Here is a 72,089-nt window from a genome sequence, read left to right as displayed (position 1 = left end):
TTACCCAGCTCCGAGGGTTGTTCATGGAAAATCCGTTCAAAGGATTCGTGCAGAGGAAGTCCTCCTTCTCCCCCTTGTACAAGCCGGACAGGATCTTCACCAGATCGTCGGCCGAGCCAGGTCCCTTGCGGCCGTGACGGGTGACGTCGTCGTCTCCGTTGAAGTCCCACATGGGTTGGCCCCTATATTGGAGCAGCTGCACCCCACGCATAATGCATGTGGCCATGACTCCGACCATGGTTAATCCGGAATGGGCTAGCAGCCGTATCCGGCCCATCAAGTAATGGACGCTACTATCATCTTCTCGTCGAGGGCTCCGTGGGTGCCAATTAGGCATTTCTTCAAGGGAGCGTTGCTGAACTCCGGAAGGCCGATCCGGACTGGATCCGGCAGCGGAGCGTCCTCCATATAAAACCACTCCGAAGGCCAATCTTCGGACGTCTTCTTCGGGGTCCCGGACAGGTATCCGGTCCCGGCGATGTGCCATATTTCGGCTCCGCCCACTTGATATATCGACCCCTCGTGAGAGCGGGGTATGAGGCAAAACAGCCTCTTCCACAGCGCAAAATGGGGCTCAATGCCCAAGAACAGCTCACACAGAGCTACGAAGCCCGCGATGTGCAAAATGGAGGCAGGTGTAAGGTGATGGAGCTGGAGTCCGTAGAACTCCAGGAGCCCCCGGAGAAACGGATGTATAGGAAATCCAGTTCCCTTATTAAGTAGGAGACGAAGCACACCCGCTCTCCTTTGGAGGGATTGGGGGCGCTCTCCACCTGCTTCCCACCTTTGTAGGTGGCCAGTCCGGCTCGAACTGGAACCATGAAGGCCCGGGGGAGATATCCCTCTGCTTGGAGCGTCACTAACTCGCTGTGCGGGACTGAGCATCTCCTCCAATCTCCTATCTTAGGGCTGGGAGCGCGAGAAGAGGAGCCACATCGACTGTCCATGTTGGAATGGGTTTGGTGTCAGATGCGCCTCGATGAGTGCTTGCGAAAGGAGGATGATGTGATTTGGATCTGGATCCTCACCTCTCTTATAGGCAGCTTATTTGCGCAGCTAGGGGGTAAAACATAAAAATACCCTGGCTTTTCGCATTCGTGCGACGCGTGGAAGAAGACCATTATTGGACGCGGAAGCCAAGGAGCGCAGCATTTATGAAGCAACCGGACACTATCCGGCAAACACATGGAGCATGAAGAAGAACCCGCCTTGCAAACGCCGAAGACAACATATGCGCCGGATTCGTCGTTATTGAAGCCTGGTTCGGGGGCTACTGAGGGAGTCCCGGACTAGGGGGTGTCCGGATAGCCGAACTATCATCATCGGCCGGACTCCAAGACTATGAAGATACAAGATTGAAGACTTCGTCCCGTGTCCAGATGGGACTTTCCTTGGCGTGGAAGGCAAGCTTGGCGATACGGATATGTAGATCTCCTACCTTTGAAACTGAATCTGTGTAACCCTAGCCCTCTCTGGTGTCTATATAAACCGGATGGCCTTAGTCCATAGGACGAACAACAATCATACCATAGGCTAGCTTCTAGGGTTTAGCCTCCTTGATCTCGTGGTAGATTTACTCTTGTAACCCACATCATCAATATTAATCAAGCAGGACGTAGGGTTTTACCTCCATCAAGAGGGCCCGAACCTGGGTAAAAACATCGTGTCCCTCGTCTCCTGTTACCATCCGCCTAGACGCACAGTTCGGGACCCCCTACCCGAGATCCGCCGGTTTTGACACCGACAATTGCATATTCCAGATTCTACAATGGAATGCACATGTATTAGGTTATGCCATGTATGATGATGCCTAAATGTACAGATAGCAGGCATGAGTGATTCATCATTGCACGCACAATTGAATTGCAGGTTAAGGGCCAGTTTGATTCCGCCTTTTCAGGGCATATTGTGAAAATAAGCCATAAAAGATGTAAAGAAGTCATTTTTGAGTTATGGGCTTGGGCTTAACTAATTTCGCTTTGGAGGGGGGTGTTTTGGGTAGAACCTCACTAAAAATTGAAGGGAAGGGGAATAGTGAAATGACTCTGTTGTCTGCCTATATTACACTCAAAATGCAACTGCTGACGCCCGTGTCACACCTAACCTCAAGTAAAAACAAACACGCAAGCATTCATTGCCCTGCTCGCTTGCATCTCCTCTCCCCTTTCCCTCTACCTCGATCCCCTGCCTGCAGCACTAGGGTTCCTCCAGTGAGCCGTCGCCACTGGTCCCATCTGGCCTGGTCCTCGACGATGCTATGTCTAGCTAGGCTACATGGCCGGCGGATAGGGGCAAATCTCCTTGGCTTCTCCTCCCTCTGGCGCTGCCCCTCATTCTCATGGTCTCCAGCAGCTGCTCCACTGTGGTTTGTCCAACGCACTACTCCGGCGGGCGTTGCACAACTACGGCTGATGCCACACTGCGGCAGAAGGCACCTTGTTCCCCCTGCCCTCCTCCCAGGCCATGATCTTGAGGTGCTGTTGAAGGATGAGCTCATCCAACAAGGTGAGGATCTCCTCAGATTTTTTGCCAAATTTTCATTCTGATCCACTATACGATGAATTGCTATGAGCTGCTTCTGCTGCTGCTATATGATGCATTGCTATGAGCTGCTCCTGCTGCTGCTATATGATGAATTGCTATGAGCTGCTGCTGCTGTATGATGAGTTGCTATGAGCTGCTATGAGCTGCTGCTGCTATATGATGAATTGCTATGAGCTGCTGCTGCTATATGATGAGTTGCTACAAGCTGCTCCTGCTGCTGCTATATGATGAATTGCTATGAGCTGCTCCTGCTGCTATATGATGAATTGCTATGAGCTGCTCCTGCTGCTGCTATATGATGAATTTCTATGAGCTGCTGCTGGTATATGATGAATTGCAGACTGCTGCTGGTATATGATGAATTGCAGACTGCTGCTACTGTATGATGAGTTGCTATGAGCTACTGCTGCTGCTATATGATGCTTTTAGGTGGTGCTGCTATATGATAATAACCAACCACTTGGACCATCGAGTTTCAATAAATAATTGTTCTTCATTTAAATGTGGGTCATGCGTTCTTCGTTTAAATTAGGCAATGGGATCTCTATGGAAAACATTGACCAAAGTAGATTGTGCCAAGTAGATGGTATCTTTGTATTTGCATTTTGAGCAAATAGTGATGGTCTGTTTTCCTATCATATTAATTACTGCACTGGGTTCAATTTGTGATGTTTGCAAGTCAAATTAATTTCCATATGGGCAGCAAAATGAAAAATATATAATGCAATCTAGACTTTCCACTGATCATACCAAAGATAAGCTGAAAATGCAATGAAAAGAACTGGTTGGCGTATTACATGGAGCTTATATTCACAGGTGCTTATTTTCTTAGGATAACTCGTAATAATTGTCCCTAAGAAACTTGGCTAATAGAATTGGCATACAAATAACATGTCACGATGATTGCAATGGAGGAGTGACATACCATAGCACACTGTATAGGCTCACTGCTGCCTCTCCTTTTTTTATGATGTTCCATGAAATTGCCACATACATCTTGTACTTTTTCATTGTGTAACCCTATCTGCAAGTTGACACGGCTAATTTCAGACATCTCTACATGATACTACATTGCATATCCCTTGCGCATATTTAAACCACCAATTAATGATTGTGTGCGTACCATAAACTAGCCATGACTCTGTATGCTGGACTAGCAGGCACTCTAAGGGAGCCTAATGTAGTGCACTGGAATTCCTACATGCCACCTACGATTTTGTGTAATGTACTTCCCCTGTTCCTAAATATATGTCTTTGTAGATATTCCAGTATGGACCACATACAGATGTATATAGATGCATTTTCGAGTGTAGATTCACTCATTTTGCTCCGTATGTAGCCTATAGTGGAATCTCTAAAAGACTTGTATTTAGGAACGGAGGTACAAGGTAGTATCATGTATGACATCTACATATCTAATTTAGCAGCCAGTAGTAGAATTCATTGTCTGCACAAAGGGATTACTGGTCAAAAATCCTAGCAAAGCACGCTGGTAGGCACAGAACAATACAAGAGAGAGACACGCGCTTACAAGATCATAGCAATGCACCAGTCCAGGATCTTGGTTGGCCAAGCTGTTAGATCCAGAAGAAACATCGTCCTTGTAGTTTTTGCCAGCTGCATAATAGGTAACAGCGACCGGTTAGTATATTTGAAGTGCATCGGGCAGGTGATGCTGGACGGGTTTAAAGGTGACAAGTACCTAGGCCGTGGCGGGTGCTTGGCATATCTCCAGACGGTGGGAATCAGGTTAGAAACGTCGAGGGTGATGACGCTGTGCTGGCTGTCGGGGTCCGGTAAGGAGATCTAGAACCGTCGAGTAGGGTGTTTGTGGAGCGGCTCCGGTAGGGTGGACTACGGTGTGGGCGAAGCGGATCTGTGGCCGTGGATGAGGGCGTAGGTGAAGCTGCTCCGGTGGTTGGGTTAAGGATGGCGTCGACGACGCGGATCTGCGCCCGTGGACGGGGCGTCAGAAGCTGCTCCGGTGGTTGGGTTAAGGATGGTGTCGACGATACGGATTTGCGGCCATGGACGGGGCGTCAGAAGCTGCTCCGGTGGTTGGGTTAAGGGTGGTGTCGACGATGCGGATCTACGGCCGTGGACGGGGCGTCAGAAGCTGCTCTGGTAGGTTGGATGAGGGTGCGAGGAAGCGGATCTAAGGACGTGGACTTGTGAGTTGGCAAAGCGGCCCCGGTAGGGTTGAGAATGGTATAGGCGAAGCAACTCCGGTAGGGTTGACGATGGTGTCGGTGAAGCGGCTCCGGTAGGGTTGAGGAAGGTGTCGGCGAAGAGGATCAGAGGTCGTCGACGGGGGCGTCGGTGGGGCGGATCTAGGGGGTGTGGACGAAGCGTCTCCGGTGGGGAGTACGAATGAGCCGCTGCAGATGCGCGGCTGTTGATGAGAGTACAGGCGAAGCAGATCTGGCGCTGTGGACAAGGCTGGCACTGAATGGGCTGTGGTACAGTGGTGGATGAGCAGTCTACTTGTTTCTAGGGGAGGTGGGAGGGGTAGATGCGGCCGCAGAAGCAGATCCGGTGAGGTGGACGCCGCTGGCAGTGAATGTGCTATGGTACGCCGGTGGATGAGCAGTCTAAGGTTTCGAGAGGGGAGGGGAGAAAGGGCGATGAAGTACGGACAGCGTGATGTAAGATGCTCTGGTGCTGGGAGTTAGTCGTTTTTGCGGGAGGGGGAGAGGAAATGGGGGTGCCGTGTAGTCGGGGGAACCGGAAGTTACCAAAGCAGCCCCGACCTATCATGTAGACGAGGGCGGTATTATAACTGTTGGTCTTTGTGCACCAAGGACAAAAGGGGGATTTCGCATGCTAAAGAGTAAGGTGGTGGAAATTTTAGAAGGAGGCGGGAGATTTTGCCGCCCGCGGGATCGTTCGTATCCAGTTTCAACTAATTTTGGACCGTGCTAGCGGGAAGGTTATGCTAGACTGTGTACATGGGGCACGTGTCAGCAGTTAATAACTGGTGTTAAGTCCACCCCAGAAAAAGACAATAACTAGGGATGATGCGCCGATAACTTGGACGTTCACACGGGCGCGGCCAATCGTACGGGTGTAGTGGCGCGTTCTCAAAAAAGGGATCAAACGCCCAGCCTATGTATTTCTCGCGTAAATAGATAATTTGGTGCCATTGGTTATTTACTTTAAACATAATGCATTGACGTGTTAGTGTAGAGGCGCACAAAAAGAAATGGATATTGTAGTTAGCTACTTAAAAGTGTTACCTCATATGATTACATAGCCTCCATTTCATAAATTGCGTACCCGTTGAATTCATATATGAATATTACATATATTACTTCAAAATAGAAACTTAAATCATCCAAGACTAATGAATTTGAATGCAAGAGTAACAATGGTGCATGTGCATGATAGCTACATTGGTTGTTTGAAGAAACATCACTGTAACTTTGGCATGCACAACTGAAAAGGTTTATTTAAATAGAAAAAATGTGATATGTGAGTGTCCAATCTTTACAGCGTTGAATCAATATTGTACCTTTGGCCACGATACGAAGTAGATATTGACTTATGTTCAAGCGATGCACGTCCACGATCGCTAGATAGTGATACATGAATGAATTGTGCAATCTCTGTCACACGCATACATATCTCATTTCCCTGTGGGCATCGGAATCACACACGCGCACTTCATGTATTTCTCTCCCTCCGCCAGGGTTAAATTCATCTTTCTACCCCGCCCTACAAGTCTCTCACACAGAAACACACACGCTCTCTATGTCTAACACGCCCACCCCTTTAGTTCCGCCCACCCGCAGCCACTAATGTCTCAAAGTATAATAATGTCTCTCGCACATATGCTATCTACCTATCCCTTAATATAGCTAGATATGTGTCACACAAACTCCTTCTCCCTACTTGCAAGATGCCCATGCGTTGCACGGAACATCAAGATGCATTTGTATGATAAGTTTATCTTGTGGGAGAAAAGGATGAACGAGGGAATGCCTTATTTGCAAATGCGGAGAGGGGTGTGGGTATCTTTTTGCAAAATTGCCATATTTTCCTTCCTGTCCGTCGGATATAAATTGGATGGCCTATATTGCAGGATGGCAGGAACACCAACATCACCAACTCTGTTTTTTATAAGAGTAGAGATATGTGAGTGTCACTGCCCCCCCACCCACACACCCACACTTCCCAACACCAAAGGAGTAGGGTGACACCTCGATCTTGATACTAATCTATCGAATGGCTTCTCTCTCAAACATACACACACACTAACCGACACCGAAGGAGTAGGGTGACACCTTGATCTTGATACTAATCTATCGACTGGATTCTCTCTCAAACACACACACACACACTACCCGACACCGAAGGAGTAGGGTGGCACATCGATCTTGATAATAATATATATACTCCTCTTTCAAACACACACACACACACACACACACTCGCTAGTTGTTCCTCTGTGCCTACCGCGCACACTCTCGATACGTCTTTCTCCCCCCCCCAACAATGACAGTAGAAGGGTGACAACTCGATCTGATCATAATCTGTCAATTGGTTTCTCTCTCAAACATTGTGTCTCGGTGCCTCGCTCGGTGGCCCCCTCGATATGTAGACTTCTCGCGCGCGCACAGCTGTAGTGACGATGACGCTGAACCCAGTGTGCCTTGTTTTTACCGGCCTCATGTGATAGTTTTCACCCTGTTTTCTGTTAATTAACAAGGCAACCTTTTCTTTGTTACTACTAGTGAATCTGAAATCATTCTGGGTAGACATAAAATATATCACTTCAACCCAATTATCGCAGCAACTATTTAAAAAGAAATTAGCTAGCTGCCCGTGCGTTGCACGGAACATCAAGATGCATTTGTATGAGTAGTTTATCTTGTGAGAGAAAAGGCTGAATGAGGGAAGGCCTTATTTGCGAACATGGAGAGACGTGTGGGTATATTTTTTCAAAATTGCCATAGTTTCTTTCCTATCCGTTAGATATAAATCCGACGGCCTATATTGCAGGATGGCACGCACACCATCATCACCAACTCTGTTTTCTACTCCCTATGTCCGAAAATACTTGTCAAAAAAATGGATAAAAATAGATGTACCTAAAACTAAAATATGTCTAGATACATTTCCTTTTATCCATTTTGATGAAAAGTATTTCCGGACGGAGGGAGTATTTGTCTTTTTAGAGATTTCAACAAGTGGCTATGACCGGACCTTACCAACATACTCAAAAAAGTAGTCCATAATTTTGATGTTACCCTCTTTTCTTGGCGTGCAGGGCCATCTGGATACCTCATAAATAAATCAAGGGCAAATCTGACCCCTTCCTGAAAAGACATACGTAGCAAAATGAGTGAATCTGCACTCTAAAATATGTCTACATACACATTCGTATGTGGTAGTCCATTTGAAATCTAAAAAAGAAAAAATATTTAGGAACGAATGGAGTATATATAAGAGTAGACATGGAGATATATCTCCAGCATGGTCTAGAACAAAAATGTGCTGGGCTGGTTAACGCCGGATGCTCGCAACGCGATGACATGAGTTCGAATTCTATCTTTTAACTTTAGATTTTTATATTATATATTACTCTACTTATTTAATATATACTTCTTTCGCTACTGTACTGACAGTGGAACCCACAGAGTACTTAGAATATTAAGGATGGACTTGTTTCTTTTTAACTTTCTGTACGAAGCTGTAGCCACACTGCAAGTCACGTGTACACTGTACATGCAATTAACTTTTTATAGAGGGACAATCATACAGGCAATTAACTCAAATGGATTGGATGTCACTCTATTATTTCTAGCATAAAGAGCATCTCCAACGGCAGCCGGCAAATTTCCTCCCGCTTCCTTCTGCGGAGGACGACATCAAACGCCAGCGGCATACATTTTTAGAACTCTAACCAAACAGATGAAATTCGTGCAAACACGGACTGATTTCATATAAGCATAAAGGATTTCGTATAAAAAAGCCGGATCTTCATATAAACATGATGGATTTCATTACATTTACATGAACTAAGAGGTGCCAATCCGGCTCTCTTGTATAATTAATACTCCCTCCGTCCGGAAATACTTGTCCTAGAAATGGATATATCTAGACTTATTTTAGTTCTAAATGGCCGCCCGCGGATCCCTTTGTCTTCCTCATGTCCGTCAGACACTTGCGGGGTCGACGAAGGTCCTCGAAAGAGACGAAGCAGCAAAGAAACCACCTGAATCCGCGGTCGTCGCCTCGGCGGTGGCCTTCATGGGTCCCAAGTGGCGGCGGCCTCCCGTGTTCTACTTCTCCTCGATGATGGCGGTGGACACGGAGAAGCTGGCCACCGACTTGTCGCTCTCCATGCCCCCGGCGTCTGTCTCTGCCTGCATGGCGCTGCCGCAGGCACGGGAGGCGCGCCCACAGACACGGGAGGCATGGCCACCGCAGACACTGGTGGCGCGGTACGACACGGCAGCGATGGCGCCCGTACTGGCGTGCTCGCCGCCGTGCCGGCATGGAGCAACTCGCCACTCCTCATCGAGTTGAACTAGAGCAGCGAGTTGCTGAACCACGCGCCTGCTTGGTGAAGCACCGAGCGGCCTCGCCCGTATCCGGAGGGCTCGGCGGGCCACCCAGTCGGGTAATATGCCGGAGAACGGCTCATCGGAAGCCATCGGAAGGGTGGAGAAAATGGTGAAGGAGGAGATGGGGGAGCGGCGGAGGGGTGCGATTCTTGCCCGATGTCTGCCTGGCCTCATGTAAATAGAGGGCGAACGGTAGGAGCTTGGCCGACATCTGGCCGCGTTTAAACTGAGGGCGGACGGGAGGAGCTCAGCCGGTGTTGCGTTTAATTCCGGCCCGCTCATGAACGGACGTGTGGACGGAGTAGGATTCTTGGTTTGCATGCGGGTTTAACGGAGGGATTTAATGGAGGCGTCAGGCGTGCAGCGGGCGGTGCAGTACTATTCGATTTGACAACATTAATGAGCCGTCAAATCACAAAGGCCCTCGCCTCTCGTGAAACCGACCGAGCTAGACTGCCCCGCCCTCTAGCCTTTTTAAAAATGTATATACTCCACTTTTGTACAGTAGTAGTATCGATGGATTGCGCCATGGAGCAAAAATTGAAATTAAAAAAAGGTGGTACATATAGAGAGCGCTCGTGAACTATGTGTCATGTACATGGCAATAAATAAAGTACTACATGATACTAAGGCTGGTCGTAATGGGAGTATCATAGGTAGTATCATGCATGCCAACTAAGCAATTTTGATGAGGTGTCATTGAATTAAACGAGGAAAGAGGAGCTTGAGTATCATATACTACTTTGTGTCATGCATGGCAATAAATGTAGTCCTATATGATACCAACATATGATACCATGCATTATGGATGTAGTATCATAGACTAGTATCATATGCATACAAGCCCCACATCTCTTCTTGGTTGATTCTCTATTTATGTCAAAAAATAAGAAACAACGTGAGAGTTAATGCACCACGCCTATGTGTTTACTAGTGGAGTATTTGGTTTTCGTAAGATGACTTAATACTCACATACAACCTCTGTCCTGGTTTATTGGTCCTCATTGTAATCTGTGCCAAATTTTGACCATAAATTTAACTAACAAAATGCTCATGCATGTCACAAAAAATTATATATTTGAAAACTATGTTCGAAAATGAACCCAGCGTTATAATTTTTGTTAACATGCACTAACATTTTTTCAGTTAAATCTTTGGTCAAAATTTAGCACAAACTACATAGGGGACTAATAAACCAGGACGGAGGTAGTAGACGGAGGGAGTATTCGATTTGACAGCGGGCGGCGCAGTTCCCGATACGGCTTCAATGCAGACGAGGGAGGGAGTAGCGGTTCCCGATATGTTGAACGGCCAATGCATCCTCCTTCAATTAATGCATGAGGTAAGTAATGGGAGGAGGTCCGGGAAAAGAGGCTGCACGATGTGAATGCAACACAGTTTGCCCTCATTGCCCTCATATAAAGGCGCCCCTCCATTCCAATGCATCTACCACATCGTACGCACCTAAGCATTTGCCTAAGCACCTACACTAAGCGCAAAAGAGCTCGGTCCAGATCCATGGCGGTGATGCGTGTGAGCGGCCAGCGGCTGCGCCAGATGGTCCACGATGCCGGCCTGCGGTATGGCACTGAGGATCGTCTCCAGACGGTGTTGGAGACCGGCTGGTGGATGGCCGTTATCGACGCCAACTACGACTCTCAGTTGGATCAGATGATCGTTGCCACCAGCAACAAGTTCACCGTCCTCAAGAAGCTCGCGGACGACATCAACGTACTCCTCCAGCCCGCGCGCCCAGGCTCCTCATTGCCTGCCACCCTAATCGGCCTCCATGGCCGGAACCTCTTTCAGGCACTGGTGGCCCTGCGACTGCCCGCCGACGCCACGAAGAATGTCCACCCGGAGGTCACGCTCGCCGCGAGGCTCCTCGCCCTGCAAGAATTCGTTGACCTACACATCCACCCATACGAGCAAATCGTGTACATATGTATCTAGAAGGCCAGTGAGGACACTACGACGTTGGCCTTCCTCAACCGGCTGGAAGCCTTGGATGCCTTTGTTGAGAAGCACCTCGACCTCGCCACAAAAGCCGCCGCTCCTTAGCCGCCAGTCGGTTGCCCGGCGCACTAAGTTGAGGAGGAGGAGGTCATACGTTCGTGGATCCATCTTTCTTCTTGCCTTCTGTAACCACCACTGCGATCGCATAATCATGGCCTTAATTCTTATTGTGCTGTTGCATTCTCGTTCCAGTCAATACCGACATGTACGATCCCTTTGCTTAATTATATGCATCACTGTAACTAGTACCCCATCCGTCAATTTATAAGTTGTGCTTACCTTTTCCATCAACTTCGTGCAACGCGCGGGCATCTTGCTAGAAACACTAGAATACGTCTATATCATCCGTATGTGATAGTCCATCTGAAATCTCAAAAAAGACAAATATTTAGGTATGGAGGGAGTAATATATTAGGAGTATATCAAAACAATTGTGATTTCTTCCAAGTTTGTGAACAAATACTACTATTCTACTACTTTGGATCCGTCGCAACGCACGGGCACATTGCTAGTAAAAGGAAAAGGCCTGCCGCGTTCGCGTCACACCCCCACACGCCCGGGAATCGGGAGTACAACACGGCCCGTCCGACACGACACATAGCTTAGGGAAGGCGTGTTGCCTTCCTAGCATTTTCACTTTCATGTGGGACCGCCGTTGAGCAAACCGACACCCCGCCCGCCGCCGGGTTGGAAAATAGAAACAAGGGGAAGATCTAGCTATAGCACGGAAGCCAAGAAATTTTGTGTCAGACGGGGCTCGTTGATAGAGCAGGAGCATTCCGTACTAGTACTACTCCTACTAGTACTACCAAGTTTGTACTCCTAATACTATATTACTAGTACTACCATTATACAACTACTAGTAGATACGCGCACGGCACAACATCGTAGGAACAAAAAACGGGAAGATCTTGTTTTGGGTGATTTATCTTTTTTTCAATCAACGTAGTATGAATAATATGATGTGGGGGCACCCATGAAGCTTATGTGGCTTGGTTGCATGGCTACGGAAGGTTAGAGAAAAATAAATAGATAATGTGTTTAGAGTGCACTCCACTAAATAGATATACTTTGGATCCATTGCAACGGACCGACACATCTATATCTATACCCCCTATATAGTGTGTGAAAAACTTTGAAAGTTGGTCGTTGGATGAAGCCAATCCGACGGTACAAAGATGGCAAATCCGAGCACTACTGGCCGTTGGATATCATCCACCAGATTCTGCCACATGTATAATCTAGAAGACTCCATGGTTGAACTTAATTCATGACTAACTTTGCCACAACTAAGCTTAGGAAAAGTTATTAGTTCTTCAAAATGAGAGCCACAAGTTGGCAAGCCTAAGGGAATCTTGCCACATTTTGTGTGTGTATGTCATGTGGGGCCTTAGTGTGGCTTGCCTAAGGTGTGGCTTGAACCAAACACTCACCTAAGTTAATCAAACTTGCCTAGCCTTACATTCCACCAGATTTTGCCACATCTTAGAATCCAGAAAACTCCACATGTAGAAGCATAATGCACAAACCACCAGAATCTCATGCGTGCAATGCACATGTACCTTACTAGTACTAATTGGTAGTAGTAAGAAACAAATTCCAGTTTTGGCACGAGCTCGTACTGTGGGAGCACCACAAGGCCAGCCGCAGGAGTTACATTTCCCTCTCGGGGCCCACAGGACCAAACTTCAGTGGCTTAGTGCCCGGCCTATGAGTCAATGACATGCGGACCTTAAATGCGGCTGGCCCACATGTCATTCTCATGGTGGTGGCGTGGTTCGCGACTCACTCGTTCGAGATGAACCGACCGGAGTATGGATGAAAATGTGTCACAACCGCTGGATGAAAATTCGATGGTGCGGGAGTACGGATCGGAGCACAGCAGCGGAGCAAGCAAATCGCTCCAATCGGGTGTGTCTGTGGTAGAAAGTTGATGGTCGCCGCAGTTCAGCTGGCCCGCATGTCATACACACAAAGGCAGAGGAGCGGTGGGGCCGAGAGGGATGAGGGGCACGAACAATCCTACCATTCTGTCACTGACATGTGGGACCCATAAGCACGGGTCCCACCTATCAGCAAAGGAAATGCAGGGCAAGGCAGTGCTAGCCACGTCAGAGGATCCATGTCCACGTCGGGGGACGTCGTGCCGTGGGTTGGAGCGGCATCGTGGGAATCGCGTGTGGGTGTGGCAATGGTAGAAACAAGAAACGTGATGGTCGCCGTGGTTCAACTTCCATGGACAAGCTGTCGTGTCTGCTGACACATGTATATCAAAACTAGAGTGTTTATATTTCAAGCACGTGAACAAGTATTATTCTACTAGTTTGGATCCATTGCAACGCACGGGCCAACACATTGGTAGTAGTAGTGTCAATCTCTATCTCTAGAGGCCTTCCCTCGTTCATCCTTTTCTCTCACAAGATAAACTACTCATACAAATGCATCTTGATGTTCCGTAAAACGCACGAGGATGTTTCCTTGGGGGTCTCTCTAGCACGGCATGAGCGTAGTTGCAAGTTGACGCCCCTTGAGATGCCGATGTTGAGGGGCACTCGGATTTCCTCCGATGAGCAGGTAAGATGAGTTTGATCACGTAGTAAATGCATTCTAAAGACTACTTCCATGTCCATTTCCTAATTCTCCCCCTGCCCACTGTTTCACAGGCTAGGCTCGGTACAAGTGGAGATTGGCTTGCATATGTACGGTAGGGTACCAACATCAATTTGCACAACATTTACAACGGTGACACCATTCCCGTAGAACCTTTATCCAACATTGGGATCAACCATGCAACGGGCCACCGCATGAATTGGTACGATGGAACCACGGTGAGATTGAATAAAAGATAGCATGAACCTTGCACATGGCGGTCAAAGGCGGACCATGCTGTCTGCGGCTGATTTGTTGCCGTACGAGTAGGAAGACGCTGTGCTCCTTTCTAACCGCATCTTCGCGATGACAAACCAGGGGACTTATTTTGTATGGGACACATCCTAAGATATAATCCCTCTCTCCCAGTTTATTTGTTTTGAATCTTTTCATTTTATAAGTTTCAAATTCAAATTTAGAGCTCCCCATCACATGTTGAGATTACAATGTCCATTAAATCATTGCGTGCATGTATAGTAAAGAAACAAATCTCGAGTTTGGCACGAGTTTGTGCTGCGGGAGCACCACAAGCCCTGGCGCAGGAGTTACATTTCCCTCTCAGGGCCGTCGGGACTGAGCTTTAGTGTCTTACTACACCTACCTTTGAGTCAATAACATGTGGACCCTATAGGTGACTGGTCCACATGTAATGCTCCCAAAGGTAGAGGGGTAGTGGGGCCAAGAGGGGTGAGCCACAGTTCGGGGGACGTGTGGTTTAATGGGTTCGAGCGGTGTCGTGGGAATCGCGGGTGGCTGTGGTAGAAACTTGATGCACGCCGCATTTTAGGTGGCCCACATGGCATGCACACAAAGGCAGAGGGGCGGTGTGGCCGAGAGGGGTGAGGCGCACGTCAGGGGGCATGGTGCCGTGGGTTGGAGAGGCGTTGTGGGAATCGCGTGATGAAATGTGATGGTCGCCGTAGTTGAACTTCCATGGACAAGCTGTCATGTCTACGGACACATGCACTGCATACCGATCACTGGAAGGAGTAGCAGAGAAATCTATATATGTGGATAAATAGTTCCTTATAGTCAAGCGGACCCACACTACTAATCTGTTCCAAAGACATGCACACCATCGAAATAGTCCATCTATATCAATATACACCGAGAGGGAATAATTTTTTTTACAAGAGAGGAAATAGTTCATCCATCCATAATGCCCTACATCATTTTCTTCTTCTTCTTCTTCTTCTTCTTCTTCTTCTTCTTCTTCTTCTTCTTCTTCTTCTTGTTCTCATTCTCTGTGGGAGATGGCTTCGCAACAAGCTCTTTGGACCTTGCAGCTATCTCGAAACTCACACGGGCACCGAGGGCAGCATATTTTATCCGCTCGTACATCAAGGGATAATTCTCCCATCCAGACGACCTTAATGCCACCATCTCGTCACCCTTTTGAAGATTTGTACCGAGCACAAAATTTGCTACGTCGAATAGGGATGGTGTCTGTTTAGCACAATCTTCTACAGGAATTTTGATTCTGGTTTGTAGGTCAGTGATGCTTTTCAAATCAAGGTTGGACGGCTCCAGCTTCTGTTTGTCCCCTTCGATGGCTACCCCATAGAAGTATACGTCCTCCCGAGACAAGAAATCGTGAATCTCACCTAGTATGGAGGGCGAGTGTATGATGTGGTACACCAAAACATCATCTTCGAGGCACAGCTGAAGGATGGCGGCGCGCTGGATCTTCCCAGGGGCACGCTCCATGTACTCTGCATCGAGACCGATGACACTCGTCTCTACCTTTTCGAGGGAGTTGGATACATTGTTGATCCACTGCCGAACAACCCTTGGGTTTACGGTGACGGTGGCAACTATGCGCATCGAGCCTTCGACGAGGACATGTTGGACGCTAAAAACCTGCATCTCGATCTCTTTTGCCATTTGAAACCGCTGGAACGGAGGGCTATGGTTTGGAGAATTAGGATTAGATGGCTAGTCTGACAGAAGTAGTAGATGATTATTTAAAGAGGTTAAAACAATGTGAACGCAGTGGGGTTTGGATGCAAATGAAGATGAAGGGGAGGTGAAGAAGCCAAGGCGAATCGGTTCCCGATGGAGAAGTAAATGGGAGAAGTGGCATGCAGGCAGTTGATTAGACGGCTAGGTAGACTAAACGAAAAGGCTATGCGGGTAGACTTAGGAGTCTTCGTGTACGTGCCCATCCTTCCTAATAGGTGGGACCTATGCAAACAGATAAAAAAATGTGTCATAGCTTTTTTTTAGCGCGTGAGCGGGAGACACAACATTCTCTGGTTAAGGAATACTCCCTCCTTTTAGGTGAGTATAAGTCACCTTATGAAAATCAGGTTTTCCCAAAACCTTTAGGCGTGGAGCATTAACTTCCTGCTCGATCCCCTCCCAGCCTCGTTAGCCAGCGTTCTCTTCCTCTGCTGCCGCATTCTACCTTTCCATTTTTCCTCTTCTCAAGTGTGGAACGATCTGCATGCCGTCCTTGATGCACCAGAACGACCACTGCATACATCGCGGCAGGGCATTGATTGGGCATGCACGAGAATTTGGTTCTGCTCGCAATATGGATGATACCTGAACGATGAAGTGAATAGGCATGCTAGCACGAGAGACCTATTTCCGCTATACAATACTGGAGTACTCATGTCCCTAGTAGTAGTAGTAGTAGTAGTAGTAGTAGTAGTAGTAGTAGTAGTAGTAGTAGTACAACTGTGGTACACTTGATGGTCAAAATACTATTCATCCGGTCCTCACAGTGAAGTGACAACACCTTGTGCCTGACACTAGTCCAGGCGAGGCGGCGTGTTCGGGTTACCAAAGTCAGCCTCACCATGTGCACTATGCAGTCTGTCACCGCCGCTCTACAACACATTGGCGCCTCGCCTCGTCTCCCTCTCCGCTCCCATAGCACCACTCCATCTCCATCTCCTTCTCCATCTCCGTCTCCGTCTCCATCTCACTGTGCCCCCGTGTACCTCGCCTTACTCGCCTCCCCCAGTACCACTATTCCCTCGCTAGCCGCTCCAGCACCGACATCCTTCTCCCACGTAAATCAAGCCCCCTTCCAAACTCCACCATGGCCGAACGCGAACCGTGCAGCATCCATATGAGCCGCGATTGGAGCAATCTCCCCAGTGACATCCTCGACCTCTGTTGTTCGTGTATGGATATGTTGACCACCCTGCGGTTGGCTGCATGCTCGAGGGACATGCACACGACCATCGTCAAAGCGAGGCCTATGCTTTTCAAGACACCCTACTTGCTGCTATCTGGTCTTGCGAGATCGGCTCACCATGATACGGAGGCGTGCATGATGCCCCTCGACTTCAATCGGATCTCCATTAGCCGAAACTTCTTTGTAGGTATGTAGTGTGTCGCCGTACATCATTTCCCTCGACATCGATCCGATCACCATCGCTGAAAACTTCTTGGCAGGTATGTACCAGGTCGGCATGAACTCCCACTGGATGGCTGCCTTCAGAGAAGACGGTAAAAAGTTGGTGCTCGTGAACTTCCAGACCTCCCATGAGATTATCCTTCCTCCGTTGGATTATATAGAGTATTACCATCACGGTCCAAGTCATCTAGATTACTACGTCAGTTGGACGGATCTTGTTTTGCAGAAAATTGTAATCTGCCAAGTACCCACATGACATGCGAATTACGCAGACTTTAAGCTAATTGCCTTGTTCGACCGCGGACTCGCCTATCTTTATGCCGGCGCCTTTTTTAGCTAGAGACAAGTCTGCTCACAGTGGATCATCATCAAAGCTGATAAACACTTCTGTGATGCTATTGAACACAATGGCACCATCTACGCGATCGACAAAGCAGATGGCACCATGTATTGCTGGGACGTCGCGTGTAAGTTGTTTTCCTCTCATGTTAATGATGGCGCCATGACACTGTTTGAACTTTTTTGTGATGATTGGCATATCACTGTTTGAGCAGAATTTGAGTAGAACTATGGCAATATATTAGAGACGCCGTAAATCAGCTATATTTGGAATGAGTTAATTCATGCGATTGTGACCATGTCATTACAACCAATTTGTACCCTGAATAATCAAACGGTTAGGAATATATGGATATTATCCTTATTTTACAGTAATCTATATATTACTACTAAATATGAGTGTGTATCAATGGCCATGTTAGTTTCCTCATTTTCATGATGTAGAAACATGTACCACATTGTTGATTTCATCTAACCATACATTAGGGAAGTAAATGTGCATATGGAGAACTCTATATTTGGAAGTAGTGAAATCCTGCAATGCATACCATGTGTACATACCTATATTCGCCCTTCAGCAATCAATGGCTAGAATAATATCCTCACAAAATTTTTGCCCACAGAACACGAGTATATAACAATGCATGTTCTGTTAGTTACCTTGAAGAATTTGTTTGTGAGGACAGAACATGATTACATAACATGCATGACATGGTAGTTTCCTGTGAATAATCAATTGCGAGATAACATGAGTATAACCATGCATGTCACTTCTATATTTTCGAACCCAGTATACATTTCCCTGTATTTTCCTCCTAGTTCCAACATGGACATATCAATGATGTTTCTTGCATTATCCTACTCATACTCTGAACAATGCTGATCTTACATTAACAACGCCCGTCCTTTTTGATATGATGCAATGTCCCTACAGTTACTGCCCTTTGTAATTACACCACCTTTGCTAAAAACAGGGAAGCACAACTGGTTCCTCGCACGATCAGACGATGGCAAAAGACTGATGATCATTCGGACAGATGAGCTAGAAAAGTTATATTGCAAAAACCTCACTGTATACAAGCACCGTGTAATACGTGAGTATCCGGACAGTGGCTGTTACGTCTATGAGCAGGATATCAGCTTGTTGGGGCCTTTAGGATTTTTTAGTTGGAGGCGGGTAAACAACCTTGGTTCACACTCTCTGTTTCTCGGACTCAATTATCCGATTAACCAGGAGATCACCGTTGCAAGGCCCTTGATGGCAGAGAGGCTCTGTTTTCTATGGAAAACTGTGTCTACACGGCGAGCCCTAGGAGTTCGGGAGCAAACTCCCCTGATTGTCAACGATACAGCCTGTAGCCAAAAGAAGGTGAGAATGACAAAGGCATTCGGATTAACTTTGATCCTTGGATGTCTCAATTACGATAGGCAGTGATGTGGTTCAAGCCTTCAGGTTGATAGGTAACTGGGCTGTTGCATCAAAAGGGTGGAGTACTGGTGTCTCCGTATCACTGGTCGCTGAAGCGGGGCTGCAAATTATGATGGTGTTGGATCATCTCTTCGAATGACTTTGTTGTCTTTGCTCCTGGTTCTGGATGGGTAGTTCTTTCTTTTGTTATGCATATTCCTTGTCATTTGGTCATCCTCGTCTATGTCACTCTTTCTATGTAATAGTTGCTTCTATTTAGAATGTCATTTTCGTCTGAATCACAAGAGTCTGAGCGCTGCAGATGGGTACGTTTTGGTGGTGTAGCAAGACTTCTTATGAACTATCATGTCTTGCTGTTTATGTCAGTAGTAGTCACTAGTCAGTGTTTGAATGTTGTATATATCGGTGTTTCGAACTGTTTATTGTCTCGAACTACCGGTGGGCTAAATGAGGGCATCACCATTCTCCAGTGTTCAGAGTATGTCTCCTTTTTTCAAGTTATATAATTTGAGCTCACTGCCTTTTAGATGATGTACACTTGCTTGGGCCAGTGAGGTGTTGTTGAATATGGGCCGAGTAGTAACGCAATGCCAAATAGGTCAATTATGACGCTCGGGCCGGGCTCTCAAAAGATCCTGAAAAAAAGGCCGGGCATATTGGCGCCACCGGTGTTTTCGTGCGCTTGCGCGCCGAGAGCATATTGGCGCGTGCTCGAAATTCATGTTACCTTTTCATCCCCTGTCTCCCGCCCCTCCCCCACCTCTGGAATCTCGATTCCTACTCCAGTTCCCCCAAATCCCCCTCCTGTACTCCCTGTACTCAAGCGCACTATCATGTCGCCGATCAACGCGGATCTCCGAGCCGGAGATCCTGAGGTCCGTCCTGCCTTCGGTCGCTGCGTGCTGTCGCTCAACAGTGGCATGGCAGTGCTTGACAACCAATTTGCCGGCAAAGTGTTGATGGTAACCATCAACGGCGACCGGCCTCCCGTTTCGCCGGACGACCTTGTCAAAGCTCTCGGCATTGCGCACGGCATCCAAATAAGTGACTTGCTCGTCGAAGTGTGTCCACCACCGGCTGATTTCTTCGTCAGGTTCCGGACAACTTTCGACTGCAGTCGTGTGTTCGAATCTTCCCGGCATTTGTTCTGTGATGGCGCACTGGTGAGCTTTGATCGGTGGCACCCAGGATGGGGCTCGGTGCCCTCTAAGCTTGAGTTTGTAACAAAGCTTACCTTCCACGGCATGCCTCGACGTGCTTGGAACAGCAAGTCCATGAACAAGCTTATCAACGACCTTGGAGGTGAGCTCGTAAGTATGTTTATTCCTCCAGACAGCTGGGCTCTGACTTTTATGGCATGGATGAAGAAGCCGTCCACCATACCGAAGGTGATTGGTGTTGAGATACCGGTGCAGGAACCGGGGTTGTACTATTCATCGCCACCAAGGCCGCCGCGGACCACGTTAGGGATGTACCTGTATCGAGTGTTCGTGCATGTCGAAGAAGTGGTCAATCCATCAATCGAAGTCCCGCCGCCGCCGCTGGTGCCAGGGTCCGTCGACGACGTCCATTACAGGAGTCAACGTCAGACTTTCCCCGTGTTGCTCAGAATGATGGATGGCACAGGGCCTACTCCATCGCGCGGCGGAGGCCACTACTTCTTTGGTAGAAGAGGCAGGGCTGGCTGCCTGGATGTGCTATAATTTGAGCTAACAACTGAATCTTGTCAGATAGTACTAGTTAAATCCGAGCTATGGGCCTGAAGCACTGATATTCCAGTACATTTGATTGTGACCTGTTCTAATTTTGTACGTGAACTTTTTTTAGAAAGGGTTGTACGTCAACTTAATGTGCTAGCAGAACTTATTGTTCATCCTTATCTCCAACAAACCTCATTGTTGAGCAATTAAGAAAGGAAGCCTCTAGAACAAACTAGCCTGGTGGCCGCTGCCGGCGTCATCAATCCCCATGCCTCCGCTCAGTCGCCCACCAACCACCACCACACCCCACTCCTCTTCACCTTATCTCATATTTCTCGAGATATCATTAGTTTTTACACATGGGATTACTCCCGCAAGGGTCAATCACAACAAGTGTTTTATAAAAAAATGCATCTTGATGTTCCATGCAATACACGGATCTTGCTAGCACTCCTAAGCAAGACTAAGTTGGTGATGCTGGTGTGTCTCCCATCCGTCATTTCTGACCATTAGATCTACATCTAACGATTGTGAGGTAAGTTGTTGCCTTTTCTCACCAACATCCCACTTGTCTACCAATTTGCAGAAAAACCCATAATTAGTATCTTAAAACCAACCACATCCCTCCTTGACTTCACCAAAACAGCCCAAGGAATATATTCTAATTGAAACATAATATATCTCTAGTGACATATGTATATCAAAATTAGAGTGTTTTGTACCAAGTTTGTGAATAAGTATTATTCTAATTATGATTCGTTGCAACGGACATGAACATTGCTAGTATTTCCAACCATGCATTTTTCCTAGTATTCCATAGTTTCGAGTTTTCCGTCAAGATATTAGTCACTCATGGTTGATATTTACTTTCAATCATGTACACATATGCGCTATGTAACTAGCCTTGCTTATTGGCTTCCAAAGCTTACCTTTCACTCCTACTTACAATATGTAGAGTATTTAACAAAAAATTACCAATTTCAACCAGCCCTAGGAAGAATCTATTGTACAAAAAATAGCAAAAACATACCCAAAATTTCTTAATCCACGCCAAAAACTACTACCTAGTACTCCTACCAATTAGGTTTGTTTAAACCCATTTATGACAGGGTTGGCCCACATGTCCGTGCTGATGAGGCAGCTTAAACCAACACATTTCGTTTGACCGTTGACACGAGGGACCCACATCTGACCTTCTATCCTGTTATTCTCCCTCAAATCATTATTTTTCCTGAACATTACTTCAAACAGTACTGATGTGTGTTCGTCGGTGGCACCAGTGATGAGCGAGTTGGCCGCCGCTCCGCCGGACGGGCCGGACGCCGCGCTGGCCTCCGCACGGGTTGGCAGGCTGGCCCGAGCGTGACTCATGAGCGAGCAAGCCGCCGCGCTGGCCTTTGCTCGAGCCAGATGGCTGGCCTTAGCGCGGCATGCGCGAGCAAGCCGCCGCGCTGCCGTCCCAATCTAGCTATCAAACCTTGCAGACAAGCAGCTGGACGGAGCTATCTTGGCTAGCTAGCAGCCGCGAGCGCCGGACGGAGCTGGCATCCGAGCTGCCACAACATGGGCTCCGCACCGCCGACCGTTTTGACCTCGCCTTCTGCCGGCGGCGGTAGCTGCGTCCCATGGCCGAGGATGACTAGGTGGACGAGCCGGAGGTAGGAGGTCACTCGAGGATTTTTGTTGGTAAGAGCATGTACAATGGTTGATAAGGTAGTCTTATCTTATGTCTGCCACGTATGCAAGTGGTAGTAGTTTCTTGGCATTTTAGTGGTTTCTTGCATTATAGGAGTTTCTTGTAAGGAACAATGTACATACTACTAGCAGCAAAAGGCGATTCTAGGTTGCATTGTACTCCAACAATTACTACTAGTGGTCGCGGGAGTGTATACCTTGTTTTGTGGGTTCGATCCTGGCCGAACGCACGGCGGCCTTTTTTTTAAATAGTACTACTACACTTCGCTGTGAGCCAATATTTTACACGGGTAGTTTGAGTTTTGAAGTCAAACGGACGTGCGGCCCCACAATCTGGGTGCACTGGATAGCCTAGCCACGTGAACGGGTTTTCCTTCCCAGCATCCCGTGGCTCGCGTGCTCACCCTAGCCACACCTCGCTTGCAGCTTACTCATCAGCTAGTACCATATTTAAACTAGCGCCTCCCAATTAAGCCCGAGGAGCCGGAAAAGCCTGGCGGGGCATTGGGAACTGTGCAATATGGCTCTGCACGTAAAGTGCTCCACTACTACTCTATAGTTTGTGGCGTTGCACGCATGAACTTCACTCCATTATCGGCTCTACTATAAAAGAAATTCCTATTGATGTGTTTTTTTAAACGGAGGCAAAAGCTTTGCTTCATCTCTTCATAAAGAAGGAACTACTAACAAAGTTCGACGAGATCCATTAGATCTCCACAAATGGAAGCGAAAAGACTAGTCTCACTGTATCAAATAACTCAAATGTTCTGCCCCGCAGTAACCATCGCTGATAAACAGGCTGCTAGTGTGTGCGTGAGAGGAGCGGCTGAGTAGGCCAGCTACGTGAGAGGAGCGGCTGAATAGAGCACCAAGGGTACCCACTATGCCACTACCCAGGTGTACTTTCCCTGCATTGATAGTACAACGATGGTTCTAGAGAACCGTAGTACCCTCCACTTCCAACTGTAGCTCCTTGGCCCTGAGATTCAAGAGTTCAAAACTAGTGCACAATATTAGAACTAGACAAGAAGTACAGTACATCGCACTACTAGTTGAGAAAAGTAGTACTAGTACTGCTACAGTACGAGTACGTACTCCTCCGTCACATAATGTAAGACGTTTTTTGACACTAGTTGGCGTGTACAAAAAATGGCAAAAACATACCCAAAATTTCTTAATCCACGCCAAAAACTAATACCTAGTGCCAAAAATTTCTTACTAGTGCTATTATTTACAGTATAATGCAATCCCATAACGTTCCATAATGCTAGTACTAGTAGTAAATAATAGCCTCGCCCCTTCGCTGAGGAACGACCTACAGTTGGAAGGGACGAGGCCCTGTGGTTACTATGCTCTTATCTCCTCCTCGCCAGTTCCCCTCCCCCCGAAGAGAAGGCAGTTCGTTGCTGCTCCCATGGATTCGCCAGGCGGTTCTCCTCCTTGTCGGGGCTGGGAGACCTTGGACGACGATCCTCTGGGAGAAATTGCACGCCGTCTGACATCCTCACCGCCGCAAGACTTGGTGCTTCCTGCACCAACTTTTTCAAGACGCTGCTTAAACATGTTTGGGAAAAGGCCATGCTTGTTGGTCTTCCATGCGTCCTCGAGGAGAAGGTTCTTCTATGGGACAATCCTTCGAATAGTCCACCGCTCCCTGGCCATGGTTGCACGTTGACTCCGCTAGAGTTGCTGACGTTGAGAGGTAGTCAGATTTTGTCTGATGAGCAGGTCAGTAATGGAGTTTGATCATGTAGTACTTAGTTATTCCACTTCCATCCCATAATTTCTCCACTGCCCACCGTCTTATATATAGGTCTGGGTAGGTGCCAACAAAGATTGGCTTGCATACCTCCGGCCGGATACCACCATCAATTTGCACAACATCCACAGCAGTGCGGCCGTTCTGGTAGACCCCTTCTCCACCATTGGGATCGGCCTTCCAGACTGGCTGGGCTTGAATACGTAAGATGATGCCTACATGAGATTGAATAAGATAGCAATTGCGGACCCGCCGACAAAGCGACGTGGCTACGACGATTACTATCTCATCGCGGTGTTCGACATAAGGATTGCCATCAATGCAAGAGGCAGTAACGGCAGAGGTTGGCGCATGTTGGCGGTGACAGATTTGTACCCCAACACGTTCGAAGACGCCGTGCGCCATCTAGGCCGCATCTTCGCGGAGACAAGCCAGGGGACTTGTTTCATCTAGTTGCCATCCTACGGTACGGGAGATTACAAACGGAATGCACAAAACATCATTTGCATCCCTAATGGTACTCCATTATTTTGCAGGGACCAGTCATCCCCCGGTCAAAATAAGATCGCCGATCCTGGATGTGCATTTGCATCCGTGATTCGGTCTAACCTGGAACATTGTAGCTGACTTTGGCATATTGGGATCAACTATCTTAGCAGTCGTTACCCATGGTACCACTGATGTGCAACATGGTCACACAATCTACCACGATCGGACTGTCACCATCTATCCAGGTATTCCATTTTTTAACCCTCTCGCCTTCTCTTTCATTGTTGTACTAGTAGTATACTTAGTAGTACTAGTAGGAGTACTTTTTACCTTGGAGGACGCATATAGCTAGCTAGGCCCTTGAAGACTTGAACCCACTATCTTCCACCATTTTTGTTTTTCCATGTCTTACTATCTCATCCATGTAGCCAAGAGTGTGGCTATATATAATAAGCCGGTTATTTTACTTCCTCTATACCGGAGTAGTACTATTTGCTGCACAGTATTACTAACTGCCATATTTGAGCACAACATTATTATGCATGGACCTTGACTATGTACGTCCCCATGTGTCCAGATCTGGGATGCCGCGTGTACCAGATGAACGGCGCCGAGTTCGACCCCCGTGATGCTACGTGGGTGCCGAGGAACACTCTTGGAGAGTACTCGCTTTTCATCGGGGACAACTACCCCATTGTGAAGCGGATGCCACCTTCCGTGCACGACATGGAAGGCCTGCCGTTCATGAAGCATGGTTGTGTCTTCATTGCGCACCGCCGGATGAACGACATGCTGGGACACGCTATCCCTGATTTATGCCACTTCAGCTTGGATGAGTCTCCATCGTGTGGAACCAGACCAGAAAGCTGCGACAATGATTCCCGTTACCCACCGCTATGGATCATGCCATCCATGAAGAACACCTGGGACTGGAACCTGGAGGAGGACATGTAGCCCATCTATAACGTGTAAGTGGAGTACGGTAATTGTGAACGGTAGCGCTATGAATATATTGGACTAGTCGTGCACAAATTTATCACATGAATTGGAGATGAACTTGTGTAGCATACTGGCATTTGTCCTTTAGAATTTCTTACTAGTAAATGTGTTATGTGTACGTGCAACTTGTGTGGTTGTTGCACGGGCTCCAACACGCTCTTTGAGAAGAAAAGGTGGCACAACTTTGGATATACGTGACGTGGCGGCATCATACAGTAGCATCGTTCGCTATAGTTGTAGTACACTCCTACTAGGACGACAACTCCTATAAAAGCTTGCGCTTGGCTCTTTGCCTCTTCGGGAGGTTCAACAGTTCGTACTCGTGTGAACCTTGCACTTGGCTCTTCGCCTCTTTAGAAGGTCCAACAATGATGATACTACAGTACAATATGCTTCTAGCAATCTAACACCAATTGAACTGCTGCACGTCCACCGCGAGGGTGAGGGCGAGCGCGAGGGAGAGGGAGAGGGCGCTGTAGTCAAAACCCTCTCCTCGTCTTGCGAACCACCCCGCGCGTGGGCGACGGAGAGGCATAGTAAGCAAGCTTCTCCTCGTTCGGTGAGTTGACGGAACACATCAAAGCAGTACTAGTACTAGTAGTAGTCCATACTGCGTCCTTTCCGATTAATATGGCTTAATTTGAAATGAGAAAAATACACCGGCGGTCAACGTATGTAACAATATGCTCTTTACGGTCACTATATATAGTTTTGCGGTGATTATACGATCACTAGCTCATCGTAGAGCACCGTATTGCACCCTACTAACCGGCCACATAGTCGACGTGGCACTTTGTTGACTGGTTAAATTGTCACCTAGTTTCTGGGTCCCACCTGTCAGTTGGCAAAGCAAAGAAATTAGTTAAACAAAACTTTACGCAGGCGCGACATGAGTCCAACCCTTGCGTGCGAACCACCCTGGCTGTGTATGTGAGTGCATGCACGTGTACTCCCTCGGTCTTCCAACAAAGAGTGTACATCGGCTATAAGGCTGGTCATAGTGGATAGTAACATATACTAGTATCATGCATATGATACTAGTGTATGATACTACATCTATAGTGCATAGTATCATAAAGTAGTATCATAGATGGTCTCATTTATTGCCATGCATGACACATACTCCCTCCTTTCCGGTTTATAAGGCTTATCTCAAAATTTTAGTTTTTCCATTTTATAAGGCTCAATTTGGTTGTTTTCCATCACATGTTCAGATTCCAAGGTGCATTAAATCATTGCATGCAAGTATTAAGAGAAAATTTACCAATGCATGTACTTTATGCATGCATGCATTGCAATTAATGCATTGATAAACATAGGGGGTGTTTGGTTCCAGGGACTTTTTTGTGTTGGGACTAGAAAAAGTCCCTAGCAAACCAAACAGGGTGGGACTTTTTTGTGACTTTTTGCTAAAAGTCCTTAGAAGCACCTCCTTGAGAGTCTTTTCCAAAAAGTCCTAGGGACCAGAAAAAGTCCTAGGACTAGAGAACCAAACACCACCATGATTTTTTGAGGAAAACAAGAGCATTAATTAGGTGCTTTTGCAAAACTACAAAAAGTATTCCACCACTCACCATCTACCTTGATTGGTGAGATTTTTGAATTGAGCCCTATAAACCGGAAAGGAGGGAGTAGTAGCATAACATTTATTGTGTTACAGTATCTACCTATGTTACTACTACCCTCTCTCTCTTCTTTAATTGTTTGCCACATAAGCATGTTTGCGAGTCCCAAGTACATGATACTAGTTATGTTACCCCCACTATGGCCAGCCTAAAACAAAGAGTGTAGTACATGATGTACATCTACACTTCCAATGCATTTAGCCTTTAATCTAAATTGATATTGATTGACTAATGCACCAACTTGTGCTGTAGGTATAGGCTACATGTCCATCCTTAATTACAGCATGCAACGGCCTTCATTTAATCTTCTTCTCTCAATGGTCGCATGCACACATAAGTCTGATACTTTTGGGCGTTAATTATGCCCTGGTCAATGTGTAAATCTCTAAATGTACATTCTTTCACGGACATAGGGAGTAGGTTGAGCACTTGAGCGTGAGCGTGTGTGTTGCGTCGTGTGCTGTGTGTCCATGGGTGCGTGAGTGTTGCGTTCGTCCATGTGTACGTGTGAGTGTTGCATGTTGCATGCATGCGTGCATGCATGGGGCTTACTCCCTCCCATTGACATGTTCATATTTCAAGCTTCCTCTGTTCCCTCCATATGGTGATACTCCCTCTGTTCCCAAATATGGAGTAAAAGCCTCCCTATGTTCCCAAATACGGAGTATTTTTCTTTCTACAGATTTCAACAAGTGACTAGGTACGGAGCAAAATGAGTGAAGTGAGCATCGAGGAATAGGGATACTGTAGAAAGGAAGTCCTCGCGATCCATTATTCCCCATCTCGGTCAGAGAGAACTATTCAACTAGTCTTCGCAGTGAAGTGACAATACACGCTGCAGCAGATGGGACACGTAATTAATAAGCTGAACCAGCGTGTTGGTGTTACAAAATCAGCCTTACCCAGTACTGCCATCATGTTTGCCAGTAGAGCACGCTTCCGCAAATACGCCTAGGCACCTTTGTCCTCCATTAACTGACATATGGGCCCTCTTGTGGTAGACCCACATGTCATTGGTGTAACTATTTACACTCCGAAGGACGATATATCCTGGTAGTAGTACTAGTAGAATTGAGATTTAATGCACTTTCTTCCCCGTCTTCCGCTCTTCTTCCTCCTCTCTTCTTCTTCCTCCTCTCTTCCCCATCATCGGCCGCACACCATTTACCCCCGCTCACTGCTCGCCCGCCCGCGCCATCTTCCTTGGTAGCTCACGCGTACCATATCCCCCCGCTCACTACCTGGCCACAGGAGGAGAAGCTTCTTCGCTCGCCCGCCCGAATCCACTTCCCCACTGGCTCGCAGGCACCAAAAACCCCAATGGCAGAACCAACTGACACACAGAGCCGCGATTGGAATTCCCTTCCCGATATTCTCTTGGAGCAGATCTGTAGTCGTATGGACCTACTCAACACCGTCCGTCTGGCCGCATGCTCGGTGTCTTTGTACCGTCTACTCGTCTGCAACCGACCGGCTCTTTTCAAGACACCCTGCTTGCTGATGCCCGATCGTCGCAGGTGGCCCAGACACCGACTTGACGATCCTACAAAGGTTGCCGTGGTGCACTCGACATGCTACCACTACCCGTCCACCTGTCCTTCATGCGTGGCCACTACTGGGCGGGCATGAAGGCCAACTGGATCGTCCTCATCCACCACTCCGGTAGTCCGTGGCATCTCGTGGATATCTACACCCAGCGAGGGATCACCCTTCCATCGTTGGATACTGCCGCCATCGAGCCTCGCGGCCCGCCGGACACTCCTGCCTACTACGCACGAGACGTGTCAAGCTTTTGGATCGAGCTCTGTTTGCAGAAAGTTGTAATCTCCGAAGTGCCCACACCATCAGAAGACTACATGGATTACAAGCTCATTGCCTTGTTCAACATGGGATTAGTCTATCTGGAATCCGGTCGCCATACATGGTTATGGCTCATCATCAATCCTGTTGAGGCAACATTTCTGTGTGATGCTATAGTGCACGATGGCATCGTTTACGCGGTCGACGCACAAATTGGTTGCCTATACTGGTGGAATCTATCGTCGTGTAATTGTTCTATTTGATCTCATCTTTACCTTATGAATACGAGTGCCCGTTCATTTGTTACAAATTTAGAATACATAGCATGTCCATAACCACATCATTGCTATATGTTCCTCTCATTTCCTAGATTTTTATGATCACACATGTTATTGTTAGAGTTGATATGAGAACAATTGGCATCTAATGATTGTTAGAATACATATTATGAGCATAACATCATGATTTCTATATGTTACTCTCGTTTACAAGATTTTTATAACAGCGCATGTTATTGCTTAGAGTTGATATGAGAACAGTAGCAGTAAGTGGCTATGGTAGAATATGAGTAGGCGCTGTCATAGCTGTTTTCCTCTCATTGTTACATGATGTTTGAACCATGACATATTGCTAGAATATGAAAGCCATTGGCTTATTTTTTTAACTTGAGGTATGATTATGACCACGACATTGCAATTCTCTGTCTATGATATGTGTCACTGTTATAATAATCTTAATTCCACACATACTCTGAACATGATTGTTTATTTTTGTCCTTTTGGTCTCCAATTTGAATTGTTGCAGCAGACACAAATGCGCTGGCCTTCATGATTCCAGGACCTGGAATCGTACCAGCCGATGGGTGGTGGTTTATCGCTCGTTCAGCTGAGGCAGTCATTTGATGCTCATTCGCACGTACCAAATTGACCAAACCATTACATCAAACCACATGCAGTACAATGCATGGAGCATTCATGACATTGATGGCTATGACTGCTTCGTGTTCGAGAAAGATCCCAGCTTCGTTGGGCCAGGCGTATTCAACTGGAGGCGGGTTTATAGCCTCGGCAACCACTCCTTGTTCCTCGGGCTCAATTATCCGATCATCCAACCAATCATCGATCATATCATCGGCGATGATTACCGTGCTATGCAACTTCCATTCGCGAGGGGGGACTGTGTTTACACATCATACCATGGGTTTCATGAATCACCATATCCAGAGATTCGTCAACACAGCTTGTTGCCAGATAATCTTCAGTGTGTGAAAGGCATCAAGCTTCCATGCGATGGATGGCTTTTGCAAACCCGACATGCCGCAATGTGGTTCATGCCAACAACAAATATGCACAACTTGGTTCGTGCTGATATCTAGACTGAGCCATGTATTCTGCTGCTGTAGCATTACCCTCTTTTGTTGGATATTATGTACTATTGTTAGTTTGAAGCACTCATCTGGTTTATTTGATGGGTAGCATAAGCACCTGCCGTTTGAATTCCCATATCTCCATTTTTTTCAAAACAAGTGCATGCACTTATTATCACGATAAAAAAACAATATCCGTGCTGCATCCCAGTTATCAGTCTGTACTTGCAGAATTCTCTCGTTTATTGAGCACGTATATTGTTTTTTCAGGTCGAGCAAGTTTCAACTGGGCTGTAGACTGCCCAGGGTTGGTTTTGTTTTTACCAGGCCAAGCCCATGACAACAACGAGGCACAAAGATCCAGCAGGTATCTACTGGCCTCTGGCCCGCCAGCGTTAGTTATATTTTGTCTTACAACATTCACAGGCAGTTTTTTTACTGAATCAAACACACAGCCCAGTTCCATTTTTCTCTTGAAACGCATGTCCTACATCCGTTTTCTAATCTCTACCTATAGTTTTACAAGTTCATATACACGTATCATTATATTGAAAACACATAAAATTCCCTTTTCATATTTACATCCTTATTTTTGTTGTTTTTTCCCACCCAGCGCTGATTTTTTTACCACTGGTTTTCCCTTAAACCAACTCAATTGTCCCACGTCTTATTTGCTTACAAAAACAAAATGATTTTTTTGGCAAATCAATAAGTTCTTAAAAAATGTTTATCATCGGGATTACAATAGTTCGGACTCCACCTAAATATGCAAAATAAGGTTGACAATTGGGTCCATGGCCACAACCCAATTTTTTTGTGACTTGCCAAGTAAGTCGCTTTGTCAGGCCTGTTTGGCTGCAAATCTTTCAAGACGAGGAGAGCTTTCATTCGGCTGGCCGAGAAAATGGTCCATCAGTAATGAGAGACTGTACATTTTTAAAACACATCAAACCGGCAATTAGTTTCAAATATCTTTTTTTTCATTTCAAGATTTTAAATTACATTAATTTTTATGCGTGGAGAATTTGTTGGATTTTATATTGATATACATTTATTTTTAAAATCAGTTTGAATGTGAGTCGAAATTTTGGGATTAAAAACAGTTCGGACCGCACCGAAATATGCAAAATTTCGTATAATTTTTTAACCGTGGCCACAATATGGGCTGTAATGCTAACAAAAAGAATATGGGCTCCAAAAAAAACCTTAAGAATTAGCAAATGGGCTGTAAATTATTAGAAATAATGGTAGATGGGCTGTATGCTGTTTTCCACAGATTTGAGGCTTTCCAAAAAAAAGGTTGACGCACAAGCAGTGACTGTTGGATGTCCATCCAATGGTCGTCGTGCTTCTTCAATCTCTGCTCTTCCTGCTCCCGCCGCTCAAACAAGCGCCGGCGGGACTGCCTGCTCCCTCCTTCCCGCGGCCGGCTGTGTTGCTGCGCAGGCCTCACCGCCCCACCGTACTCCCATCGCTGGCCTAACCATCCCTCTACTCACCCACACATGCTGTTATTCTCCGGCGACGGCAGACAAACCAGTAAACCCTCGTACAGTCGTACTCTCCTCCGCGTGGGAAACAACTGCCGAGTCTTCCCTGCCTCCGTGTCATTCCCTTCCTAGGTCTGGCCGTCGTCCACCGCCCTGGTGCTCTCGGCGCGGCCTGGTCAATGTGGTCAACGACCGACATGCATCTGAAGTGGACTGTACGTGGAGAGGCCGACAGCTGGGTCCACGGCCGCACGCAAGGAAATGCCTCCTTATTATGCGCAAAATAATGATTCCTCCACCTGACATCAGGGACCCACTGAAAGGGCCTCTGTATTTCACAAAAAAAAATTACCACCGCTGATAGCTCGGACCCACCAGCTATATCTTCGCACGCAAGGAAGTGCCTCCTTATTACGCACAAAAAATGAATACTCCCCCTGTTAGCTGGGACCCAGTATAGTGGCAGGCTGACTTGTGGGCCTACTAAGTTGACGGGGACGGAGGGCTTTGTCAACTTAGTCAATATGCACGATTCTAGCTCCAGTGACCGTACGATGTCCATCCAACGGCCGTAGTGCTTCTTCAACCTCTGGTCTTCTTGCTCCAGCCGCCCAAACCAGCACCGGTCGTGCCTCGTGCTCCTGCCTCCCATGGCCGGCTACGATGCGGCGGAGGCCTCACCGCCCCTACTACTCCCACCGTTGGCCAGGCCATCCCTCTACTCACCCACACCCCCTGTTAACTGTTATTCTGCGGCGACGGCAACCTCACATCGCAGCGAACCAGTGAACCCTCGTACTCCTCTACACGTGGGCATCCACTGCCGCGTCCTCCCCGGCTCCGCGTTGTCCCCTTCCTAGGCCTCGCCGTCATCCACCGCCCTGGTGCTCTCGATGCGGCGTGGTCAACATGGTCAAGGAACGGCTTCCATCGAACATGGACTATACGTGGAGAGGCTGACAACTGGGTCCACGGCGACCGCAAGGAAGTGCCTCCTTATTACACGCAAAATAATTATTCCTCCACCTGACAGCAGGGACCCATTGGACGGGCCACCGTATTTCATGAAAAAAACGTTTCCCCCCTGACTGCTGGGACCCACTAGCTACACCTTCGCACGCAAGAAAGTGCGTCCGGGCAAAAAAAACGATTCGCCCCCCTGACTGCTAGGACCCACCAGCTACATCTTCACACACAAGGAAGTGCCTGACAGTTGGGACCCACCTGGTCGAAGCGTACATAGCGTTGTCAATCTGGTTGCGAACGTGTATGTACATACTGGTGGATGTAGAGGCACGCACGTGTCGTAGTAGAGGCGCGCTCGTGTCGTAGTAGAGGCGCGCCCGTAGCATGTACACGTACGTACATCAGCCAGTGCGCAAGAAAGAAAATACGGACACATATGTGTACATACGGGCGGGGTCTCAAACGCCTACTCGCGCATATATACGTACGGCCAAGGCTCGTGTACATTGGCTGGGTCGGAATGGAGAAACAACGTCGTCGTCGTGTTCATGGGGAGCCAACCGGCTGGGTCATAACAGAATGCGTGGTCGTGTCCATCGGGAGGGCTTGGACGAAACAGGCGATGGAAACGAGGCCTGGCGTACCGCAGAACGGAGGAAACGGCCTTGTGTTTGACCGGCCACGTTCGAAACGGGATCCTGTTCATCGGGAGGGGTCTGGTGTACTGCAAAACGGAAGAAACGGACCTCCTACGGTCGAAACGGGGGCCCTGTTGATCGGGAGGGGTGTGGCATCCCGCAAAACAGACGAAACGGACTTGTGTTGGAGCGCTACGGTCGAAACGGGGGTCTTGTTCATCGGGAGGGGTGTGGCGTACCGCAAAACGGGACTCCACGGGATACTGTTCATCTCCACCGTCGACCTCCTCCAGCCTCCACAGGCTACTGTTCATCCACCGTCGACCTCCTCCAGCCTCCACCTGCGACTGTTCATCCACGGGCTCCTGTTCATCCAGCCTCCACCGCGCGCTACTCCACCGGCTACTGTTCAAGCACCCCTCCACGGGCACTCCCCACCGTCTATTGTTCATCCAGCCCTCCACACCACGGGGTCATGTTCAACCACCCCTCCATGGGCACCCCTCCACCGTCTACTGTTCATCCGGCCCTCCACACCACGGGGTCCTGTTCAACCACCCCTCCACGGGCACCCCTCCACCATCTACTGTTCATCCAGCCCTCCACATCACGGGGGTCCTGTTCATCCAGAGGCAACGCCACCGCTCACTGTTCATCCAAACCCCCCCTCAATGCTCACTGTTCATCCAATCGATCGGCTTCAGTTAGCAGCAGTAGCGAAGGAATCGCTCGATCTCTCGGGTTCAGTAATGCGTAGCCTGCAGTGCAATCACTCGGGTTCAGTTAGAGCCCAACGCCTCGCCCGGGTTCAGTTAGAGCCAACGCCTCGCACACACGTGCGTACGTGTATGAGAGAAACGTGCATCGCTCGGCCCCCGACCACCCACCGTAACCGGGAACTCCCCGAAATTTTCCTCGCCCTCGCTTCTACCACGGTTTTTTCCGTCATGGACGGCCCAAAGAATGTCATGCAGCTGCGTCCCCGGCCCGCCTAGGACGAAAAGCCCATTTTCTGTCATGATTTTTTGTCATAGAAGTAGGAGCCCACCACATCTATGATGATACTGGGTTTTGTCACAATTATCGTCATAGAAGTGTCATATGTATGACATAATTTTTTTCGTTCGGCCCAAAATGTCACGGATGTGTCTTTTTTGGTAGTGGACGCGGGCTTCGACGCGGCCGCCTACATGGGCGCGCTCCAGGCGCGACGCTTCGGGAGGTGGATGCGCTGGTCGCCCCGGATGGCATCCATGCACGACCTCATGACACAGTGAGTGCAAGGTTTTGTTCTTTTGAGTACCGCTCCATCAGAAAAAGAAAGAGAGGATGAATTTCCTCTTGAAATTGCTCAAATTGGGCTTACTCTTTGCTTCCCCTCTGCCTATAGGAACTTCGCCAAACTTCCGGTGGGTGTCGTGTGCGCCATAGACGTGCAGTTCAAAGGCAGAGGTGCGTCAAAAATGTATGCCATTTGGTGCTTGTTTTTGTTATCCCTTTTAGTGTGTATCTCTGATGATTTTTTGATGACCGACTTCTGTTTTTTAGAGCATACACAGTAGGTACTTATGTGCTAAGAATTGTGATGGGTAATCAATCTTAAGGGAGTAAAAGGATTGTTATGATTTTTTGTGTACATGAGAACATACAGATTCGGTAGCACACCTAGAACCAGAAAATGCCAAGAACATAACATGCAGTAGTGACTTGACAATACAAGAAGATAAACTGTTGTTATGATTTATGTTGTAACAAGTTGAAGTTATTCAAAAAATAATAATTGAAGTTTCTTCTAGCAGCACCAACTTCAGTTCAGTTGTTAGAAACAATCTTCAGTTCAAGATTTAGCAACAATCAGTTGGCTTAACTGTCAGTATGAAACCAACCATTCTTTTGTTGCAGTTCAGTTAACTCAAGCTATTACAATTCACTCAGCCGCGGCGTCTCTAGGGGCAGCGGAAGAACCATGGGCGTGATCAGTGAGCACAGACGCGCATATCTGTGGGGAAGCAACATGCAGACATGGATGGAAGATGGGAGACCTATCTCCAGCTGCCTGAGCTGTCCACCGGCAAGATGAACCCACAAGCGCCGTGGTGGACAAAAAGGTGCATTCCCAAAAACTTTTTGTCTTGTGTCTGGCATGCTTGAAATTGTTGGATTGAAAAGTAATGTAGGGCGGGTGGATGTGTGAAATTAATATATTGGATCTGCCAGCCGTGAGCACCGCTAGATCGGTGATGGTGCTCTGTTCCTTATGTTGTTTATCTCTGCATCTATAGAGCTTTAGCAAATGGTGCTTTGTTCTTTATGTTGTTCATCTCTGCATCTATAGAGCTTTAGCAAATGGTGCTTTGTTCCTTATGTTGTTTATCTCTGCACCTATAGAGCTTTAGCAATTGTACATACTGATTCAGGCATGCACTAACTCTGATTGATACTACAAATGCACACATGGTTGTGTAATTTTTTTCCTCGAATACACATGAGTGTGCGTACAATATTGAAGGAGGGGATGGGGGTAAAGAGATACAATCCCAACTTCCCACATTATCTAAGCTCTAAATCTGGCGTCTGCCCACGTTGCGAAAGCCCCAAGGAAGGCTTCGACCTCTCCCTTTAGGATGCCTGCTCTCTTGGGGACTTTGTATAAATTGGTAACTATCTTAGTAAGTTATAGAAGTAGTATTAGCGGTGTGAAATTACATCTTTTGTGGAGACGCTGCTGCTGAGAAATTGTTGGCATATTTGGTTAAGGATAAGGTCTGGAAATCGAGGTTTTTTTTACAAGTAAGCTGTATTTCAGTCTTCTCCTGCTATTCTCAGCAATAGATAAATTATAAAATGTATGTACGGGTAGGCATGTTATGATTGATGCTACAACACACATAATTATATACTAAGTACTTATCTTCACAATTTTCTGCATTGTCTAATGTGTGCATCTGTACTTGTTGTTGTTGTTGTGCATGGAAGATAAAAGGGAACAGGGCATATAAGTTTGTACTCCCTCTGTTTCTTTCTAGTCTGCATATAAGATTTGATCAAAGTCAAACTTTGTAAAGTTTGACCAACTTTATTGGAAAAAATATCAACATCTACAATACTAAAGCTATATGGTATGAAAATTAATTGCATGATGCATCTAACAATATTGATTTCATAATTTATATCTTGCTATTTTTTCTATAAATTTAGTCAAAGTTGACAAAATTTGACTTTGACCAATTTTTTCATCCGTTCACCTACATTATTAATTATAATTTTGAGATTTTAACTATCCGAGGTGGTACTAATATTTTTTTTTTGAGAGATGGTACTAATAGTTTCTGCCCGTGCGATTTTATTCCCGTCAGTTCTCATGGGCCTTTTTGTTTGTTCGTAGGTCGTTGTGGGCCGCACGCACCTGGTTCAGGGGAGAAAAATGTTGTGTGGGTCGAACTAAAAATAATAGGCATGGGGTTTCGAACTCGTGACCTGACCAACTCGTTACGCCTGCTGCCACATGACCTACCTAATAGTTATATTATATTATTCGTTCGTCATAGAATTAATTAGTACCACATCGCTCTTATACACGAAAACTGACCAATTTATATACGTAGATAAATTGCTTGAACATCAAGTGAGCCACCTGGGTGAAAGTGGAAAGCCATCCCGTAATAAGGAAGGAAATAAAGAAAATAAAGGAAATAAAGAAGGAAAGGAAGGGGAAGGAAAGTGAATACAGAAGGAAGGGAGAGATTTGAGATTTGAATTTAATGTCCAAAATAAAGAAAGGAAGGAAGCATTCGGAATTGAATGTCAAAAAATAAAGAAGTAAAGGAGGGAATTCAGATTTGATGAAGGAAAAATAGGAGAGTGGGGAGCCATCCCGTAATGAGGAAGGAAAATGCATAAAGAAGGAAAGGTGGGATTTAATGCTTGACAGTGAAAAATAGGAAAGTGGGAAACCGTCCCACTATAAGAAGTAAAGGCAGAAAAATAAAGAGCCCGCATGTATATGTATATTATTACCCGCTCATACGTAGTATACCCCGTCCATGAGCTCGAGGATTAGTACAAAACAATGAGCTAACATGGCGTCAGGCAAGTGGCCCATGCAAAAAAAGAAAAACTCAAGATGTTAAGATTGTTTACCTGCACAATAAAAAGTGTGCATGTACAATATTTTTTTGAGAATTAAATAAAAAAAGAGCCGCAGTTAAAAGTAGGTGCTTGATTGTTGCTTTAAAACAATAGATTACTCAAATGCGCACGTTGAAATGTGATTGTATACTCGCATGCAATGATTGATTTATGACATAAGGGCCAGCTTCCGTCTAATAATATATACACGTCAATCTTTCTCCCGATGCAAAATGGTTAAAATTTCCTTTATACTAGAATTAAGATTTTTCTATATCTTCGTGTCATAGGAGTCGTAGTTTTCTTGGTTTTTTTAGATTGCTCACCATCCATGTTGAATGGCTAGGAGTCATAGTTTCACATCATCTACACACCTGACACAAGTAAAATTAACTTGCAAAAAGTAAGAAAACCTATCAACTTTTGCAAGTTTGACAAAGTTTTGCTGCAAAAACAAACAAGAATCTAGATATTTTTATTTTACTTTTAGTGAAACAACTTTAATTTCACAATGTTACTAGAGATGAGGGTAATCTTATTTGTGACGTTTGTCGGAGTCGAATACAAAAGATGGCACATAGTGGACGCGGTGCAGGTTTTGTGTTTTCATTCGCCCGTCATCAAAGTACAAAGAGTCGGACTTGGATTCCACGTTGTCTGCGACACAAACTCCATACTTTTCTCTATTATATTAGCCATGAATTAAGGATTTTTGTACAGCGCTCCCAATATTATTAGACACAAATAGTGCTATGCTACACAGTCCCTAAACCTAGCGAACACTGTTTCATGGAATTTTGTGTTGCCTTAGTAGTGAAGCAAATACATTGTACTAAAATGGAATTAACTATTTTTGTTATAATGCGAAATTTATTAGGCATCACTGAGCAACGCCAAAAAACACGTGAAGAGATCCTCACAACCAGGAAGATATTTTAGTGAGTTAAATTGCACACACCTTTCGTACACTAACGAAATACTTTCACGTTTATGTTTTTGCGCAACATATAATTTAATGTCAGCGTGGAGGATTTCAAAGAGATTGTTGATGTCATAATGTCTGGCGATGGTCCTGGGAGGAGAAGGAGGGTCTTGAGCCATTGGGTTAGGGAGGTGCGGTGTTTTTTTCTCCCGTTGCAACGCACGGGCATTTGTGCTAGTGCGGACTAAAAAGAAACGGAGGGAGTACTGATAATGACACATCTAAAACGGATATTCATTTCGGCTCCCATGTCTAGATGCACCTGAAATCTGTACCAACCGTTCTTTTGGAGATCTGTGTTGGCAGCGGTATTCTTGGACGTATTCCTGCACTTGTTGAACTTTTTGAACAGTACTAGGTCCCACCTGTCCTAATCATTAATGCATCGCTCCTCCGTTTGTGATGAAACGGTATAGACGGAAGCCACTGTTTTCCTGTGCTGTGTATTTGATGTGCCACGTACGTCAAATGCATTGTCATTTATTAAAAAGCAAAACCTACCCAACTATCAGCCTCTGCATCACTGAATGACTGACTGAATATATGTATGTCGACTAATTCTCCTACCTAAACCTTGTGTCTCAGTCTTACACAAACAATCATTAGTTTCTTATGTTTGAAGATAATACTGACAGGTCATACGTTGCATGTTCAGCTAATTAGTTCAAGAAGTTGTACTAAATTATTGCAGACGCCATTGTACCAAAAGATCAAATCTTGCACAATCAGCGGTGGTGCAGCTCATCACTAATCATCAATCAAGGGCACTGCTGGGATCGCCGAAAAAGTCTAGGTCTTCACCCGTCTTCCGCCATGGTCGCCCCCACAAGCCCGCCGACGTGTGCTAGTCACCAATGGCCGAAGCTAGTTGGCAAAAACGATCAAGCTGATCGATTCTAGCGACCGGCCGGAAGCACACAAAATCGCACGGACATTGGCATAATTGCCACATGCACATCTCGTCAGCTGGGTCTACGGGACGCGCTTGACTCACTCTTCATCGGCTCACACCGTCGCGTACGAAGACAGGGACGGCGACCTCAAGCTCGCCGGCGATGTCCCATACATTGATCACGTCGACCTCTCTGCGCACAGGCTAGCTACCAGCCCCTCGCGAGATGGCGGCAGCTTCCTTTCCGTCAGCCATCGCTAGCTCCCTCCGCTACCTTTCCGCCAATGGACAACGGCAACGGCGAAAGGCACTTTCCGCCAGGGCATTTTTAGCTTGATTTTAGAGTGGGCTAATTTGACAAACCCATATGACAAATTCTGTGCCACCGCTCTGATCAAAACAAATGACCTGTCCTGGCGATCTGCGCCGCGGCTCCGATGAAATACAACGTTCCGTGCCAAGGACCAGAATCCCAGTCAGACGGAACCGTCAACCACGAGATCGAATCGGCCTCCCGCGCTACGAAGTGGACCCACCGTTTGCAACTGTTCCTGCGTGTATATGCTGAATACGGGCTTTTTTCGCGCAACAGAATTGACACCTCTGCGCGCATTTTCCAAATCCCAGTACGAGATGCAGCGGATAGGATTTCCGGAGTAGCTGAGCACGGGCACCAAAACGCCCTGTCCCATCTAAAATATTTTATTTGGTTTAGTTATCTGGCCATACATTTTTTTTGTAACAACGCGCTGTCGATGGCGGCAACAGTCCAGTGCGGCAAGACGGCCGGTGTGTGCGCTGGGGCACTGGCAAGACTCCCTGACAGGCATAATGTGATGACTACTTGTGTTCACGTGAAATCCATCCTCTGATTACATTGTTTCGGCATGTTTATGTGGAAGGAACCACTACCATGTCCACCCAAAAAAGGGAAGCCAACATCAGGGAGGTCTATGGTAACTAAACAAACGTCCTGCAGAATGTAGAAAAACATGACAAAAAAGCATTTGTGGTTTCGATATGTGATACTGAAAAATTCCCATTGTTTATCTACTACAGTTGTGATATTTCCTTCCCTCGTGTAACTGGAACAGGGGACCAGCAACTCCGACAACCTGAGGTAGAGGGTTATTTGCTCGAAGAAGTACAAGAAGAGAGCAAGAGGCCGGCCTCCAAGATCAATGCTGAAATAGATGAAGAATCTACATTAAGTGGAACAACAAGGTTGTGCTGCCCAACTGCAACCATGACATGTGCATCAAGTGCTACAGTCAATGATCAGTAAGAATACAATGCATGATCCCAGTTATTATTTTTCCTGCCATGTTCATTCAACTAGAGTAAACATGTTTGGTGTTTGGTTTAATGCGAGCTTCGGAGATATCACTCAACACTTCATTTTGGTGTTATTAAGTGCTTCAGCAGACACGAATATATCATATTTTTACTGATAGCAATGCACTGGTGTGACCATCATTTATTGAAAATATGTTGCAACCTATGCATCTGCTTACCAGTATTGTCCTTGGCAACTTCAACCAAACTTCTATGGTTTTAGAAATTCATTGTTTTTGTATGCTTAATTGAGGAGAGCTCAGTCATAGTGATCTTCTGCCAATGACTTTGCAGGAAGATCAAAGAATGTGTGGGAATCAACCCCTGATCTCCCATCTTCAATAGTGGTGGTAGCGACTCTGGCTATGAACAACATTATTCACGCCTCTATAGGAGCTTATACGCCATTCATCTGCCTTAAGGTGGGCTTGAGGAATCTGCCTCTTTTATTTATATACACATTACTATTGCCTTAAAAATTGAATAAGGAATATTTTTATTTGGTCTGTACCACAAAATGTGTTCATCCAGTAGGTGATGGTTTGGTCATTCTTCTCCAAGGTGCGTATCTATTTGGACTTTTGCAGCTATGCTTGTGCCTGGTTTTACTGATTACGAGACATCTCCAAATGATTGGTTATCTGGCCACATTTTCCAACTATATAAGCTTTGTGAGTTCTTGAGATCTTCCTCGTTTTAGCTAATTCAGTGTTATGTATAACATTGATTTTGCAGAGATATTGGATGTTAACTTATTCATATCCTCATCCTAAAGATCATATGACAAGTACTTGATATAATTTTGCTTTCAAAGATTAAAAGATCTAGTTGATTATCCTGGCTATCATATCTGTACAAGCAAGATTATCGTAATAACTAAGCAATTTTTTCTTCACGTTATTATGCAGTTTAGGTAGTGAGTTTATTTTGCAGATTTATACAATGCCTAATTTGATTCAACAAGGATAATGATACTGCAAGGCTTGAAAATTTTAGACAATGATCACTTTTTATGCCAAGCTGGAAATTTGATGTGCCTTAAAGCACCTTCAGCTGGACTTGGCAAATCTGGGTGACTCAAATGCCCTGCGGATGTGTCTGCGAGCACTGTCCGACCAGTCCTCAAAAATCGTTGTCTATATCCGTGTAATCCACATCAGTAAATTATCTCATGTCTTATATATGCAACCAGTAAATTATTTGGGATGCCTGGCTGTAGATGCTCTTATGCTTATATATGCAACAAGTAATTTTTTTGAAATGCCCATGGCAATGCACGAGCATTCTACTAGTATAAATAAAGAATGAGTTTGAAATAGTACCTTAAAGTGGTGATTTATTTTCGTATACTAATAGAGCTCATGAGATTTTTTGTTGAGTTTTGTGTTGTGAAGTTTTCAAGTTTTGGGTAAGGATTTGATGGACTATGGAATAAGGAGTGGAAAGAACCTAAGATTGGGGATGCCCAAGGCACCCCAAGGTAATATTCAAGGACAACCAAAAGCCTAAGCTTGGGGATGCCCTGGGAAGGCATCCCCTCTTTCGTCTTCGTCTATCGGTAACTTTACTTGAGGCTATATTTTTATTCAGCACATGATATGTATTTTGCTTGGAGCGTCTTGTATGATTTGAGTCTTTGCTTTTTAGTTTTCCACAATCATCCTTGCTGTACACACCTTTTGGTAGAGACACACATGAATCATGATTTATTAGAATACTCTATGTGCTTCACTTATATCTTTTGAGCTAGGCAATATTGCTCTAGTACTTCACTTATATATTTTTAGAGCACGGCGGTGGCTTTATTTTGTAGAAATTTATGAACTCTCATGCTTCACTTATATCATTTTAAGAGTCTTTTAGAACAACATGGTAATTTTCTTTCGTTATAAATTTATTCCTAATATGATAGGCATCCAAGAGGGATATAGTAAAAACTTTCATATATAGTGCATTGAATACTAAGAGAAGTTTGATTCTTTATGATTGTTGTGAGATATGAAGATGGTGGTATTAGAGACATGCTAGTGGAATAATTGTGAATTTTAGAAATACTTGTGTTGAGGTTTGTGAGTCCCGTAGCATGCACGTATGGTGAACCGTTGTGTAATGAAGTTGGAGCATGAAGTATTTATTGATTGTCTTCCTTATGAGTGGTGGCCAGGGACAAGCGATGGTCTTTTCCCACCAATCTATCCCCCTAGGAGCATGCGCATAGTACTTCATTCAATGACTAATAGATTTTTGCAATAAGTATGTGAGTTCTTTTTGACTAATATTGAGTCCATGGATTATACGCACTCTCACCCTTCCACCATTTCTAGCCTCTCTTGTGCCGTGCAACTTTCGCACGTACCATACACCCACCATATACCTTCCTCAAAAAATCCACTATACCTACCTACTATGGCATTTCCATAACCATTCTGAGATATATTGCCATGCAACTTTTCATCGTTCCGTTTATTATGACACGCTTCATCATTGTCATATTGCATTGCATAATCATGTAGTTGACATCGTATTTGTGGCAAAGCCACCTTTCATAATTCTTTCATACATGTCACTCTTGATTCATTGCACATCCTGGTACACCGTCAGAGGCATTCACATAAAGTCATATTTTGTTCTAAGCATTGAGTAGTAATTTTTCGAGTTGTAAGTAAATAGAAGTGTGATGATCATCATTATTAGAGCATTGTCGCATGTGAGGAAATAAAGAGAAAAAGAGAGAAAAGAAAAAAAGGCCAAAGAAGCAAAGAAAAAGAAAAGAAAAAAAAAGAAAAAAGAAAAGACAAAAAATGAGAGAAAAAGAGAGAAGGGGCAATGTTACTATCCTTTTTCCACACTTGTGCTTCAAAGTACCACCATGATCTTCATGATAGAGAGTCTCTTATTTTGTCACTTTCATATACTAGTGGGAATTTTTCATTATAGAACTTGGCTTGTATATTCCAACGATGGGCTTTCTCAAATGCCCTAGGTCTTCATGAGCAAGCAAGTTGGATGCACACCCACTTAGTTTCTTTTTGAGCTTTCATACACTTATAGCTCTAGTGCATCCATTACATGACAATCCCTACTCACTCACATTGATATCTATTGATGGGCATCTCCATAGCCTGTTGATATGCCTAGTTGATGTGAGACTATCTCCCTCTTTCTGTCTTCTCCACAACCACCATATTCTCTTATACCTTAGTGCTATGTCCATGGCTCACGCTCATGTATTACGTGAAAGTTGAAAAGGTTTGAGAACATCAAAGTATGAAACAATTGCTTGGCTTGTCATCAGGGTTGTGCATGATTTGAGTATTTTGTGTGATGAAGATGGAGCATAGCCAGACTATATGATTTTGTAGGTATAAGCTTTCTTTGGCCATGTTATTTTGAAAAGACATAATTTCCTTGTTCGTATGCTTGAAGTATTATTGTTTTTATGTCAATATTAAACTTTTGTTTTGAATCTTTTGGATCTGAACATTCATGCCACCATAAAGAAAATTACATGGATAAGTATGTTAGGTAGCATTCCACATCAAAAAATTTGGTTTTATCATTTACCTACTCAAGGACGAGCAGGAATTAAGCTTGGGGATGCTTGATATGTCCCAACATATCTATAATTTTTGATTGTTACATGCTATTATATTATCTGTTTTGGATGTTTAATATGCACTTATATGCCATTTTATATTATTTTTGGTACTAACCTATTAACCGAGATCCCAGTGCCAGTTTCTTTTTTTTGCCTGTTTTAGGGTTTCGCAGAAAAGGAATACCAAACGGAGTCCAAACGGAATGAAACTTTCGCGATGATCTTTCTTGGACCAGAAGCAAACCAGGAGACTTAGAGATGAAGTTGGAAACTCAACGAGGCGACCACGAGGGTGGAGGGCACGCCCAGGGGGGTAGGGCGTGCCCCCTACCTTGTGGGCCCCTCGGAGCTCTCCTGACCCAGTTCCTTCGCCTATATATACTCTTATACCCCAAAAACATCAGAGGGAGCCACAAAAATACTTTTCCACCGCCGCAACCTTCTGTACCTGTGAGATCCCGTCTATGGGCCCTTTCTGGCGTCCTGTCAGAGGGGGATTCGATCACGGAGGGCTTCTACATCAACACCATCACCTTTCCGATGAAGTGTGAGTAGTTTACCATAGACCTACGGGTCCATAGCTAGTAGCTAGATGGTTTCTTATCTCTCTTTGATTCTCAATACCATGTTCTCCTTGATGTTCTTGGAGATCCATTCGATGTAATATTCTTTTGCGGTGTGTTTGCCGAGATCTGATGAATTGTGGATTTATGATCAGATTATCTATGAATATTATTTGAGTCTTCTCTGAATTCTTATATGCATGATTTGATATCTTGGCAAGTCTCTTCAAATTATCGGTTTAGTTTGGCCTACTAGATTAGTTTTTCTTGCAATGGGAGCAGGGCTTAGCTTTGGGTTCAATCTTGCGGTGTCCTTTCCCAGTGACAGTAGGGGCAGCAAGGCATGTATTGTATTGTTGCCATCGAGGATAAAAAGATGGGGTTTTCATCATATTGCTTGAGTTAATTCCTCTACATCATGTCATCTTACTTAATGTGTTACTCCGTTTTTTATGAACTTAATACTCTAGATGCTTGCTGGATAGCGGTCGATGTGTGGAGTAATAGTAGTAGATGCAGAATCATTTTGGTCTACTTGACACGACGTGATGCCTATATTCATGATCATTAACTTAGATATCCTCATAATTATGCGCTCTTCTATCAATTGCTCGGCAATAATTTGTTCACCCACCATAATATTTACTATCTTGAGAGAAGGCACTAGTGAAACCAATGGCCCCCGGGTCTATTTTACATCATATTAGTTTCCCGTCAATTTACCAATTTCTGTCGCAGTTGCTTTAATTTGCAATCTTTTACTTTCCGATCTATAAACCAAAAATACCAAAAATATTTACTTTACCATTTATCTATCTCTATCAGATCTCACTTTGGAAGTAACCGTGAAGGGATTGACAACCTCTTTTTTGCGTTGGGTGCAAGTTTGTTGATTGTTTGTGCAGGTATTCGGTGACTTGTGCATTATCTCCTACTGGATTGGTACCTTGGTTCTCAAACTAACGGAAATACTTACTCTACTTTGCTGCATCACCCTTTCCTCTTCAAGGAAAAACCCAACGCAAGCTCAAGAGGTAGCAACATGGTATACAATAATAGAATGCACCCACAACAATTGAACATCGCATTGCAGAATTGAACCAAACATTTAACTAAACACTACAATAAATGAACCAAACGTTAACTGAGCACCACTTTGCATAATATAACATACTTCTAATAGAAGATCAGACAGTTAACCAAACCAAGCATGCTTAACAACTTGGAAATATAGCAATTGTATTTGTTTCTCATGTATTTTGTAAAGAAAAATTCGATTTATTTTTCACCTGGAAGACAATACAAAATTGCACCTTGAAGAATTGAACATCACATTTGGAGAATTTAACCAAACACTTAACTGAACACGACAACTAATTAACCAAACAGTTAATAAGTGAGTACCACATTGCACAACATATACAACATATACAGTAGAGAAACAGATTGCATGGTAAAAGTAGATAGCACAATTCACTAGAATTTGTTAAGTAAAGGCAGTAGCTAGAAAACTGAACATGGGTCCTTATACTGAGCTAATAATACAAGCTACTCCTCATTGTCGGAGATATCGATGACGATTGGCTCCTTGGACATGGAAGAGGGCGAGGCCTCCGCATCGTGGGTGCCCTCGTCGTAGTGGTGAGTTGCCTGAGCTACTCCGGGGACCAACCTGCTGGCTCTTGAGTTGAGGTAAGCATGTGCACACCGAGAAAACACCTCGTAGTCTTCATCAAAGGCACCAAGGGTGGCCTCAAGAAAACGCCACGAACTATCATTTAAAGGAGCCAACCGCATCGCAGCGTTAGCGCGCGAGGCATCGACGGTGGCCTTGATGGCGAGGTGCTCCTCCAAGATTTGGGGGTTAGCACGAATGGCATCCATCGCGACCTCATCCGCGCGTGTGGTTGCGATTTGCGTCTCCACTGCCAAATGCTCCTTGACTCCTGGTTAAACTGCGTGCACCATGGCTTAGTGCGGCGCTTATTTGGTGGAGGGGTCGTTGATTTGGGTGGAAGGTGTCGCGCCGGTGGTCGGGGCATGTGGGATGTGGAAGGAGGAGGAGGATGGGGTCAGGTGTGGATTACCTGCCTGGATAGACGAAGCCGAGCAACGTGAAGGAGGGTTGTCGGTGAGGAGGCGGCGCTGCAAGTAAAAGTGAAGGTTTCAACTTGGAAAGGAAGTCGGAAACAGGGGAAATGTGGCTTTTGGTAACGGGGAGGGGGCAGGGAGGTAGATATTTCCGAGGAAGCCGAAAATTTTGAATCGGTTCAGCGAAAAACTGGGGTGCAAAGTGTCATCAGACGGTGATCTAGGATATTTTGTGCTGCATCTCACACGGTTGGTGATAATAAACTGTGTGGGATCTACTTGATTTTTCATCTTGATTTGAATTACATAATGGGGTCACATCAACAATGGACGGTGTTTGAATTGCTAGAGCTTTTATCTGCAGTGATCATGCAACTATATGTGTGTCATAAAAGAATTGGAATTATTCAGGGTTCGTTTGGACATTTTATACATTAAATTGGTTTTCTAGCCATTTCAGGCGTATAATTAAAATTAAACTACATGCGCACATGCTCCAGTGCACCAACATGGGTTGTAAAATCATATATGTGTCCATGGGTTTATGCTTATGTCCCATGCAAGAGAATGGGGATGAATTTCGAACACCACAGCACCGTGGCTCTCCGGCAAACATTGATGTACTTGCTTTTGTAATGCTAGTAAATCCAAACCCCGTCTGAAATTCATGAACCTTGGCGTGCTATCATGGAATGGCGTCAACATGCTGGGGTAAAAAATATTGTCCAATTTGGGGCAGGTTATGATATAAGCTTCTCACAAACCAGAGCTTCTCCGAAGAAGCCTCATGGTTCCATTAGGGAAACGTGTCACCTTTGCGGACAAAACGATATTCGCCGCCTCTTCTTCCTTTCAATTTTTTCCTGGTGTCAACATAGATACATGGTTTTAAAATTTTAGTAAATCAAAAACTCGTCTAAAATTTATGAAACTTGACATGATATCATGGAACGGCATCGACATGCCGTGGTAAAAATGTCCAAACCAGAGCTTCTCACAAACCAGAGCTTCTCTCACAACAAGCCTGATGGTTTCGGTAGGGAACGTGCCACCTTAGGGGACGAAACGATATGTGTTGCCTCTTCTTACTGTCATTTTTTTCTCGTGTCAACATAGAACAACACGAGTGTTATGTCAATTTTTGGGATTTTTCGGGGTTTGCTTGGACATTTTTATACATTAATAGAGTTTTCTATGCATTCATGTGCATAATTCAAATTTGAACTACATGCACATGCTCCAGTGCATATTAATTGGTTGAAAATTGGAATGTGTGTCCTTGGTTACATGCTTAAGTCCCATGCAAGATATGAGAATGAATGTGAAACACCTTGCCACCATCGCTCGATTGCTAACATTGAGATACATGGTTTTTAAATTCTAGTGAATCGAAAATGCATCCGAAATTTATGAAACTTGACATGCTTGCATGGAACGACATCAACATGCAGTGGTAAAAATATTGTCCCATTTGGGGCTGGTTGGGGTATATAAGCTTCTCACGAACCAGAGCTTCTCAGAACAAGCCTCATGGTTACGACAGAGAATGTTTCACCTTTCTGGACGAAACGATATCCGTTGCCTCTTCTTGATTTCTTTTTTTTCTAGTGTCTACATAGAACAGCATGAGTGTTGTGTTAATTTTGGGAATATTTTAGGGCTCGTTTGGACATTTTTATACATTAACTGAGTTTTCAATGCATTTATGTGCATAATTCAAATTTGAACTACAGGCACATGCTCTAATGCATATAAATTGGTTGAAAATTCAAATTTGTGTCCTTGGTTGCATGCTTAGGTCCCATGCAAGAAATGAGAATGAATGTCAAACACCCCACCACCATCACTCGGCCGCAACGTTGAGATACATGGTTTTTAAATTATAGTAAATCCAAAACTCGTCTGAGATTCATGAAACTTGGCATGCTATCATGGAGCGGCACAACATGTTGTGGTAAAATTTTTGTCCCAGGGGCAGTTTTGGGTATAAGCTTCTCACAAACCAGAGCTTCTCACAACAAGCCTGATGGTTTCGGTAGGGAACGTGCCACCTTTGGGGACAAAACGATATCCATTTCCTCTTATTGCTTTCAGAAATTTTCTAGTGTCAACATAGAACAACAGGAGTGTTGTGTTAAATTTTGGAATTTTTGGGGTTCGTTTGGACATTTTTATACATTAACTAGGTTTTCTAGGCATTTGATGTGCATAGTTCATATTTGAACTACAGGCACATGCTCTAGTGCATATAAATTGGTTGAAAAATCAAATATGTGTCCTTGGGTGCATGCTTAGGTCCCATGCAAGAAATGGGAATGAATTTCAAACACCAGGACATTGTTGATTGCCGGTAAAAACCTTGAGATACTTTGTTTTTAAATTCTAGTAAATTCCAAACTCGTCTGAAATTCATGAAACTTGGCATGCTATCATGGAATGGCACCCGACATGCTATGGTATTTTTCATGTCCATTTTGAGAGAAGGCGCACTCGAATAAGAGCCAACAAAGGCATTCTGAAAAAATAGCTGCCACTTTAATATCTCAAACGTTTGTATAATTCAAATCATGTGCGTTCTTTTAACCATTCATGTGACGCCACGTGTCTTGTTTTTTAATGGCTATAGGAGGCGCCGTGCAGACAACCGCTTGACTGAACGGGAGTCGTGCAAGCGCAGTCCGGTGCGCAGGCTGGCCGAGAGGCGTGCAAGCTGTCCTCCAATGCGCAGGCTCACCGAGAAGCGTGCGAGCTGTTCAACGTAAGATTTGTGCATCTCTTCAATGCAAACGGTTCAGATTGAATACGGTATGCAAAGCCAGACCTCGGTGCTAAGCTAAGATAAAATGTGCCGAGCAGGATTTGTACATCCCTTCAACGCAAATGGTTGTTTTGGATGCCCCGTGTGCAACCAGGTACAAATAATTTGGTATGATTTGCATTTGTCATATTGATGTCCAGAAGTATAGGAATGATGGTATAGTAATGCTAGAAGTCCGCCGTGCAGGCTCACTGGGAAGGCGAGACAGCCTTTGACCGCCGCCTGCCTCGCTCCCACTGGTCCGTATTAATGGCGCGCCTGAGGGCCGCACCCCCCATCCTCGCCACACACACAATCCTCTCTCTCTCCGCCCGCATCCTAGACGCCGCTCTCAGTCCTCAAAGCCGGCACCCCCATCCTCCCCACACACACAATCCTCTCTCTCGGCCCGCATCCTCGATGCTGCTCTCAGTCCTCAAAGCTGTTAGTGTATGAGGATGCCACCGAAGCACCCCATCTGAGGGAGTGGTGATGCCGGGGCTGCTGAAGCACCGGAGCATGGCGTGAATATGGAGATAGAGGTTTCCGTCGCCGCCAACGAGGTCGAGAACGAGGCTGCCAACAAGCGGACACGGGTCAAGTGACTCCAGCAGGCCTAGACTTCATCAAAAATGTCCCGGATGATATGTTGATAGTCATCATATCCCTCCTCCCAATCAAATATGGCGCGAGGACAACCGCCCTTTCCCGGCGGTGGCGCCCCCTATGGCTCCTCACCCCTGTCGACCTCCTCGACGCCCACGAGCTCTGCCATGGCTATCACAAAAGCTTGGATGCACTCTCCCATATCCTCGGCAGTCACCATGGCCCAATCAAAGGCGTTATCACGGGAAAGTTCCGTTCCAATGGCAAGGACCGAGCCAAGCTTGATGACTGGTTCCAATCCCCCGCCATAGATCAACTCGAGGATCTCAGTTTTAATGATGGGCATATGCGCTCATTGCCAATGTCCGTGCTCCACTTCGCGTGCACGCTCCGCCTCGCCAAGTTCATGAACTACCATTTCCCCCTCCCCCTTAATGACGCACCCGCTCTTTTTCTACCACGACTGAAGCACCTCAAGCTCGTCGTCATGTACATCCCAAAGGATGACATGGAGCGCCTGCTCCACGGCTGTATTGCACTTGAGTTCCTTCGTCTTTAGGTGATGCATTGGTCGAGTACCTTCCACATCACCCCCGGGACGCTCCGGACTATTTATGTGTGTTGCTGGTGCTACAACGAGAGATCACAAAAGGTGGACCACAATATGGTCATTGAGGACACACCTTCACTTGAGAGATTACTTTTAGTTGATCAACAAGGTCCAACAAGAATCAATGTCATTTCTGCACCAAAACTGATAGCAGTGGGCTAGTCGTCTGTCAAATACTACTACTTTCAGGTAAAACAATTGCCTTATACCTCTCCTTCTTGATATCAAGGTTATTTCTAGTTTTGAAGATGTACGTTCGTTTGTCATCCAGCAAAGCTTCACCCAGATTCTGGGCACAGTGAAGGTCTTGGCACTAGAATCTGCCGGCCCCAACCTGGACCAAGTTGTCAGTTGCCTGAGATGCTTTCCGTGCCTGAAGAAGCTGTATATCGAGGTGATGTTCCTTTCCTATTAAAGGTTAACCATAAGGTAGTTTAATTTTTTGCACCTTTTCCCAAGTTTACAATGACAATGTACTACGATTTCTAAAGGAATTTTGGAAGATTTCAGGACATACCCCCCCACCCCATATTGGTTGCTTGAATCATATGGTTACAACCCATAAGCATTTCTCCTTTGGATTCATCTGTACTAGTTTTCTTAGGGAATGTTTCATCGAATTCAACCTCTTGTGAAGAAGGCTACATATTTCTAGATTGTAATCAAATGCCCATGTTAATCATGTCAGATCGAAGATGACACGTTGGTGCGTTTTACAAATCCTACAAACCAAATAGGCGTGTAGTAGTGTTCAAAACTGCATGTAGGCACTAACACGTTCTCTTCTTTTGCATACAATAATAAGCCCAGAGGTGGATAATGTTTATAACGACAATCACATCGAATGCCTGGATCTTCATCTCTCAAATATTACTTTGAAATCCTACCGAGGGACCTTACCGGAGATTACACTCGCCAGGTTCTTTCTTTCCAGAGCAAGGGTACTGAGGTTGAAAAGGCATTTAATTAGGAAGTATGAATGGTATGTCGATCAGACCTGGCAGGTACTGCAGAATGGAAGAGGCTCCAAAAAAGCTAAACTTTGTATTGGAAGAGCATATGATAGAGCAATTGTAAGTCATTGTGTCAAACCCATACATGATTTGTCAACGGCTAATCCCTTTGTAGAAATGATGAGGTTTGCAATGTTTGAATTCGGGCATTGTAATCTCTGAATTTGAACCTTGCAATATTTATGGTATTTTTTATATAACATAATTGGATGTTTATTGCAATCATGTCATGTTACAAGTATATATATGTTGTTCTTCTATACACAGAGCATAGATGTTCTGCAGACAAAGCATATCACATTGCACACGGACCGCACTAGGTAACCTGTCAGCGATGAATTCATCAATCGCAAATGGTTATATACCAGCAAGCGTTTGCCCATAGTTTGTCTTATTTGCCACGTATCACTGTGCCGGCCTCTACTCGCGTCCCTCGGCAAGCTCTGCTCACCATTAGGCGCCGCGACATGCTCTGCTTGCCTCCGTCAGTGTGCTCGGCTTGTGGTCAGCTTTTCCTTGCGTGTTCAACTGCTATATGCATATATATATGGTTGCTCGCCATTGAGGCGACCACGGAGCACTCTGCTCGCGTCCCTCTATGCGTGCTCTGCCAGCGGTTGGGCCTGCGCACGATCACATTGAGGGCCCCATATGCATGCGGTTGTGCCGCGTGCGTCGCCAAGTGATGCATTACGCGCTGCAAATTAGAACTGCCGTCAGGGTGTGCCGATATTCCAGGCCGTCCGGCTTCCCAATTAATTCCCGCGGCCATTATAACCTCAGTCTCTTTAACCTTTCGATCGTGCCCACAACACAATAAGCACACCCATGATGACACATAGAGAGGGGATGTCTAGCGGCGCTCCAATGGAGTTCAGCGAGCATAAAGTGGAGACCCACGCGAGGGAGATGGATCTCTCGGTGGTGTACACCATCGCCGCAGCCGTGGCGGAAGACTACATTAACATCGTTGAGCAGCTGCTTGCTCGAGACAAGTACAAGGTGGTCGGCATCGACCTCCAGTACACCACCGGTCATCCCAACATAGATCAAAAGGTTGCCGTCGCCCAATTGTGCGTGCGACATCATGTCCTCCTCTACCACTACTGCATGCCATAGAGCCTTCCGACCGTTTCGCCAGGTTTGCCAACAACACTGACTACAAGTTCGCTACGGTGGAAACCACCGACGATGTAAAAGCACTCAGGGTTACGGGCTTATCCTGCGAGAACCATGTCGAAATCCGTGAGCACTACAGGGTCTGGGGCAGCACGAAGAAGGACTCCCTGGTTGAACTCGCCTCGGCCATCATCGACCCATACTACGAAAAGATGAAGCAAGATGTCAACAGAACACGTCCCGTATCTTGGCATGAGGCCTAGATGCAACAACTAGATGAACCTCACCTCAGGTTCGTGGCTAAGAGCATGTACACATGCTACGAGATGCACAGGCGGATCGTTGACATGAGGAAGTGCCTCATTACCCAAATTGACGAGGCCGGATTGAGCCACAAGCAGAGCAAGCGGCACAAGAAGTAGATGATGATCAGATGATCATTTATCCTAGTTAATCATGCTTGTAACATATAGTTTACTTTGTTGTGTGGAAATGTCATGTGTGTAGTAGCCACCTATGTAATTATGCATGTAATAGTTTACTTTGGTGTGTGCAAATGTCATGCTTGTAGTAGCCACCTATGTAAGTCGATGTTTAATTTGGTTATGCAACCATGTTCTTATAAGTGTGTATATATATATATGTTGTTGTTCTGTATGCAATCCCATCGCACAACACACACGTCTTATTAGCAGCGATCATCTATGTTATTATCGGTCTTCGCACATATTTCTGATTACATACCTGTTTGTCGCGTATCACACACATCTTGTTATATTGAACCATTTTTGTTATCTTGGCTCAACACAAACAGTTCATCCAAGTGAACTGTTTGCCCTCTATCGCACACACCTTGATCTGGCTGACCATTTCTTTTGTTCAGCCTAATCACAAACAATTCATCCGAGTGAACCGTATGTCGTATATCGCACACACCTTCATTTGGATGCCCGTTTCTGTTCTTCTGCCTCATCGCAAACAGTTCATTGATATTACCGTATGCCCTCCATCGCACAGGCAACTAAAATTTGAATCGTGTTTGATACATACATCATCGCAAATGTGTTGCACCTTTTTTGACGGTTTTTTACATCACCGTTTGCGATTATTGCATCGCTCACAGTTTTGTCGAAGGGTCTCTGATTGTAGTGCCGCGTTAGCAGCATCCGGCAGTAGTTTCACCATCTCCTCTCAAACCCTAGTTCATCTCTTGTGTTCAATCTTTGTACCGGAACCTCAAATTGGTACCTGTGGGTGACTAGTAGTGCTGATTACATCTTGTAGTTGATTACTATATGGTTTGTTTGGTGGAAGATTATATGTTTAGATCCATTATGCTATTTATTACCCCTCTGACCTTGAGCATGATTATCATTTGTGAGTAGTTACTTTTGTTCTTGAGGTCATGGGAGAAATCTTGTTGCAAGTAATCATGTGAACTTTATATGTGTTTGATATTTTGATGATATGTATGTTGTGATTCCCTTAGTGGTGTCATGTGAACGTCGACTACATGGCACTTCAGCATCTTTTGGCCTAAGGGAATGCATTGTGGAGTAGTTATTAGATGATGGGTTGCTAGAGTGACAGAAGCTTAAACCCTAGTTTATGCGCTACTTCGTAAGGGGCCGATTTGGATCCAAATGTTTAATGCTATGGTTAGATTTTATCTTAATATTTTTCTCGTAGTTGCGGATGCTTGCGAGGGGGTTAATCCTAAGTGGGAGGCTTGTTCAAGTAAGAACAACACCCAAGCACCGGTCCACCCACATATCAAATTATCAAAGTAGCGAACGCGACACATCATGAAAGTGACTAGATGAAATTACCGTGTACCCTCAAGAATGCTTTGCTTATTATTAGAGACCGTTTTGGCCTGTCCTTTGCCACAAAAGGATTGGGATACCTTCCTGCACTTTATTTACCATTACCGTTACTTATCCGTTACAAATCATCTTGCCATCAAACTACCTGTTACCGACTATTTCAGTGCTTGCAGAAAATGCCTTGCTGAAAACCACTTGTCATTTCCTTCTACTCCTCGCTGGGTTCGACACTCTTACTTATCGAAAGGACTAGATTGACCCCCTATACTTGTGGGTCATCAATCCCCTCTTTCTTCTAACGACCATCGATATTTTACTTGGAGCTATATGTTTATTCGTCACATATCATGAGTTTTGCTTGGAGCATCTTGTATTATACAAGTCTTTCCTTGTTTTGCTTTTTAGTTTGTGTCATCTATCCTTGCTGGACACACCTATTTGAGAAAGCCAAAATTATGCTATGATTTGTTAGAATTGCTCTTTATGCTTCACTTAAATTTTTTTTGAGCTACAGAATTGCTCTAGTGCTTCATTTATATCCTTTTGAGCACGGTGTGCTTTAATATGTTTAAATAAATTTTCTCATGCTTCAATTATATTATTTTGAGAGATGAAAAAAATTTATGCTCATGTTCTTCACTTAAATTTGTTTGATCTTATTCAAAATCAATTGCAACATATGAAATTATTCCCAGAGTGATAGATATGCAAGAGGGATATAATAAAAACTTTCATGAAAATCATTGGACAAAATAAACTTGATTGTTTGTAATAGTTTTGAGATATGATGATAGTGATATGTGAGTCATGTTGGTGAGTAATTATGCTTTAGTAAGAATATTGGTGTTAAGGTTTGTGATTCCCTATGCAAGCACGAAAGTCAATAGTTATGCAATGAAATTACATCCTACTTGTGGTGCATTTTTTGGTGTTAGTTATGCTTAATGCTAGCTTATGTTGATTTTCGTTTCTTAGTTGGTTGCTTCTCAATCTTTTTGCTAGCCTCCACTTGTACTAAGTAGAAATACTACTTGTGCATCCGAAATCCTTGAAACTAGTTTTGCCATATGAGTCTACCATACCTACCTATATGTGGTATTTCCATGCCGTTCTAAGTAAATTTGTATGTGCCATCTCTAAATTTTCAAAATGAATTTTCTTTTTTTGTGCTCGTACGCTCATGAAGCGACAGGGTGTGGCCAATATTTTCCATGCAAGATGTGTTATTCTCAGGATGAGTGTTTATTCACTTGTCATTGCATGAGAGTACGACGGTAATAGGGATGCCAGTCCCTAAATGAAAAAGAAATTTACTTTATGTTATCAAATAATAAATTCCATGGAAAGTGTTGGTATGGACCGTACCCATGTATATGGCTAGCCGTGGAGTGTGAAAGTATGGTCGAAAAAGGAATAAACTTTATTTTATCTTTGGAAGCCGCCTATGATATATCTAGCATGGAAAGTGTCAATAAAAAAAATACACTTCCGTGATGATACGTGTTTGTCACAGTAGGTCGCGTTTTCTATCATGCATGTACATCCATGACAAATTTATGACAGAATCAAGATAGTCATACCTATGCTGTCGTAGAAGTGTTCCATGACATTACCAAAATTATCATCACGGAAGTGTCAACTTCCATGACGATAAATCACGCGTCACAGAAGTGCTTTCGTCAAGGGTGACTGACACGTGGCATCCACCGTAACGGAACGCCGTTAAGCTATCAGGTCGGATTTTGGATCCGATAACCCGTTAACAGCCACGACCAATGCCGATTTTCCACGTGTAAAATTCTCATTGGCTGATGGATCCACGCGTCAGCTCCGCGTTGGCACAGGTGTCACTCATCCAACGGCCTAGATGGGCCTATGATATGTCGACACGTGGACCGACCCAAAAGTGGCCCACAAAGTTTAAATGGGCCGGCCCAACCGAAGGCCCAGAAGATTTAGTAGGCCATAATGGGCCGGCCCAGCTAAAGGCCCACAAAATTTAGCGGACCATAATGGGCCGGCCCAGCTAAAGGCCCACACGAATTTGCACACCATAATGGGCCGGTCCAGCTAAAGGCCCACAAGATTTTGCAGACCACAATGTGCCGGCCCAGCTAAAGGCCCACAAGATTCTGCAGACCATAATGGGCCGACCCAGCTAAAGGCCCAACATTCTCTGTCAAATCGGCCCGTCAACGGCCTGTCCTAAACTTGTCATCAACGTGGCCCATGGTCACTTCTGGCCCGTTAACTGTCCGCTAAGTAATTGGGCCGAATTACGGCCCGGTGTATTTCCGGCCTGTTAAAGGTCCGGCTTCATTTGGGCCCATTTACAGGCCATCAAAACTTTCAGCCCATAAACGACCGTAAAGGATTTGGGTCATATTCGGCCATGTCTGACATTCGGCCTATTAGGGCCCACTATAGATTTGGGCCACTTTCAGCCTGTTGTCATTTCCGGCCTGTTAATGCTGGAGGTAAACCATGGGCCATATGTGGCCCAACATCATATCGGGCCCATTAACAGCCCATATAAAAATGATGATAATCTAGCCCAACCAAAGTTCCGGCCCGTTAAAGGCCCGTGTATTAGGTCGGCGCATTTACGGCCCGTCCGAATTTCGGCCCGTCAAAGATCCGAATTGTAAATGGGCCACCATTTCGGCCTGCTAAGTCCAGTGGGTTATTTGCCACAATCAGGGCCCAATCTCACTTTCGGTCTATTAAAGGCCCATGTTTTTTATGGGCTCGAGATGTTTACACCTATAAACGACCTAATTTTACCGAGGGCCCAAATTATGTTTAGGCCTATTAAAGGCCCACTATGGGCACAGGCCTATCAGAAAAAATATGAAAGCTTATGCTAATTTAGGCCCAGATATTTTCAGTGGGCTACATGCCAATTTCGGCCTGTAATTGTTTTTAGCCCAATTGGAATGGGCCCGACGAATGTTGGCATGTTCGGCTCCTAAGAAGCTTTCGGCCGAATACATTACTAAGATAAACCTACACTATACAAAAATAGCGTCGTAATTACTGCAGCCTATGGCAGCATCATAAATGTTGTATCACCACAAAAAAAATTCCAACCATACAACAAAAGGCCTGTTGGCATAAAGTTTACAGTCCTTCCATATAAAAGCACCATCAGATGTATAGAAGCACAAATCATTTGACCTGAGTGCTAATGTTTCAGGCTGTAGAATCTGATGGAGCAGCACGATCTCCACCTTTTTTCCACCATTGCTCTTGAACAATGAAGCGATTGTCTGATAGTCTGGTTTCAAAACCATTCATATCTTGACAACATTTCTCAACCACTATTCTTGTTTCCAAAACAACGTCCATTAGGGATTGGACTTGTGTCTGGAGGACAGATATATCAGTCTGTCTAGCAGGAAGATTTTGTTCAGAAGGCGATTTGGACGAGGTTACCTTGACAACCAACCCAGAATTATGCAGGAAGGTGCTTTTTGCCCTGTTAGCGGAGAGATACTGATGTACTGCAGCAAGAGGTGACATTGTGCCTGTAGTAGCCTCGTCACCTTCCGGTGGTTGTGGCTGTTCAATCATTTGTTCCATAGCTACCTGAAAGTTTGAACTTGTAGATTAGTGTACCAGATAATTTACTAATGAGACAAAAACAAACAAAGTAGGTTAAATGTTTATACATAACTTATTTTTGTGAACTACTCTAATACATTAGCATGTATTGTAGTGCCAACTACATAATAAAATCACTTTCGGAACATATGTCAATGTAGCATGCCTACTGTATTGTCTATTTCCTCACATTCATTGAAATCTAAGGATAAAGAGACATGGTTTAAAGTAGGATGAACATAGTATGACATCATTCATATCATGGGCAAACAGATATAAAACAAACATGCTATTTTATCATGGTGTGCGCACGTGAACATAACAACTAGATTACAGATCAAGACCAAAAGAATATCCTTCATGTCGGAGTAATGGGCCACGGCTAGGCTAGCCCGAGCCCCAGAACCTTTCGGAACATCGGGGCCGACTTTGCCCCTCAAGACCCCACAATGAAGAGCCGCCTCTTGGGAGGCGGCGACGACTATCCCTTACAGCCGAGTCCCAAAGACGGCTTCAAGTTAAGCCGACTCTTGGCTGGCTACTTCAAGATAAGACGACTATGGGAGTCGGCCCGCGACTAAAACCATCTCCTGCCTTCGTCACGATGGCAGGACGGGGTACGGCCATTACGTGGTCGTCTCTACCCCGCCTACGAAGGGCCGGCATGGCTACAGTGCGCTGTACCATTGGAGATCTCCATCGTGGCGCGACACTGTTGCCATGCCTGCCCTGACCTCAGCCTTAGTGGGTGGCGCACTGTGCCCACGACGGCCTGACAGTACCCTCCAGAGACGGCGGGACCCATCCGTCAGCGGGGCACTGAAGACGGCGAGAGCGCCCCGAAGACAGACCCGTGGGAGTCGACCCCCCGGAGTCGGCCAACCCCTCCCACGGGCCCCACATGCCATTAACCGGACAAGACGGGGAATGGCGATAGTGATCACCCGTCAAGCGGCGGCACTGTTGCCACGACCCCATGACCAAGCCGGCGTCATCCGTAGCATGGCTATAGTAGTCCATAGCTGGCGGGGCCCGCCAGTCGGCGGGCCCCAGCGGTCGGCGGAGAAGATGGCGACCTGAGAGACAGACGGCTGGGACCCGCACCCAGCCGGATTACCATTGTAACCCTGGAGGGGTGGGCCTATATAAGCCCCCCAAGGCACCCATGCAAAGGGATGGATCCATTAGCACTAGACTAGATCGCATAAGAGGGAGGAAGCTAGCCTTGCCTTCCCCTACCTCCTGAAATAGCTCTAGGAGCAACCTTGTACTCACTTTGCCGTAGTGATCATGCGGAGACCCCGCAGAGCAGTAGTAGGGGTGTTATCTCCACGGAGAGCCCTGAAGCTGGGTAAGATTCGCCGGCGTGCATGCCTTCGCCTCATCCCGTTTCCAGGCACCAGCGACGTTCTACTCGCCCCCACCATGATAAGCCATCCCATGGCATATGTCGTACCAAACCCCCGACATTTGGCGCCCACCGTGGGGCTAGGTGCACCGCCGTCCGGAGACCTGCTCTGGACGGGAACCCTTTTTCTCCCTAGCGAGCGCAGCCAACCTGGCACGCCAGATGGAGTTTGCGTCAATACGCTACATGGCGCTGAGATCGCCTGCGCGGCCAGCTGCCTCGCCGAACTTATTGGCGAGGTCCGCCTCTCCGATGCGCCTGCATCTGATGAAGGCATGAGCGGCCCGGAGAGCCTCCTCGCGGGTCTCCTCGACAAACTCCATGTCACCGGCGAGCCTGCCGTAGACCTGGAGTCCATAGGCTCCACCGACCCGATGCTGGTCGACTCCGACACTGCATCACTTGACGCGTTCCCCACCAACGTGGTGGTCTACAACGAGCCGCTCCCTTGCACGAGGAGCGGCGGAAGCACCGTCACGGAGGTTTTCGTCCTTGACCATGACGAGCGCTCCGGCGAAGGCGCTCGTGATCCGCTCGACGCGGCTCTACGAGACCTGTCCGCGCCGATTCCGGGAGACGCTGACGCCGAGACGCTGGAGGTGCGCCGCCTTCAGCTCATCGAGGGCGCGAAGAAGCTGGCAAGCATGAGACGCTTGTCAGATGCCTACCAGCGTGAGATGGATCACGTCGTGGGCGGCTCACCGGCTCCGCCTGGGCCTAGCCGCCTGGGCGCGGTCCGGCAACGCGGTGCGGCAATCGCCAATCTGCTCGGGGCCGATCGCCCTGTGTATACCACGCCTACAGAGAACATCCACGCCGCCCAGGAGGCGGCGGACGAACTCGACAACTTCGAGGGCGAAGAGCGCCGCCTGATGACGGAGCGAGTTTAGCAGCTCCTCGACACGGCTGCCGCGCAGAACAAAGCCGGCTGCCGCACGGAGGCGCCGCGGCGACAAAACGACGACCCGCCACCCCGCCGAGACCAAGGCGTGACGTCTCGGACGCCGACTGGCGGAGTCCACGGAAGGAAAGACAAGGAGCCGGCTGTCAATCATAGTTGGACTCGCATCACCATCGAGCGCGACCAAGACGGCCACCCCAAAGCGGTGGAACGACGGGACGACTATCTGCCTCCCCCTCCTCACAGAGAAAGGCGAGTCTCCTCGCAGCCCATAGAGCATCCGGCTCTCGGCGACCACCTCGGCCGCCGAGAGGGAGTCGGAGAGAACGATGCCCGCCACCGGGTCGACCGACTCCACCGATCCCTGGCACTGGAAGAAGAAGACGAGTTGGGTCCTCCCTGTTTCGGACCCCGCGAGCTGTTGAGCTTCTTAGATGCATACTCAGGATATCATCAGATCAAGCTGAACCCGACAGACAGACTGAAGACCGCCTTCATCATGCCGTTTGGGGCCTTCTGCTACCTGACCATGATGTTCGGCTTGAGGAATGCCGGCGCCACTTTTCAGCGTTGCATGCAGAAGTGCCTCCTGAAGCAACTCGGCAGAAACGCCCATGTCTATGTGGATGATGTGGTGGTGAAGATGGAGAAGCATGGAACACTGCTGGAAGACCTCAAGGAAACCTTTGAGAATCTGCGCCGATTCCAGATCAAGCTCAACCCTGAGAAGTGCGTCTTCGGAGTACCAGCAGGCCAACTCCTCGGCTTCCTGGTCTCCGAACGCGGCATAGAGTGCAACCCTATGAAGATCAAGGCCATCGAAAGGATGAAGGTACCCAGCCGACTACTAGATGTGCAAAAATTCACCTGCTGTTTGGCATCCATCAGCCAATTCATCAGTCGGCTGGGCGAGAAGGCTCTCCCCTTATATCAGCTCATGAAGAAGGCGACCTTTTTCGAGTGGACTCCCAAGGCGGATGAAGCTTTTCTCCAACTAAAGAAGATGTTGACTACGCCCCCTGTGCTGGCGGCCCCGACTCCCAAAGAGCCCATGCTCCTGTACATCGCCGCCACTAGCCAGGTAGTCAGCACAGTCATCGTAGTCAAGCACAAGGAGGAAGGCAAGGCGCTACTTGTCCAGAACCGGTCTATTACCTGAGCGAAGTATTGTCGACCTCCAAGAAGAACTACCCCCACTACCAGAAGATGTGCTACGGCGTGCACTTTGCCGCCAAGAAGTTGAAGCCTTATTTCCAGGAGCATCCAATCACTATGGTCTGCACGACCCCACTTGCCGAGATCATTGGAAGCCGAGATGCTTCTGGCCGAGTGGCCAAGTGGGCCATCGATCTGGCTCTCTACACCATCTACTACCAGCCCCGCACCGCCATCAAGTCGTAAGCACTGGCCGACTTCCTCGTCGACTGGGCCGAGACCCAGTACCTGCTGCCAGCGCCTGACTCCACCCATTGGCGGATGCATTTCTATGGCTCCAAGATGTGCACCGGCTTGGGAGCCGGCGTCGTCCTCACTTCCCCCAAAGGCGACAAGCTCAGATATGCGCTGCAAATCCATTTTTCCGCCTCCAACAACGTCACTGAGTACGAGGCGCTCATTCATGGGCTCCGGCTTGCCAAAGAACTTGGCATCTTCCGGATCCTGTGTTTCGGCGACTCTGACTTGGTGGTCCAGCAGTCATCTGGCGACTGGGACGCCTAGGATGCAAACATGGCGAGCTACCGTTTCCTTGTGCAGCAACTCAGCGGATACTTCGAGGGGTGTGAGTTCCTCCACGTGACAAGGAATGACAATGACCAAGCAGACGCCTTGGCGCGAATCGGCTCCACCCGCCAGGCAATACCGTCTAGCGTCGCTCTTCGGCGCCTCCTCAAGCCGTCTATCAAGCCTTCGCCAGAATCAGACTCCATCTTTGTGCCGACTCCACCCGAAGAAGCCGGATCCGACTCAAGGGCCCCAATAGACGGCACAAGGATTCTCCCAGATAACTCCAAGAGCGTCGCAATCGAAGCTGGCCCGGGGACTTCAGAGCCCGGACCGGGGACTACGGCACCCAGTCCGAGGACTCCAGAACTCGGCTCAAGGACTGCGCCAATCGGCCCGGGCACTTCATCAACCCAACAAGCGGCTGTGGACTCCAACCCGCCGCCTCCTAGCCCAGCCGCCCTCGTCCATGTCACAGTACTGGTAGTCGAAGAAATAGCAGCACCCTCATGGGCACAGCCCATCCTCAGTTCCTGGTGAGCAAAGAGCTACCAATTGATGAAACCTTGGCTCGGCAAGTACAACATAGAGCGGCAGCCTACACCATAGTCAACAGAGAGTTGGTTAGGCGCAGCGTCACTGGCGTCTACCAGCGTTGCGTCGAGCCAGAACAAGGCCAAGCAATTCTCAAAGATATCCATCAGGGCGAGTGCGGCCACCATGCGGCTTCAAGAGCACTCGTCGCCAAAGCATTTAGACACGGCTTCTTCTGGCCGACTGCCCTAGAAGAGGCCAAAGAGTTGGTGCAAAAGTGCAAAGGGTGCCGGAAGTTCCACTCCAAGCCACACCAGCCGGCTTCAACACTCAAGACTATCCCCATCGCCTGGCCCTTTGCGGTTTGGGGCCTGGATATGGTGGGACCATTCAAAACGGCCCAAGGCGGCCTAACTCACTTACTTGTCGCGGTGGACAAGTTCACCAAGTGGATAGAAGTAAAGCCCATCAAGAAGTTGAATGGTCCGACTGCAGTGACCTTCATCGCCGACATCACGACTCGGTATGGCATACCGCACAACATCATCACCAACAATGGCACAAACTTTGCCAAAGGCGCCTTGGCCTGTATCTGCGCGACACAGGGCATCCGACTGTAGTTAGCGTCCGTTGCCCACCCGCAGTCAAACGGCCAGGTAGAGCGAGCAAACGGCCTCATCCTGTCCGGCATCAAGCCCCGGCTGGTCGAACCACTGGAACGATCGGCCGGCTGTTGGCTCGACGAGTTGCCGGCCGTTCTATGGAGTCTGCGCACGACTCCAAACAAGTCAACCAGCTTCACGCCTTTCTTCCTCGTCTACGGTGCTGAAGCCGTCATCCCGACGGACATAGAGTTCGACTCCCCGCGAGTCACCATGTACACCGAGGAAGAAGCAGAAGAAGTACGACAAGACGGTGTCGATCTGCTGGAAGAGGGCCGGCTGTTGGCACTCAGCCGGTCCAGCATCTACCAGCAGAGTCTGCGCCGTTACTACAACAGGAAGGTTAGGCCAAGATCTTTCCAAGAGGGCGACCTTGTGCTCCGGCTAATCCAGCAAACAGCCGGCCAGCACAAGCTGTCGGCGCCTTGGGAAGGCCCCTTCATTATCAGCAAGGTGCTGGGAAACGACTCCTACTACCTGATCGACGCCCAGAAGCCCCGAGCACGCAAGAGGGATGACTCCGGCAAGGAGACGGAACGCCCATGGAATGCAAATCTCCTCCGAAGATTTTACAGTTGATGCAGTATGTATCACGCTACCCTTTGTATTAAAGTACCAGACTTCGGGCCCCCCGAGACGAGCTCGGGGACTGCCCTTTTTGCTATATGTATGATAAGAATTACGCCTTCGAGTTCACTACTCTTTGTCATGCCGTCTGGCACCGGGCTCGACTAGTCGGCCCGGGGACTCGCCGCCTTGCGCTATCAAATGCTTCCTGCAGTCAGACAAGTACTATGTGGCACCTAAGCCGTCTCCTGTCAGAAGCCGCATCTCGTGGAGCGACTGTTTGGTAGGTAGGAGTATGGAAGAGCGGGCGCCCGTGCGAAAAATGGCTAAGGACCCAAAGCACGAACATAGCCTAAGATGTCTCCCACCCTCCCTCAAGCAAAGCCGACTCATGAGTAATCGGCTTGCCGCTTTCTTCAAGCCTATCTTAAGTGAAGCCGACTCATAAGAAATCGGCTTGCCGCTTTCTATCCGACTTGTTAAATAGACTCTAAAATGGCCAAGTACTTGCCTTCCCAAAGTGGCCAAGCATTTGATCAAGTAGCAGTCCGCAGAGCGGCTGTCCGACTGGCAAGGCGGCAACAAAGGGAAGGCAACAAAGGAAAAAGCCAAAAAAGAGCAATAAGCAAGGAAAGATAGAATTCAGACGAATATTTACATAACATTGGCCCTTGGCCGAATCTTCGAGCAGAAGTTCAAAATACACCCCGCAGGTGGAATTGTTCGAATTAACAGAAGTTCTTCAAAGACTACTAAGCAGATAAAATGAAGATGGGACGGCAGCCTAGGAGGCAGCATTCGGGTTCGGAGGGTCGGAGGAGATGGCGGTGTCAGGCGCTGGGGCGGCCGGCTGGGCAATCTCAGCTTGATCATCTCCGACAGTAGCCGCCTCCTCCGGACGCGGCTCGTTGCAGGAGGCGCGGTCGAGCTGAGGCTGGTCGCCTGTTCCGTCTTCTGGCGCCTCCATCTCACCTTCGTCCTCCGCCTCGCCTTCCTCCTCGGCGCTGGAAGCAATCCCCTCCGCTGAGTCCTCGTCGTAATCTGGGTTCATCCCAAACCACTCCGGTGGCGCCTCCCTGCCGTCTTCAGCCCGATCAGGGACGAAGATACTGGTGTCCGCGTAGTCAGCAATCGCCGCTGCGCGCATGACGAGGGTGCCTTCCACAGCCACCAGCTCCGCGTGGGCCTCTGACCGGAAGCGGCCAGACGGTCCAGGTCCAGCCCCGAATACCACGCCTTAATGAATTCCAAGGCCCGACGCGCTCCAGCCCGGGCCGAGGAACCCTTCCAAGCCACAAGACGACCAGCCGCGACGTCCAGCCAGTCGGCGGTCCGACTGGCAGTGCGTAGAACCGGCATGTCCGGCCACAAGGTGGCAATGGCCTGGGCACCGGCGCGCTGAAGCCGGCGCAGCATCCGATGGGCCGGTCGCGGGCGAGCCTCGATGCTCAGTAGCTGCTCATCGAGGTCCGAGGGGCGTTGGCAGCAATCTCCGTGCCGCTCGCTCTCCGCGCCTCGTGATCAGCATGGACGGCCTGAATGGCCGCCTGCGAGTAGCCAGGAAAGAAGTCTGCGAAGACAAAAAAGAAGCAAGTCAGAAAACTAGAAGTCAGCCCGACGCATAGTCGGCTGCCCAAAGAAAAGTAACAAAGCTCACCATCAACGATGTCCTCGATCTCATGGAAGCCGGAGGTCAGCTGCGCCTCCCTGTCGGTCCAGGAGGAGTGCTCGCTCTCGAACTCGGCCAGGCGGGCAGTTTCTTTCCTCTCTGCCTCCTCCTGCGCCTTCTTGAGCAGCTCCTTATGCTTCGTCAGCTGCGCGGCTAGCAGATCACGCTCCGCGGCTAGCTTGCTACACTCCTCCCCCTTGGAACGCAAGGCGGTGTTGGCTTCGCCCAACTGCTCCTGAAGAGTGGCGTTGGCCCCTGAAGAATAAGAAAGAAGAAACGTTAAGTCATCAACAAGAAAGTCGCTGAGAAGATCCGGCCCGATTGCGCAGCAGTCGGCCCGAATCTAGGGGACTACAGCCCGCGGGTGCGCCAGCGCGCCCCCGCAAAGAAGAAGGAAGACTCACTCCGACTCTCTGACAAGTCGGCAGTCCGCTTGCTCAGCTCCTCAACATTGCGGTTGAAGGCAGTGACGCGGAGGTTGTGATACTCCTACAATAAGAATTTCAAACAAAGATAAGTAGTGGAACTCGCCAGAGGGAGTTCTGACCCGCCTACTCAGCAGCCGGCCCAGAACTCGGGGACTACACCCAGTGGGTGCGCTGGCACGCCCCCACAGAGAAGAGCAAAGAAAAGAAAAGTCCAAAATGAAGCATACCCGGATGGCTACTCGCGACGCCAGGTGCGCCTTGGTGCAGCTCTGGATGGCATTGCCTTCGGCTCCCAGCTTCGCCTGGACGTCCAAAAGCGCCTGGTTCAGCGGGCCCGTGCCGCCCCCTCGCACCCACCCAACGGGCGCGGCGCTCGTCGCCTCAGCGTCTGGGACGGCCGAGCTGGCGGCGCCGGCTTCCAAAGGCAGTGGCGTGCTGGTGAGGCGACTTGATGAAGCAGCTTCGCCACGGACTCGTCCTCAGTTGGTGGCGCCAGCGGGTCCACCGGATGTTTGCCCTGAGCACTCCCAGACGGCGGCGGAGGCGGCGGTGGCGGCACGATCGTGTCTGACATGAAGGCATCGCCGCTCTCCCTCTCCATGGCGGGGTTCTCGCCGCCGGCTTCCCCAGTCTGCCCCATGAACTCCGGAGGCGGCAGTGCGGAGTTCAGCGGGGTGACAAGCAGCGCCGACTGGAGGAGCGTGGCCTCCTCTGCTCGCCGCCTTTCCACCCCGGCGGCCTTGGCCTCATCCAGTTTTTTCTGGGCGGAGGCCGCCGCCCTCTCAGCCTCCGCCCTTTCCAGGCGGGCGGCTTCGTCCTCGGCGCGCTTTTCCCGCGCGTTCTGCTCTGTCGCCTCCCGAAGATCGGCGGCGGGGTCGATCCACCGAGTATTGGCGGACGCCTCTGCCGACCCCATGATGGAGGCGGCGGCAACCCTCTCGAAGGTGAGGGGAGCCCTGAAGCAAGAAAACATGTAAAAGACTCGGACAAAAATCCACCAAGAGCAAAGCAAGTCAAAGGCGGAGGCACTTACGCGGAGACCAGCGGCGGCTTCTTCACTTCCTTGGGGAAGCGGTTGGCCCTCGCGATCGCCTCCTCCCTCTGGGTGGCAGTGGCTGACCCCCTGGTCTTCTTCGGCCGGCCGCCAAGAAAGCTCTGCCCGGCCCGACGCCTCTTCGCGCCGCCTTGACCACCCAAGCCGGTGGCGGAACTAGCGCTCGGCTGGCCGGCCCTTGATTGGTGGCTCGGGGCGACTACCCCCTCGGCGTCGTCATCAGGCCAGTCGGCGAAAGTGGACGACGGCCTGAAGCCCCCCCTCCTCCTCATTCGGCGTCGGCCTCCATCGCCGCGGCCCCCAAGTCCGAGTAGTTGATGTCGCTCTCCGCTCGATCGGGGACGAACTGGCGGGCCGAGCCCGCGATGCCGGCTGAAGGTTGGATGAGGGGGTTCTGACTCAAGAAAAACCAAAAAGATTAGAAGTCGGAGTCGGTTGCTAAGAGGACAAAAGAAGGGGAAAGACGACTTACGACAGGCGGGGGGTTGGCGCGTGAGCACGGCTCCTTGCCGAACTGCCAAGTCACCGCGAGGTTGCAGTTTGAGATATGGTTCACCATATCTGCCACCTCTGCGTGAGGCATGTCCTTGGAGCAGAGCCGACTCGGACCCCGGTGGCCGCTCATCTGAAAGATCAGATGAGGCCGGCCTTGGAGCGGGAGGACTCGGCGCGCCACGAAGGCGGCTAGCAAGTCGTACCCGGTCAGGCCCTCCGACTGCGTCAGGACTCGGAGTCGCATGACGGCGGCGGCACCGGCGGGAGTCAGCGTCTTGACTCGGTGGGACCAGTTGGGGAGCCTCCCGGCCGGTGCGCCGGCTTCAAAAGGCGGCAGGTTGACCCAGTCGCCCTCTGCGGCGACGTTCTTCACGTTGAAGTAAGAGCGCTGCCACATCTTCACCGACTTGATCAGCGGAATGGCGGGGAACGGATTGTTGGCCCCCGACCTCCGTATCGTGATGAAGGCGCCGCACTGGGCCGGCATGCGGGCGACGTGCGTGCTGAGCTTTGATTGAAAGAACTCCCCCCACAGTTCGATTGTGGGGAGAACGCCGAGGAAGCCTTCGCCCAAGGTGGCGAAGGCGGCCAGCATCACCACCGTGTTCGGAGTGAGGTGGTGCGGCTGGAGCCCGTGGAACTCCAAGAAGGAGCGGAAGAAGCCGCTCGCCGGCAGCCCCAGGCCGCGCATAAGGTGCGAGCGAAAGACGACCCGCTCGCCTTCCTCTGACGCCGGCGATATCACCCTCTCCGGCGCGGCACGGGCTCGCACTAGGTCCGCGCTGGGGTGGCGACGCGTCTTGCGGAAGAACTCTATGACATCGTCGTCCACCTCGGAGCCGTCCCACACGCCGGAGCGCACGGCAGCAGGTGCGGCGGCAGAGGAAGAGCTCATCGTCGCGAGTGTGGCGTGGTTCGGTGCGGCGGCGGCGAAAGGAAGAAGAAGCAATGGGAGCGGGGGAGATGGGCGCGCATGTTTCGTCGCTCCCTCCCTCCCGCCTACTTATAGGCTCACAGGGCTGAGAAGCCGATGGGGCGGGCGTGGGATTAACTGCGCCTCGGCCCCCATGCCCCCCACGATTTACCACACGCAGTAACTGCGTGCAGTTACGACGCGGGGAACCCAACCATCCGCACGACCGCGGCAAATCCGCTCGCGTCCCGAGGCACGGAAGTGGCGGGCCCCGCTCGAGGTCCTGTCTCGTCGTGCGCGTGGGTGGGCACACTGACTCCGCCACGTGGCACCATGCGGCGGACCCGCGACGGGCGGTTGCCTGGAAGCTTATCAGGCACGCCGCCTGGATCCCGCCGCGACGTTCAAACCCTTTAAGAGGCAAGACGGCCCTCACTGAATCCGACTCCGGCTAGTCGGCCTGGAGGAAGACGGCAAAAGAGGCCAAGATTCCACCCCCGGAGAGATGAAACTATTGAGGCTCCCCGACGCGTCTACCTCAGCACCTCACCAGCTTCGGGGACTACTGTCGGAGTAATGGGCCACGGGTAGGCTAACCCGAGCCCCAGAACCTTTCGAAACATCAGGGCCGACTTCGCCCCTCAAGACCCCACAATGAAGAGCCGCCTCCTGGGAGGCGGCGACGACTGTCCCTTACCGCCGAGTCCCAAAGACGGCTTCGAGTTAAGCCGACTCTTGGCTGGCAACTTCAAGATAAGACGACTATGGGAGTCAGCCCGCGACTACAACCATCTCATGCCTTCGTCATGATGGCAGGACGGGGTACAGCCATTACGTGGCTGTCTCTACCCCTCCTACGAAGGGCCGGCATGGCTACAGTGCGCCGTACCGTTGGAGATCTCCATCGTGGCGCGACACTGTTGCCATGCCTGCCCTGACCTCAGCCTCAGTGGGTGGCGCACTGTGCCCACGATGGCCTGACTGTACCCTCCAGAGACGGCGGGACTCATCCGTCAGCGGGGCACCGAAGACGGCGAGAGCGCCCCGAAGACGGACCCGTGGGAGTCGACCCCCCGGAGTCGGCCAACCCCTCCCACGGGCCCCACATGCCATTAACCGGACAAGACGGGAAATGGCCACAGTGATCGCCCGTCAAGCGGCGGCACTATTGCCACGACCCCATGACCAAGCCGGCGTCATCCGTAGCATGGCTACAGTAGTCCATAGCCGGACTGGCGGGCCCCAGCGGTCGGCGGAGAAGACGGCGACCTGAGAGGCAGACGGCTGGGACCCGCGTCCAGCCGGATTACCATTGTAACCCTGGAGGGGCGGGCCTATATAAGCCCCCCAGGGAACCCATGCAAAGGGATGGACCCATTAGCACTGGACCAGATCGCATAGGAGGGAGGAAGCTAGCCTTGGCTTCCCCTACCTCCTGAAACAACTCTAGGAGCAACCTTGTACTCACTTTGCCGTAGTGATCATGCGGAGACCCCGTAGAGCAGCAGTAGGGGTGTTATCTCCATGGAGAGCCCTGAAGCTGGGTAAGATTCGCCGGCGTGCATGCCTTCGCCTCATCCCGTTTCCAGGCACCGGCGACGTTCTACTCGCCCCCACCATGATAAGCCATCCCTTGGCATATGTCGTACCAAACCCCCGACACTTCATCTCTTTTAAACCATGTAAGGTGAAATGATACGTTAAGACAACTGTGTATAAAAGTGAATAGAGTAACTGACATTGCCTGCAAACCAAGTAGTTAAATGAGCACATCGCAGTACCAATCAGTTCAAGGCAGGAGGAGTAAGGACTTACAACAGCGGCTTGATTTGTGTGCTCATGCCCTTCATCTTGCTGGTGTGGCAATCCTTGAAGATTTGCAATGCATTCAGTTCAAGTTCTTTTTTGTTCGCACGGGCTTTCCTTTGTATTTGGAACAAGTCAATATAGATACGATAATATGGCACACAAAAAAGAAGGAAGTAGCAGCTATTTACAAGAGCCTCGCAGTGTGCAATATAGCTACGAGATCCTGTTGTCTGTTGGAATTTCACTTTAGAATGGTTGGTTTTGTTCTTCAAACAGTTAGCCTAGAACAAGATACACTTGTAAGGAACATACATAAATACAAGTTCAATATGTGGTCTGATCAAATACATATAGCCTACCTGATACTTTGGATCAGACAAGTGTTTAACGAGGGCTGTCCAGTCTTCATCTGTAATATATTCCACTGGAGATGTTTGGGCGATTTCATTGTTAGCCTTGCCTTCAAAGTGAGATTTTCTCAGGTGGTACCGATACTGTCGCAGAGCAGACTGAAAAACATGAGTGCATGCTTGTTTAGTTGCATCATCTTTCGGATCCAACTTGAACCTCATCTGTTGAAAAAAGAATGTGTGTCTTATTAGGAGGAAGCTAGAAAGTATGGGAAATAGCAAGACAATATTACTAATTGCGATGAATAACATTACTTACGGATAAATGGTCAAGGAAGGTGTTAAATTGGGTATTGTCTTTCTCATTCCTATACTGGATCCACGTTAGGAGGATACGTGCATGACATCTAACGGCAACGGCTGCCTCTGATACTAACTTGGCTGACTCTGTGGCATCACTTGGCCTTTATAAACCTGCCTCAAAATGGATCTCCATTCTTCCTCCTTTAGATTTTGTTAATCTGTCAAGCATTATCCCCGGTGTCTGTTTCTGCTTGCGTCGTGGTGCTAGTTCAACAACGAATATGGAAAGTGTTAGTGTACATCAAACTGTGAGCATACATATAAAGGAGCATGCAACTGCAACTTGACTCGGTCAGGTACCGTCTTGGTGTTGATGCTCATGAGGTTCATCTGATCTTGCCAAGTCCTGTTGTGTCAGCAGTGCTTCAGAAGTAGTGTTAGGTGTGAAGGCAGCTTGGGAACTGGCCAGTTCCGGAGCAAACGAACGAGTAACTGGTTGAGATGCTAGTACAGTTGAAGCGGATGCTGCAGCTGGTGGAGCAGGTGATACTGTGTTTGTAGATTTAGCCGGTGGACTTGGACCTTCTACTGCACTATAAGTACCAGCAGAATCTTGACGACAGATCCTTTTCTGTTTCACCCGACGAGTAACAGCACTCCCTACTATA

Source organism: Triticum dicoccoides, chromosome 4B, assembly GCF_002162155.2.
Source record: "Triticum dicoccoides isolate Atlit2015 ecotype Zavitan chromosome 4B, WEW_v2.0, whole genome shotgun sequence".
Taxonomy (NCBI): domain Eukaryota; kingdom Viridiplantae; phylum Streptophyta; class Magnoliopsida; order Poales; family Poaceae; genus Triticum; species Triticum dicoccoides.
Note: the sequence above shows the minus strand (reverse complement) of the source record.